Source organism: Lytechinus pictus, chromosome 5 (genome assembly GCF_037042905.1).
Source record: "Lytechinus pictus isolate F3 Inbred chromosome 5, Lp3.0, whole genome shotgun sequence".
In the NCBI taxonomy this organism is placed as follows: domain Eukaryota; kingdom Metazoa; phylum Echinodermata; class Echinoidea; order Temnopleuroida; family Toxopneustidae; genus Lytechinus; species Lytechinus pictus.
In genome coordinates, this window is record NC_087249.1 from 45,554,880 (window position 1) to 45,626,968 (window position 72,089).

Consider the following 72,089-nt stretch of genomic DNA (forward strand, 5'->3'; position numbering starts at 1 on the left):
TAACCACAAGGTTTCCTGTCCTACTGGGTACCCATTTAGCGCCTGAGTAGAGAGTGGCAAAATGTGGATTGATGCCTTGCCGAATGACTCATTGGGATTCAAACACTTGACCGTCTACCGCTAATTACAAGGTGTCATTCAGATACTTCAATACTTCCATGAAAAATGAATGAACTTATAATGCAGTTTTATAATAACAAACAAGTTTTTTTTTATGCTTGTTCAATTGACAAAAAAAAAAATATAAAAACAAACCTTGTTACTTGCTTCCACTGATGGTCCATCACTCAACACAAGAATTTGACTTTTCACTCCTTCCTTTACATTTTCATCTGAACCTGTTGTAACAAACAACAAATTATACTACATGTACATTTATACACGATATTATATTATACACGATAAAACCAACAGCTTATTTTCCATATATCCTGTCAATGCACACACCCCAAATTATCCATCAAATTATGAAACCATAATCCATGTCTAATTAATCCTGAAAGAGCAGCAACATCTACCCCTGTTCAGACAGCAAAAAAATCTGGTATACATATAACTATTTTTTTGTAGTGTGAATGACGCACAGCACGTTGCAACAAAATGTATGCATTGTAGAAAGCCAATGCCTAATCTTACTAGTATTAAGTGTTACATTTGATTATTAAGATTGATTCAAACATAAAATTGATCATAATAAAAAACAAGTGGAATGCCTCTGGCCGTCTCACCTGCATCACGCGATTCAATATAGCAGCAGTGCTGATTTTGAAAACTACTATAACTCGCACAAGATGTTCAGTGATACTTGGTTACTCTTATTTCCACGTTTTATGAACTAGACCAATACACTTATAGAGATATGATGGCAATTCAACAAATACCCCAAACGTGGCCAAAGTTCATTGACCCTAAATGACCTTTGACCTTGATCATGTGACCTGAAACTTGCACAGGATGTTCAGTAATACTTGATTACTATTATGTCCAAGTTTCATGAATCAGATCCATAAACTTTCAAAGTTATGATGGTAATTCAACAGATACCCCCAATTCGGCCAAAGTTCATTGACCCTAAATGACCTTTGACCTTGGTCATGTAACATGAAACTCATGCAGGATGTTCAGTGATACTTGATTAACCTTATGTATAAGTTTCATGAACTAGGTCCATATATTTTCTAAGTTATGATGATATTTCAAAAACTTAACCTTAGGTTAAGATTTTGATGTTGATTCCCCCAACATGGTCTAAGTTCATTGACCCTAAATGACCTTTGACCTTGGTCATGTGACATGAAACTAAGGCAGGATGTTTAGTAATACTTGATTAACCTTATGGCCAAGTTTCATGAACTAGGTCCATATACTTTCTAAGTTATGCTGTCATTTCAAAAACTTAACCTCAGGTTAAGATTTGGTGTTGACGCCGCCGTCGGAAAAGCGTCGCCGTCGGAAAAGCAGCGCCTATAGTCTCAATCTGCTATGCAGGTGAGACAAAAACTATTAAGATGAATCTTACAGTTGTGGTTAAATAGATCAAATGAAAACAATCTATATAACTAAAGACGGGACCACAAAAGTAGATCATGGTCCTGTTCTCACTATAAGTTTAGCTGTATTTTGTTCATTATGCAGTCCCATTTTACATTCATTTCTACTATCATGTCTGCCATACATGACAATGTACATGAAAGAGTTTCATTATATTTCAATATTTTCCAGTCTAAACAGGCTTTTGAGAAGAAAACATGTGGCACATGGAATTGACATTAAGGATAAATATGGCCCATTCTCATTATAGAGGCTGACAAAAATGAACTGATCAATTTATACGAGATAAAAATAGGCAATAGAGTGTCAGTAGCGATGTTAATTTCCAGGAATACCATTATGCTATGTTAGACTAACACCGTCGTCCCATGTCAATCATGTGTAAAGAAGATGCAGATGTAAGACCGCTTATCTTTATGGATGTAAATGAAAGCATCACAACCTCTGATGTATTATGCACTGCTTTAGGTCAATTCCAGCCAAAAGTTGCATTTTTCCATTTTTTAAAGTTTCTTTTCTGAGCAATTTTGTTTATACTGTTTATAAGTATACAGTTTAAGGTTTACAAAAGCACATTTATATTTACTATACCCTGATTCATTCATAAAATACACAATGTGCACTCTGTTGCACTTTGGTACTAAGATTTCATAGAAAGTGTACAACTTTCACCCATCTCTGGCTCCTGGCATGCAAAGGGTGCTGATGAAAAATTCCACTGTCCATGTGACCTCCAAGCAGTAATTTACCATTACCTGTATTGTTTTACATGCTGCAGTGAACCGGCGAGGCACAAAATACATTGCAATGTGTGAATGTTCGATGTCCCATAAGTCACAGTTTTGAGCATTAAGTTTACCTCATATGCTGCCATTAGGTGGTTTCAAACCGCCTCGATCACAAGAATCCCCGTTAAATTACGAGAACTTTTTTAGGCTGAAAAATACCCATTAATTATTCCTGCATTCACACCACCCTGAAACATACCCTTCGGGATAAGTTCCTGAAGTTACGAGCATGCGCAGTATGGTCTGATAAGCAGCAAGGCGCGAAATTCAAAATCACTAGCCCAGCAGCAACCCATGCACGGCGCCGCACCCAACGACACGCTGGGCTAAAAGTTCCCGTAATTTGCTTTCAGACCGCCAAAATACCCACGACCTTGGAAAAATCCCCGCGAAAGTTCTCGTAATTTCGCCAAGTACCTACTATTTATCGGGTATTTTCTTTCGGGGATATTACGCGTAGTTTGCTTTCACACCGCCAAAATACCTGGTATTTTCTGATCGGGGTAAATTTCCCGATCAGAGAATACCTGGAACTGGCGAACTTCGAGGCGGTCTGAAACCACCTATTGACTCCTGCAGACAAGCATTGGACTTTTTTATCTACTACAGTACATGCATGCATCAACAAATCAAGCTGCATCTGCATTGGACTTGAAATAGCTCTACTGGGGGGACATACATTTAAGTCCCATAAGTCACAAGTCCCATAAGTCACATATACAGTTCGTAAACCATGCCACCTTAAAGCTGTCCATGACAGCAAAGAGAGAGACAAGAATGCTTAAAAGCTGGAGGGTAGTCTGCTGACTGTCAGAAAAAACAGTCAGAATATCATAGGCAGTGCATGGGAACAAAAAAAAATTGCAATGTGTGCACAGCCCAGAAAGAAGGAGAAAACTGAATATGAGATATCTCGCTAAAATGCAAAGCTGAATACAGGTGAATTGGGTTTGTTTCACCCTAGCTTTTAATTCATTTTTTAGGTCCAGCTCACTCTCTTGGTTTTCTTGTCCCTTGAAGTATGCATCCACTGTTTTACATATGATGTGAACTTGGTATATAGTCCCATGGAAACTCGACCTATTGCAATGTCCCATCAGTCACAAATTTTGTAGTTGAGGGACCCTCTGGATCCTGTCAAAATAAAAGCACCAGTCTTCAGATGCATAAGGCTACCATGAACAGAGCTGTTAAAAGGGCACATACAGCACTCCCTACCAGCCCCTGTAAATGCCAAAAAGTTGTTCAGAAGCTTGCCATCAAGTTTTCTCAGAATCATTCCTGCCGCCTGTCAATAGTAAGGAACATGCGCATATAGAGTACCGAAGTGTGACATGGTGACATCACGATTTCATGACATCGAATCGGCCGGTTCTAAACTGAGTCGCAGCTGCACAATCGTCTATACACATCTGTATTTGCAAAAATGGTGATGTGTGTTGTCCCTGGTTGTTACCATCATTCTGAGAGTCGTAACAGGGCACCGTTTCATAAAGCTATTCATAACTTAAGAGCGACTTTAAGAACGACTGGTGATCCTTGTGGTGAATGTTATCATAAATTGGCAATGTTTTACCGTGTATAAAGAAAGGATCACCAGTCGTTCTTAAAGTTGCTCCTAACTTACGAACAGATTTATGAAACGGCCCCCAGGTTCTTTTAGAACCAGGCCGCCATGACACCATGGCAACTGACGTCATTGCTTCGGTACTCTATAAATGATGATGTCCTTACAGGCATTCTGAATGACATATCAACCCAAGCAGCTCCCAAAAAAGAATTTGTGATAGGGTTCACATGCACCCCATGACATATTTTTAACCATTTTTTTTTGTATTGCCTGAAGTGTATAGTTAATGAATCTTGTTCCCTTTGCCAAACCGTGTTCCATGGGGTTCCAAATTGGCAATTTTTGGCGGCCATCTTGGATTTTCATGAAAATCAATCAATTTTCATATTTTTTGCACAGACAATGGTAAAATCTTCCATGTAAATGAATACGCTTTTTACTATACAAGTATAGATAGTAGAAATCGATTGCAATCGTTTTCTAGACAGTCCAGTTAATAATTTTTTAAAAAGGTAAGAATTTATGCCAACATTTTCATGTTTTTTGTCAAAAATTTGCATGTGCACTGATATCTGTTTTATCATAAACATAAACAATTAATGAAAAATATCAGCATTCGAAACGAAAGAGAATATGTTAACGAGAATATTGATGTACTTCATGGCAGTATTAATGTGTTAATTTGCTTATATGTAACACACTGAAAAGGTAACTTTCTTACCATACTGTACGAGACGGATAGAGAAAAGCAACATTTATTTGTCCCATCTGTAACAAATATGTCCTATCATTATGTCCCATCAGTCACAACGGAAAGTGTGTACATTCTTATTCTAATTGTTCATTGTTCATCTCTTTGCTAAATATTTATGATTGTAATTGTTTATTGATTATTTTGTACTTATTTGATTACAGTTTTTAAAGCCTGCTGACAAGTTAAGAAGCTTTTTTTTTTTTTGGGGGGGGGTTAATGTTCCCTTTATATACATGAAGTGCATGAAAAGATGTTTCTGCCCTTTGTTGAATTTATTTCTGACACAATGGCATGAATTATTAAAGGTGTCATCTAATTAGGGAATATTTTTTATGCTGAAATTAAGTTTGACTTAAAAAGTCATTGAGAGAAAATGTAAATTCCATGAAATGAGATAGGGTCCCATCAGTCACATTCACTTGTCCCATAAGTCACACACGATTGTACACAACTACTGAAACAAATTAAATGAATCAAGTCCAATTCAAGTACTGTTAGTGAGCGCTATCACTGGTTAATCTCCAAGCCCAAATCTAAAAACATTGTCATAAAACTGAGATAGTTATGGCACTTTGAACAAAAGAGCTCAATTTGTGTGGTCCATCGACGTCCCATAAGTCACAGTGACATTTCTGAAGATCTACAGTAGCACCCTATGCAACCAAGCTGAAAGCATACATTTTTGTATATAGTAAGTTTCAACATTCTTCTTATAGTTTAATAAAGTAAATCCATGTTTGTGCAGCTACTATTCCAGATATGCACTTCAGTTATGTGGAAAAAAATATCAAATGTCCCATAAGTCACAATGGAATTGACCACAGTTAGGAAGTTGCAAATCATTTTAATATAAACATTATTCCACTTTTAAAGTCAATATAGAGACAAAATCGTTTGAGGAGATGAAATATATTTACATGTATATATATATATCCACCTTGTTAGGTGCTCAAGTCGCTCCAATATTACCCCTGTTAAACAAGGCCCCGTCTACAAAGAGTTACGACTGATCCAATCAACCACAACTATGGAAAGCCAGCAGTGTCAACATCTAAAATGCATGTTTGTTCAAAAGATTTTCTAGATATGTACATGTATCATCATTCGTTTTCTTGGAAACTCATGTGCTTCTCTTTGTTTACAAAGGACATGGTGCAGATTTCCTGGATAAAAAAACATGACATTGTTGGATTTCCATAGAGTTAAGGGTGATTGGATCAATCGCAACTATGGACGGCCACCAACGTCAACATGTATTATGCATGTTTGTTCAAAAATATTTTATAGCTATGATGTATATATTCATGCATTGTTTTCTTAAAAAATCACTGTGCTTCTCTTTGTTTACAAAGGACAATGTGCAAATTTCCTGTAGAAAAATTTATGACACTGATGGATTTCCATAGAGTTACGATTGATTGGATCAATCATAACTTTTTGCAAGACGACCCCTGGTCTACCATGTCTTGTGCTCACAGCTTTTTGAGGAATTACTTCCTGCCGGTACCCATTTACATGTACCTCACCTGGGTCAAATGCAGTTCACTGTGGATCAATTTCTTTATACTGAAAGAAACTACACAATAGGAGGGATTTGAACCCCGGTCCTCTGTTTCACTGTCCAAAGACTAATCCACTGGGCCATAACGCTCCACAACATACTTAAATCAAATTGTCACTACTATCTTAAACTTTGATGAGGTGTAAGATGTGTTTAATATCTTAAGGATCAATTGAAGATGACAAGATATTGAACTGAAGACCATTCGTATGAATGAACTAGGATGGAGGTAATTTAGCTTACTCAGACTGAAGGAAATAGTGTTTTGAAAATATAACTAAGATTTTTTTTCTCATGGAAGGTTCGTTGGGCTAAAATTTAAGATTCAACACACTTTCGGCTTCTGAGGACCCATCTGACATCCACCTCTATGGTCTGTTCCATTAAAGAATTGTCATAATAACAAATGCACAATTTCTATAACAAATTTACTATCAGCCAATAAAATCATATGATATCTGTAGCTTGATAGGATAACAAGTTTTATGAAACAGGCCCAAGTCTGCTGCTAACAACAGAGGGCACTATTCTTCAAGAAATTGATATGATTGCAGGAAAATTTCACAATGTGCCAAACAAATTATCTGCAAGATTTATTTAAGAGAGTTTACTAGTGTTTATTAAGAGTGAGTGTGGAGTTTGTTGTATTTCTTAAGTATTACAGATGAGTAAAATTACCTACTCAAGCATCAACTCATTAGGTAGCCTCATGTCAAGAGTTTAATTTCACGGGCGATGAGAATTAAAGATGCTTTTTACACCTTTGGGAGATGACGCAATCCTACACCGTCATCGCAAAATCATGTGGGCGTGTCATGGTCTAGTGGTCATGACTCTCATCTTTCAAGCAGAGCGTCGTTGGTTCAAGTCCCAGCCAAGGCACATTTTCCTTCGGCATGTAGATTATCCATGTACATATATCGTGCTGCACTTAACCTAGGTGAGATTAAAGGGTACAAGCACCTGGCAGGATAAATTCCTTGGATGCTTATTGGTGCTACTGATGAAGCAGCACCTCATGAGCTACAGCCAAGGTAATAATGGCGCAGTCAGATTTCGCCTATGGTGGCAGTACGGCGAGTCGAAAACCGCTGTTTAACATTTTTTTGTACCAGCTACATGGGGTTTGAATAAAAATGAATAAAACGGCTGCTTTTGACTCGCCATACGGCTGTTGTAAGGGAAATGTGACTGCAGCATAACATTGCACGTTGTACCCTCTTGAAAAAGTGCGATATATCTAGCCATATAAATGCAGCTTTACGTTATATTGCTTTTTAGAAGTGTAGTAGTAGTAGTAGGCCCAATTCTAGTATTCGGAGAGGCAAATAAAAATCTGATGCAGAGATAATTTTGTTTTGATCACATTCACAAAACATTTCATTCTATGACAAGATTGATGAGAAAGAAAGATGGTTTGGAACATGTTTCAATCATAAATTCCTGCATGCTTTCTTGGCTACATGTATCTTAAGGACAAGTAAACTCACTCTGTCCTAGTGCAATTTGGTTTGGATTTATAGCATAAAAACAAATTATTTCTATTTTAGGATTGATAAAAATGACAAATGGTTCTGTAGCTGTAGCTCTATTCCAGCAGAATGTAATGCAATGTACAAGTGTAAATTTCATGTATTCTCTCATTCATCAAGCATGTATCCAGCATCACATCCTACAAAGCATTTCATGGGTCCAATTGTCTGGTGACAATAGTGACTCTAGTATGCTTGTGCATGGGCCCATACATAGTTGATGCTGGATACGCTAGTATTCATGTAGTATAATGTAGTATGATATTGTAACCTAACGCCATTCAAATTAATATTTTTTTCTTCAATTTTTCATGCAAAAATAAATAGCAGAGAGATTATATTATGCCCTGTATAAAGGCCACCGCACACCTCACGACTCGACTGGTTTACGACTGGTCTGCGACTAAAACCCACATTCCTCAGAGATCAAGACTGCTGAAAGACCTTTGAAAGACCAAGAATTTTGGTTGATCTTTCAGAGGTCTCTCAATGAACCTGCAATGGTCTTTGAAGTCTTACACGAGTCCTGACCAATCTTTCAGTGGTCTTCGTGGTCTTCATGGGCTCCAAAACTTTTTGAAATGGTTCAAAACAGTCTTACGACGGTCTTACTGGAAAATGGTCTTTCAGTGGTCTTTCAGCAGTCTTTCAGCGGTCTTTCGATGAACTTTCAAAGGTCTTACAGTAATAGTCTTTCAATGATCTTTCGACAGTCTCTCAAGATTTTTGCGGAGATCATTGAAAGATCATTCAAAGATCACTGAAAGATCAGGCAAAGTCCATGGAAAGAATTCTGAAAGATCACTTGTTACATGTACATAAAAGATCTCTGAAAGACCATTGAAAGATCTCTATAGGACTAGTCTAAGACCAGTAAGACAAGAAATGTTCATCTGTCTTTCAGAGTTCTTTGAGGGGTCTTTCTGAGCCATTCCACAGAGATGACAAATTTCAGTGATCTTGAAGACCGCTGTAAGACTTCACAAATTGTAAAGGACAAGTCCACCCAAACAAAAAGTTTATTTGAATAAAAAGAGAAAAATCCAGCAAGCATAACACTGGAAATTTCATCAAAATCGGATGTAAAATAAGAAAGTTAGGACATTTTAAAGTTTCGCTTAATTTCACAAAACAGTTATATGCACATTCTGGTCAATATGTAAATGAGGCGACTGATGACGTCATCCACTCACTATTTCTTTTGTAGTTTATTATATGAAATAATGAAATATTATAATTTTCTCCTCGTTGTCAAGTGAAACCACAATAATTCCTCCCTGAACGTATGGAATTAGCATTGTTTAGTACTATATGGTTCAGTCAAGTTGGTCCATACTTTCAAATTTGTAAAAAATGAAATATTGTATAATTCAAACAATAAAAAACAAAAGATATAGTGAGTGAGGGACATCATCAACTGTCTCATTTGCATGTCACTGTTTTTTGAAAAATAAGCGAAACTTTAAAATGTCATAAATTTCTCATTTTACATCCGATTTTGATGAAATTTTCAGTGTTATGCTAGTTTGATTTTTCTCTATTTATTCAAATCAACATTTTCCTGTGGTGGACTTGACCTTTAAGTCAACGGTCTCCGTTCTGTGGAATGGGGTCCTAAGTGATGGGAAATGAATCGCAAGGCAGTCATAAGCCTTGACACCTCACACCTTGCGATCCACCTACCATGCGGCCTGCGACTCACGCATGCACTTTTTGCTATAGCAACGCGTCAGTATTAAAGTGCGACTCTGCAGTCTGATTGGCTGAAAGTTGGATTGAGCTTGTGATCCAGTTGGAAGGATTCAACATGTCAAATCCTTACGATTTGTCTCTGACCGGTCTGCAACTCTCAAGCTGACAAAAGCTGTGATGTCACATTTCCCTTCACTCAGTCGCAGACCAGTCGGGTCGTCAGGTGTGCGGTGGCCTTAAGAACCATATCATCACAATAATCCCCAACATCCCTATCATCATCATCATTTTCAGAGTATTTCATTTCATGTCTATTTCGAACAACAAAATATGGATGGATCATCATCATCATCATCATCATGTATCATTACTAATGTGGGTTAGTTTGACCTGTGAATATAATACTGACCAATATTAACTTTCCCTGAGAGTACATAGATGAATGCATTCCAGCCCTGGGGAATCACCTGAGTTATGGATGCCTTCTCTTCCAGTTCAACATCCAGGAAGATAGTTGGAGTACGGGTGGTGACACAGGACTGCATAGAGAAAAGTAAGTGGTCAATCAGTGAATGGGTATAAAACTGCCGATTGGCCTACACCCGGGGCCTGTAACGCAAAGCATCTAGCAGTGATCGTAGAACCTTTTTTTTAAAAGATTAATTGCATTGACTACCATGTACAATCAATCGTGAAAATCAAGCGTACGATTAATCGCTAACCTTTGTGTTACAGGACCCTGGTGGGTGGTTACAAGAGACTGTACTAGCAACTGTTGATCCTTTCTTGTGGTAAGGGGGACACACCCCCGATTTCCATCAATTGGCATTGATCATTTAGTTCCTAAGAAAGAGTCACCAGCCATTCTTATTAAAGGACAAGTCCACCCAAACAAAAAGTTGATTTGAATAAAAAGAGAAAAATCCAAAAAGCATAACACTGAAAATTTCATCAAAATCGGATGTAAAATAAAAAAGTTATGACATTTCAAAGTTTCGCTTAATTTCACAAAACAGTTATATTCACATCCTGGTCGGTATGCAAATGAGACTGATGACGTCATCCACTCACTGTTTCTTTTGTATTTTATCATATGAAATATTCTAATTTTCTCCTCATTGTCAAGTGAAACAATGATTAATTCCTCCCTGAACATGTGTAGATAGCATTGTTTTATACTATATGGTTCAGTCAAGTTGGTCCTTATTGCCAATTCTGTAAAAAATTAAAAATTGTATAATTCAAACAATAAAAAAAAAAATAATAGTGAGTAATGGACATCATTGACTGACTCACCTAATTGTGCATATCACAGTTTTGTGAAAAATAAGCAAAACTTACAAATTCCATACCTTTCTTATTTTACATCCGATTTTGATGAAATTTTCAGCGTTATACTTGTTTGATTTTTCTCTATTTATTCAAATCAACATTTTTCTGGGGTGGACTTGACCTTTAAACTTTTACACGGTAAAAGAATTGTAATTTGAAAAAAATCCAGTGAAAATAAGGCTAATGACAAATTTTGAGCATGTGTGAAACCAAACAAGAATCACGAAACGCTAATCACAATCACAAATTCACACTCTACTCTGGAGGTGAATTCCAGTTTAAGTTTCACTCAAATTACGGTATGAATTTTACGTAGGTGTGAAAGGCTTGATCTCCAAAAAATCTTTTTGGGGGGTGGAGAATATGTGTCCTTTCAAGCACTTCTGTAGATAATACAATTGTCATGCACTCATCGAAACAATGCAGTGCTTTGATTGACAAGTCACCAAGTACAACCCCTTTGCTCGGTAAATCGAATTCAAATAACAGTTTTCGAGTGAGCGTGTGAAAGGTCCGATGATTCTAAAGACGCATCTCAATCATCAATACAATGATGATTCAAGTCAAGGTCCGATGATTCTAAAGACGCATCTCAATCATCAATACAATGATGATTCAAGTCAAGATTCACGTGTGAAACGGCCCTTTATCGCTCATAACTTCAAATACAAAAAACTTTCTGAAACACCCTCTTGCTTTTATTATCTCCATTCCATTTGGTCGCATCCCACATGGTCTGATGTAATGCTAGTATGACCAACAACCAGTTTTGTCTTAAAAAAATGAGCTGTTCAACATGTAATTGCCATTTCACCAAATATGATGTACCATTTTGTCATTTTGCCTCCGACGAAGATTCTGCTAGGATCGAAAGCTTAGGCCCCTTTTTGACTTTCTAATTTTTAATTTCCAGTAGAAAGGCTGTATTCATTTTGTTTTTTAACTACTTGGTATAACCCTCGTATTACTCCCCCCCCCCCCATTCAGACTTGTGATCTATCACCAATGGTGAATTGCATTATCCATCTGAATGGGGGGGGGGGGTCCCTAATTCAAGCTTTACCAATACACAAGCTTATCTCCATACAATGAAACACTTTTTTACAGGTCTGCAAGTACAAATGATTTCACTTTTAAATACAAGATTTTTATTTCCTATTCACACAATTGAAACTACCCCATCCTCCGGGCAGGATTACTGGAATTAATTCTACATTTCTAACCTTTGACATTATTAAACTAGCTGTAATAATGCTTCTAGCAATATTGGTATTTTAGAGCAGACATTTGTATTCATCAGCATGTTTTATTGTAGTCAATATAAGCAGTATTAACAAGGTTATTAAATAAGTAGGATGATTTGCTGAATATGATGAAACATGTATAAAATGGATTACTGTTGATGAATTCTTCAAACGAACTGCATTCTTGCATTCAGTCACTTATTTTATTACTTCTCAACTGTGCAATATCTACATGTAGCTTTTAGTTTACATTTTATACAAAGACACCAAAGTATGCCATTACAATTTTGCTCTTAATCTCTCCATGACCATCTGTGCTACCGTTTCTTTTTTTTTTTGGGGGGGGGTGCAGAGTACATTTAAAGGCTTTACATATAAATGCTTACTTTCAAATATGATTTGTCCATTCTTACATCTGGGAGGTGTTTCATGAGGCAGAAGAATTTGCTCTGAACCAATCGGATGCAAGGATTTTGGTAGCTTGTAACAATATACTGGTATTCAGTGAAAATCACTGTCTACATGTATTTGTCTCATAAAATGCTCACCTGGGCCCCGTCTTACAAGTTACAAAGAGTTGCGATAGATCCGATCAACCTCAAGTATTATCGAAATCCATAATTGTCATAATTTTTTCTTTAGGAAATTTGCACAATGTCCTATGAAAACGAAGAAAACAAACAGTACATGTACTGAATTGTCAAGAAAACAGTGAATGTATGAATATACATCATATCTAGAAGAAACATGTATTTCATACGTTGACGTTGCTGGCTTTCCATAGCTTTGATTGATTGGATCAATCGCAACTCTTTGTAAGACGGGGCCCAGATGTATTCATTCGACTGAAATACAGTACATAATCTACCATCTTGTTATTCAATGTTGCTATGTCTGTCAAACCTCTGGCAAGGTTTGGCAAAAGGAAATAGATGCATCCTTGGTTGGAGCTTGGCTGCCATGCTTTATAGGCAGCATTAGGAGTGTGTCATATCCGACACGATATGGACCCTTTATTATCATCATTTTTAATATGTTTATAAAGAATGTAGATTATACATTTTTAAAAAGCAATAGACATTTCAAATGCAAACAGTTCTTATTATAATTAGCTCCTTTCGTGGATTTTAGAATAATTGAAATGTCTGCATTTAATTTGCCAGGGCACAGCCAGAAAAATGTGTTTGGAACACACATACATGTACAGAGCAAACCCAGAGCACATGCTTCGGAAAGGGTGTTTGAAACCTGACCGCACTCCCCACCCCTTCGACCCTTCAACCCCGTGTCACGACCCTTCCCACTGGCACTTCCAGTTTGTGTCAAAGAGAGGGCGAATTAAGCCCTCTGAAGCAAAGCATTCTTATTAACTTGGCATCACTATCGATTTTACTAAATAGAACCATACCTTACAAAACAAAGCAAATATAACTGAACTATTCAAAATCTTGTTTGCTTCAAATTTCAGGCTTCATTTCAAAGAAAAGTCGCATTTGCCTCGGATGTTGCTCCTTATTTAATGTAAAATACGGAAATGATTTATTAGATTACAGAGTGACCTCGCGAGGAAAATAAAAGCAAGGTGTCAAAAAAAAAACTGTTGCGGTGATCAAGACAAATGCGAAGGCGCTAATAAAACAAATAAAATATAGATCGGCTCACTACTGATGATTACCATAATTCATTGTTTCAACTTATGGCCATAAGCTATCATATGCTATAAATTAGCCGAAATGCAGGAATTTATTTTAGATATTCTAATTTGTTATTCTAGAAGTGAGAAGGTTTATTATACTAATTTCCGTTCGATGTGTGTGTGCTACCGCTTTGATCGATTCCAGAAAATTATTTTAAACAAAATATTAGTATAAGAGAAATACTAACCTCTTTGACACCTGTAAAAACTTTAGGGAGATTTGTTTTTTACTCAGGAATATTTATATTTCACTTCTCTATATTGTCATCAAAATTTTAATGGGATAAAGGTTACTCTTACTCTTACTTAATAATTTCATGGTATGTTTGTATAGTTATTTTAATGATTTTTTACAAGTCACTTTTACATAACACTTTCATGAAAGAGAGAGAGAGCAAGAAAAAATATGCCTTACATTTATATAAACTACAATTCATTTTAATCAGTTAAATTTTACATAAATTCAGTGTGACGAACAGGAGAGTAAAGAGAATAAAATGCCTCCATTTCAAAATTTGAATAAGAAAATAAATACATTAAAAATTCAATCTCAAGGTAAGCTACACGTATAAATTAATGAAGAAGGAAATTGTAAAATATTGATTAATGATTGTACAAAGTATTGAAAAAAATGTTATGAATTTGCAAATATTTGCTGGTACGCTTCGTGCAACACAAAGTACTAAGGTTCACTTGTGAGTAATTGATCTATCAATTGCAACTTTGTAAATTAGTTGATGTTTGCAATCGACCGTAAATAAGTTCCTTTTAACACTTTAAATATCAATCATCTGGTTCTTTGGGATCTGAAAATCTGTTATTTTGCATAAAGAAATCATAAAATATTCATAAACTACAATTTGTTTTATTCAGTTAATTCAGTTTGATGAAAAATCAGTTGCAACTTTTCAAGTTAACTGTTTTAAATAAATTTCTTTTTTACACGTTAAATTTCATTCATCTGATCCTTTGCGGATCTAGAATCTATCCATGTGACCTTTAATATGTACCATACTGAATCAAGAACTGCACATTGTCAATTAAACTGAATCTAAGCAAGAGGAGACAAATCTTCATCACAGAGGGGTCACGTGCGGTTATCATCAAATACATGCATCGCCCTCTATTGACCGTCTGATCTGATGCCACTGACCAGGTGTTATTTGTTGAACTCATAATCTTTGTCTAACACCCCCCCCCCTTCCCTCCTTCTTTCAACCATCATCAATATTTTGACACAACTTCTCTGCTATCCTGGGGGTCTGGCGACATCGAATTAAAAAGTCCCACGAGGGCCTCGCTATTAAAATTGGTGGATTTATACCAGAAGATGAATTTATTTCTCTTAATCTCTCGCCGTTTGGCAGTGGAATTGATTTCAAGGTATTTCAACAGCCCTTGGGTGGCATAAGCTCAATTAAAGGCTTCAACACGAAAGGGTGTTTGATAGAGGAAAGATTAAGAATCTTTAACTTTCTCTTAAGTTTGTTAAGAAAGGACAAGGCCTTGGCAATAATGGGAATCAGGTGTGAAATATATTTAAGTCTGTATTGTTCAAAATTGATTCAATATTTTGAACCAAACTGTATGACAAACATTATTAAACAGAGGTGTTAAGAATTTTTCACAGGGTAGAATTTTCTTTTATTTTTTGTTCTAGGGGCTATGTTTTTACATTTGGTCATTTTCAAACATAAGTGGACATGGGGGTGAAAATTAAAACTTGCTAGAAATCAGTAGGCTTCAATTATTTTTTAAACTAGACATGGGCAATTCCATGGAAAATGTTCACTTTCGAGAAAAAATGAAGTTTCAGATTTCACTTAAGCAGTCAAATTTTCTTAAAAAGTAATCTATAAAGTTTCAATTTCCAATAGAAAAATCACAATATTGATAAAATTTTGTGGTTTTTTCCATCATCAAAAAAATAAAATAATAAATTGCAAAATCTAAAAAATGTGGCTATTTTTAAACAATTCAACTTTCCTGTCTCTACTAAAAGCAAATAAGGTCCCACAGGTCTCTTTTAACTTTTGTATCGATGATTAATGTTTAAATCAACAGAAAATCATTGTTATATTTCATGCCATTCATCAATTTTAGAGAAATCGATCTTCAGATTAATGTGATTTCTTTACCATTATCAGTGTCATGTCCGTTACGTTTTTCACTTAAAGTTTTCACAGCTTACAGGAAATTTGTCTGAAGGTACTGCAGATTCAGATTCTATGTTAGAATTAAACCCCCTACCATGTGTAGCAATCATTTTCCCTGACCACTTCTCATTTTCATAAAAATGGCGTAACGGACATGACAATTCGCGTAACGGACATGACACCTAATATATGACAAAAGGCTGGATTCACAAAACAAAATATTAGGCTCAGTGTCACAGACTGTGGTCAGTCTCAATTGCTTGAGGATAGCTGGATGTAATAACTCCTAGAATCTGCATGTCATTCTAGCTATTTTTAGAAGTTGGTAAATGATGAATGTTCTGGTATATTTTTCTGAGAATTAACGGTATGCCACATAATATTAGGATAAGATGCAGCTAAATCTGGCAACATACTCAGATCACAATCTGCATCATTTGTGTTTGAACAATAATTGATTATCTTAGGTGTTTGCACTACAGTTTGGAGCATGATAAAACTCCAACTTGTGAATTCATGAGATCTTTGATGACATTGCTTCAAAGTATCTGACTTTCACCAACCCTCAACTTCTTCAGTGATGGCACTGGCTCACATTTAAAACAAGTTTGTAAATATTCAGATATCTGTGTTACATGATCTAGCTCTATGAATCTACAGTGGCACTTCTTAATATCACAAAGCAAAGAGGCTGTGGAAGGAATGTGGCGCGATCAATAAATTATGTCATCATAGTATTTTGGTCAGCCATAATCATGATTTGAATGATGTATCTTCGTTTGTACACAAGCAGCGCAGACAATACAATGAAATTAGATACAGCCACATTTGTCAGCAAGCAAGATCGTAAGATTTAGTACATCCAAGATTTGATGAAAGGATGATTATACCCAGGATCTTTATTTTGAATGAAAAAAATCTCAGAAGCGATTTACAAACATTCCGATTACCTTATAACTCGTACATAATCGATAATGAAAGACTGGTGTCCAGGTACTGCTATTAAAATTTAAAATACTTTTTAATATCATTTTTTTAATCTTAAAATTGACATTAATACTAGTACATATTCTTTATGATCATAAAATACATTTTATAATACAGGTGTATGTTCATCTTGGATTTAATCAGGTCTGGTACATTTTGTTTTCTTCTCACAAAAAATCTGATTTGCTCTTCTCAGTGTGCCTATGGTACTATTAAAGCATTGTATTCTATATAAAATTATCATGTGGGCTATAGCTATTAAATTAATAATACCTGCCAAAAGTGCCAATAATATCTATATTTTTTTCTTAAGAATGTTAGTAAAGGTACTTTGCTGTTACATAATTACATTCATTATTCATATTTCTTTCATTTTGCAACTAAGAAGTGCTGATGAAGTTCACTTCGGAAGGGTGTCATGTCCGTTACGCTAGTGTATATTGTCAAATAGTAAGCCATGAATAAAAAATAATCTTTACTATCAACTTTTTCTCTTTTAATTAGATGTGGCGGATGGGAGTAACTGGAAAATAATCATTAACTGTTGTTAACTGGTGTAAAAGAAATTTTCCCAAATATTTTTTTGTTTTATAAATATTGTACGTAAAAGCCCCCCTCTCAAATTGCAAAATAATAGGAGATATTACAGATTACCAGTTATGATGTGTGTCTCTAACCTCTAGCCTTAACAAGTAACCAATTAGACTTGTACCACATCTTGTAATAAAATAATTATATTCGCTTACAAAAAGTGGACGAAACTGTCATGTCCGTTACGCTTCATGTGTCATGTCCGTTACGCTACATTTTGAGCTATGAATACAGAATGCACTGTAAAACTTTTGTTAAACACCATTTTATGGATAGAGCATGATCTTAAGGTTAAATTAACACCAGCGTCAGGTGCATGCAATCTAAGAATTCACAGGAATTTTGATAAGCAATAGGAGGTAAAAATGCTTCGTCCATTTCGTGTCATGTCCGTTACGCTGACAAAGAGTGCAATTTCTCCGCAACTGTTCAACGAAACGATTTGAAATTTTATGTGTATGTAACTGATACTTAAATGTGTCTGATAAGCTCAGTAGCAATTATCAAAAGACTGCTAATTCTACTGTATAAACCTTTGAATTACAAAAATTTGTCTGAACGTCATGTCCGTTACGCTGGAATTGCCCACATCTCAAAGTATGTTTTTCCATTTCAGTTACATAAAATTATTCATTGTGTCTTGAAATACAGTGAATTTAGTGCAAGGGAAATTTAATGTTACAAAATGCGGATTCTTGCATTAAAATTCACATATTGCCTATCACAATATACAATTTGTATTAGAAGCATATATGTTGGCAAGATACAAGCTCTGTATTGTATCTAACTCCTAAATAACAAAAAAAATTATCTTAAGTGTTTTTCTGAAAAAAGTAGATCTTTAAAGTTATCAAAACTGGTTGTCGTGTCACTCACGTTTTAAAGACAAAAAGTTTTCTAAAGCTGTGTATTCTGAAAATTAATTTATCCCAGTACAGGAGCAAATACAGTTTTCCCATACCTTATTGTATATAAAGTAACTTGGTCCAATGTGTTAAGGTTAAGCTAAAATTAACTGTTAAAGTTGTGTCGTGTCACTCACAATGTCGTGTCACTCACGAAATGTCGTGTCACTCACGGTCTCACATTGTGTATAAAAAAGGACATTGAATAATTTTTAAAGCATTTTACGAGATAAATTCAGGGATGGAATCAAAATGTTGTTCCTGACATCATTTAGGCCTATGTAAGGCTAATGTTTTTTTCAATTTTACCAACTTCACCCCTATCAATGGAAATATTGAATTTGACGTTTAATTCATCTATTTTTTTTCCTCTCCATGGTTTCCTCAGTTTCAAAAATCCTGACAACTTTCCATTCGTGTGAAGACTCAGATCCTAATTCATATTTCAATGATGTACTGAGATAAAAGAATATATACTAACAGAATCAATCAACACAAAATTATGAATATATCAAGAGAAAAACCACTATACATAGTAATGAACATATTTACAGTGCATAAAGATTTGGTGATGGTTCAAGTTAGTCAGGTATGACTTGAACATTCTCTGTCTCCATTTACGGAAATGAGCAGAACGTTCACCTATTTTTTTAGGAATGCTATTTCTTTGTCTTACTAATTAAGAAAGGTTTAAAGCTAGCAAGGTCAGGGATCTTATTTTGAAATTTGCAGAAATAGATAAAATATTCTTATGGTAGAGAAGTGTATGGAGAGATCTCCGTGAACACCAAACATTCTTTCAAAATCAGAAAAAACTCTTTCCCTTCTGATTAATTAAAATTAACCTTTTTTGCTACAAAGCTTGTATTCGAGGACATGAAATAAACAAATTTTTTGCAAGAACATCTCAGGTGAGAATATACTGAGATTTAAAAGAGCATTTTGGATATTGCTTGAAGTAGCTACATGCCTGGTTCAAAATCATTCTTTGTTCGGCCACCATTCGTACCACTAGTGATGAACTAGGGTCTGCACAGCAAACTACCGTGAGCGGGCCGATGTGGGTTCAGAGCAGATTTGCATTACACACAACAAATTGATAGAGTAAATTATGTACACGTACTGTAAATGTAGGTCCCAACAAGTCCCAACCAAGACCGAATTTGCATTTGAGCAACTTTGGTGAGTTGCCGTGTTTTCATGTAGATCAATTTTTCTTGTGGGGTACCCTGGTTAGAACTGAGCTGGACCTTGTGGGGAAAAAGCTATGCCACATGGAGGTATAGGGGGAGTATTTGATGGTTTGGGATGCTGAATTGACTTTCAGTGTAACATCCAAGGGCTCATCAAAGGAAAGGCTAATGACTTGTAGTTGTAGGTAATACCAACAGGTACTGACTATGCATCTTTCACCTCATGGCTTTCCATTATTACCTGTGGTTTGGTTTATTATCAAATATGATAATTAGCAATGAAAAGCAGCTTCCTGCTGAAAATCATAGCTCTCAATTTTGGTTCAGTGCCTTTGGAGGGGTCCATATACAAGCAGTGTTCAGGAGAAAACCAATGCTTGATGAGTTGAACTTGATCCCTATTAAAGTTTCTCAAGGATTTGTTATTAGTCCATCTGAAGTGTGCAGCCAAGTAACTGTGGTTTGGTACAGTGTACAAAAAAAGACATTGAAGCTGCCAAGTCCTATTTGGACAATGCCTAAAATATTTAAGGAGGATAATATTGTAATCCAATATTTCAAGAAAAAGGAGTCATACATGACATCATTGGCTACCAGACCATGCCAGATGATGCGAGTGACTATTGAAAATACCTTTAAGTTTCTTACAAGGAAAAATTATCCCATCAGTTGTGGATGCTGAAATGTAAACCCGTAAACTGTCATTTACAGATAGGGAGAAAGAGTTTTGAATTTTGAATGAAATCAGGCCACAAAAAGAATGTTTGAGTTGATGTCAATGCCGAGACCACATAACACCTCCTTCAAGTGCCTCCTCCTCCAAAGAGGAGAGTGGTAGAAGCCAGAGTGTGACAATCATGCGGTATGGTATAGGGAATGTGAATTGACTGGCAAATATTACCATAAACCAAGAATAAATCATTAGGATGACATGTACATTATCAACTTTGAAGAAGGCAGTTGTTATGTAATTAAGCTTGTTTTTTGGTTGATGGGATTTCACTCTTGTACATCATGCCAAAAATACTTTCGTTGTTGAGATAAATGTTGTATTTTTGCACTTGTCGTGTCACTCACGTTTTGGATGTTGTGTCACTCACGGTATATAGGAGGGCACCATTTTCCATAGAGAAGGTTTGATTGATTCTGACTATATGTGCTAGATAGGTACACTATTTACGTACATGTATGGGTACTCACAGTACTCCTGGACAGCTACTTGGGCACGAATCCAATCATAAGTGATAATGGTCAGAAACCCATGTCCAAAATTTGTCGTGTCACTCATGCATCATTTTTCAATCATATCTACTAAACAAATTGTAGAATTCAAATCAAACTGGTAGTGGCCCATGCCAGTCCTACATTGTATATATCGTAGTCATGATTGATTCATAACCTTTAAAGGGGAATCCAACCCAAATGAAAAATTGTTTTTATAAGGAAAAGAAAAATCAGACAAGTTGATAGGTGAAAGTTTGAACAAAATTGGACAAACAACAAGAAAGTTATGAATTTTTAAAAGTTGTAAATATTGGTAATCACTCTACCCATGGAGACTTCAAATTGGCCGCATATAGGATGTCATAGTGATGTAAGGCAAGGACTACTCTTCCATGTACTCCAATACATATTGTGGCTAAAATGTCATTTTTCCCAAAAGTTTTATTTCAAATTATATTTTTCTTTCATGAGGACATAAAACATGGGTATTTAGGAGAAAACCACAAATCCCTGATAATAAAGTACATGGCCTATGGGAAAGTTGTACTTGCCCCTTGTCATAATTTACTTACCCAGTTGCCAATTTGAAATCTACATAGTATTAGTGATCTCAATTTTAAAGCAGCTTTAACTTTCTTGTTGCTTGTCCGATTTCTTTCAAACTTTCACCATTCTGTTTAATTTATTTTTCTTCTTCCCAACACAACATTTTATGGCCAAGGCTGGATTCCCCTTTAAGTTTAAAGATATCAGCCCTTAACCCTCTCCAATTGTCGTGTCACTCACGTTTGAAAATGACAATTTGGCCATCACTAAGATTTGGAGGATACATTTATTTTTTTCTTTCAAAAGGGCTACCTTTTTGTGCAACAAGCCGTATGCAAAGGCAATTAATACACATATATAGAATATTGATTCTCTACATATTCTTGAATATTATTTATTGCAGATTCTAGCAAGGTTGGTCACCCCAAAGCAATAAAGTTTGGGGAATTTTAGGGGCGATTTGAACAGTGACGAGAGCAAAATTACCTGTTAGACTCAATATACATGTATTTCCAAGGCTGGTTATAACACCTTGGAGATGGGCTATTAACACTATTTTTCCATAGACCTCAGAGCAAATAATAGGCTCTAGGCAAAAAAGTTTCAGGGTCTACATGTACTTTTCACAAGACACTGCATAACTCTGCTTTGTTGGATAAGCTTTAACATTGCAATGAATGGGGGTCCTCTGGGGCTCTTTTTTTCTTACTTTCCCGTGCTCTTTTGAGCATTCTGAGGGCTAAATTGCCCTAACCCCCCGTCCAATTTTATCCTACTGGGCTCTATCTCCATTATAAAGGAAGGTGGTAGATTTTTTTTTTATTGTTGAAATTAGCATGCATTTCATACCAAATCTATAGAAGACCTAAAAATCTTGTACACAAATTGAAACCTCCTATAGGCCACTGCACAATTTACGACTGTTCGCGATCCGAATTCGGAACAAATAGCATTTTGCTCATTTTCTGAAAATGTGAATGGAACATATCATTTTATTTGAGGTTAAAATCAATTGAAAGAATACTAATATAACCATTTTGAAAGATTGCAGGCCTGAAATCGGGTCGCAGACCAATCGTAAGGTGTGCGGTCGCCTTATAATACGACATGTACATGTATGCTAGAATTTATTGGGGCGTCATGGTCGTGTGGCACTTCAATCAAAGCTTCATACAGGAGTGATAATAATAACAAACAGTTCTTGTATGGCGCATATCACATTATGATGATAGCATCTCTAACGTCTCTTCCAAAGGACTTGGATATTATTACCCCGGCTTTAGCTTGGCTGCAGTAATAACTTATACGGCGCACACACATTTCAAGGAATTAATTTCTACCCATTTACCTCACCTGGGTTGAGTGCTCAGTGCAGCACAATGTGGATAAATTTCTTGCTGAAGGAAACTATGCCATGGCTGGGATTTGAACCAATGAATCTACTGGGCCACAATGCTCTTGGTGAGAATTACATGTAAAGATGCTTTTGACACCTTTGAAAGATGATGCAATCCTACACTGTCATCATAAAATCATGATAGATGTGTGTATGGGCCCCATCTTACAAAGATTTGTGATTGATCCAATCAACCACAATTATGGAAAGCCAGCAACATCAACATCTAAATTGCATGTTTGTTGAAAATATACTCTAGATGTGGTGTATGATCATACATTCATTGTTTTCTTGAAAATTTGGTGTGCTTCTCCTTGTTAACCAAGGCCATTGTGCAAATTTCCTTTTAAAAAATTATGACATTGATGGATATCCATATACTTGAGGTTGATAAGATCAATCGTAACTCTTTGTAAGACGGGTCACACTGTTAGAAAATTTATCCTTAAAATAAAAGAAGTTCCTGCAGCAGAGTCTCGAGAACACCTGTAATCTTACCAGATTGCGTAATCTTACAGGAAATTGGTATTTGGTGTATGGAACCTTACAAATTTCCTTTAATAAAATACCCTTTCCCCTTTTTAAACAGACCTGTTCTGTTAAATTGCAGAAAAATTCCTGTTTCATAAATTTACAGAATGATTCTGTTACTTCTTTCTGCAAAATTTTCTGTGACTGGCCATGATGCCCCTTTCATTGGCATTGGTGGTTTGTTGTGCCCAATTTCATATTTCCCAATCATGCGATAATTATTAATACATAAATGTGCCCTATGAGGAACTGGCCTTGCCCTTAATATATTGAAATTTATAGCCGGATGATGTTAACAAATTTCAACCCCACCCCCCCCCCCAAAAAAAAAGGAGCAAAAAAATAATTTTAGTAAGAAAACAGTCAGATGAAATGCAAAGAGTGAAAAACACAGAAAGAGAAGGAAAAGAGAACAGAAAGAAATGAGTGAAAACACTCCAACTAATTATGCACCCTATCCATGAAAATACTGTAGATGGCGCTATTTAACATACAGTATAAACAAGGGGTGATTTGATAGAGACTCCTGACTGCAAACACAACCCAAACCTTCACAAAGATAACAAAAAATTTTAATGAAAAGGATGTGAGTGAAGTCATTGTTATGATTATTACCTTCATTCATTGGCAATGAGATTGATTTTAGAATTATTATAAATACTAGGATAAATGAGATATATAAACAAAGATTTTTCTTAATGAAAAGGGCAAGGATATTTTGGCTGTTTGAAAAATGATACCATTTTAAATTGGCAGATAAGGGCAACTCTTGCCCTTGTAATAATGCAAATATTGGGGGAAACATTTTTTTTCTCTCTTAAGCATTCCCCCCCCCCCCTCCCCCATCCCCTGGCAGTGATTTAAATATAACATAGACCTACAGTAAATTATACATCTTTCTAAAAGAAAAACAACATTCTGATAAAAAAAAAATTGAAAATGTTAGGCAGGCCTACATTTTTAATTGTCATTTCATGAAATGGGGCAAAATGAAGGGTATCATTACCCCTATTCAATGTGGCCAATTTGCAATATTTTTTTTTTCAAATTAAAAAAAAAGTTTTTTATTTATTGTTCAAACAATTTTTTTTCTCAAATTTTTCCCTTTACATTCCAAAACAACCTTCCACTTGGGTACCTCATATAATCTAATATAATATTGATATGTGGTGAAACATTTTGATGAAAAAAGCATGATTTGCCATATTATATTTAAAATATTTAAACTTCATCAATTCCACATTCAAATAATGAAGAAATATTTTGCACTAAATTGTAAACAATGTAAAAATTGTCAAGAGTGATTTGAAATGTTCAAATAAGTGATGAACTGATGATCACTTCATTTTCATACACCGAACAAAATTTTCAAAATCACAAATCTCCCAAATTACCATTTGGACTTTAAGAGAAAGTGATTATTTTGCCTTCAAAGATATACTCTGATAAAAATTTCATATAAATTGAAATATTGTGAAATCTAAGGCAAAAGTCTCAAAGATTTCCTCAAGATTGGACAAAAACACTAGGTACCTTCAAATTTCAAGCCCAAGAGAGAAGACAAATCATTCAAGCACAATAAACAATACAAATTTATAAAATCTAAATTGATAATAAAAAAGAATGATACAATATTTCAAAGCTTAGGTATGAAATATGTACATGAATACAACAGGCCTATTAAAAGATTCCTTCCATGCTTCATTTCATGTGTACACAAAACATCACCTTTTTTTATAGAGAGATTTGATAAGGAAGTTAAATGGATCGTTTAACTCTGTGAGCAGCCGATTAAAAAGATTCTCAAACTAAGATGAAACAATGCTTATGAGTTTATGTATTTGTTCTAAAAAAAACCCTGGATATTGTCTTTATTTGGGATGGAAAGTTGTTAGTAGGTGGTAAAATGTGATTATATTGTTTCGCAAAAAACATTTACTTCCCTGTTCAAAATTAAAATTGTGTGCCTCCCTCTGCGTTGAGATCATACTTTTTTTCTCAAGCGAGGAACTTTCAATCAACGTCAACCAACACGGTTGCTCTATCACTTGCGCTCGCTTTCGCTGGCTATCTGTCAAAACGTGGCCGGGCGGGGACAGGGTGCATGCATGATCAAGAACCGTAATCATTACATGTATGTGCAGCGCAACCCAACTTCTACTGCTCACTGCTTCTGAATTATTTTCATCGTCATTTTATTGCCTTGCCGATTCTAACATTAGTCGAAATATGGACGAGGTAAAAGTTCGTTACAAAAGAAGAAACACAGACTCTGAAAAAAGGACTATGAGGAGATATCGCAACAAAAGATACATGTACAGTCAGAAAACGTCTTCTATTCGTGTCCCAGTCGAACTCTCAGAGGAGCTGATGAGGATCGGCGAAGTGGAAAGGTTGTCATCCGACAGGGATGTTATATCCCATCTCATATCTATGTAAGATCAGATTGTTGGCTCAAAATTCAGGAGAGTGAAATAGATCTAGATTCAATTGACAATTAGTCTAACGTTAGTTTGACGCGTCGTGGTCTAGTGGTTCTGACTCTTGTCTTTCAAACAGAGGGTCGTGGGTTTGAATCCTAGCTGTGGTGTGTTTTCCTTCAGCAAGAAAATTATCCACACTGTGCTGCACTCAACCCAGGTGAGGTAAATGGGTACCAGCAGGAAATAATTCCTCTATAAGCTGTGTGCACCTGAATCGGTAGCCTAGCTTAGCCGGGTAATAATAATAGCAGGGCCCACTGGGAGAATAGTTTTCAGAACTGAAGTGGCTACCCTGGGTAAATATGCCGTTATTATTATTATTTGTGGACTTGACCTATAGTAGTAGTGTAGATCTTCCTAGCTGCCCACAGAGTTACACAAGTTTGCTGGAGTTACTGCAGGTCAATTGGGTCATGCCCCATGGCTTTTATTTTTAGCACTGCACCAAACTTGAAATGGACATGGTCCCCAAAATTCACTCACTAGGTGTTGAGCTGTCATTGTGATCTGGTCATCTGGATCATTCATGTAAGCTCAGAATAGATTGGAGTTAGGAAGCCCAATCCATTTTTTTGTTGTGTTTTTGAGTTCCGACACCGGCAACAGGCAAACAGTCACCCAACAATGATTATTTATGGTAGGTCCCCCAAGTCTGCGCAGTCCCCTTTGTCTGTGCACACACCTATCTGCATGATTCTAGTAAAGGAGGATACGCATTGACCACTTACAACTACAGATAATGCGATTGGTTTATCTCCAAGCAGCTGGTCTAGTTTTATGATAGTCCCTGGCCTAAACGCATTTGGTCTACTCTCAATTTTTACTCATTACAATTGAGTGATTCAGGTACAATTACAAGTTGGTCTACTCCCTTTATAGTCTAATTTAAATTAGTCTAATGCCCAGATGGACTAACTTGGTCTACAAATTATTTTGCACTGTTTTAAATTATAATTTTGATTCATTACCAGATCAGAATAATGGTGTCCAACCAAGTGGACAAAGTTGATATAGCCTAACTGGCAATTAGATGAAATGGTAAATGAGATAAATTGTACCAAATGGCTTACGATAAATTGGTTGTAGCCCAGTGTTCTTTTTACTGGTGGTCGAAATTCCATGGCAATACAAAGTTTTTTAGGCCGAGTTAGTGGAAAGCGAATGAACATCATATAATGACAACCCGACATAAGCAAATCTTTGAGAATAAAACTAATATTTACCAAATATAAGAATGCTTTCTATTGTAAACCATGAAAATAAAAAAAGGTAAAAAATGGAAATTAACGCAAGTGCAATTCTTCTTTGCAAGGAGTTGGTTATGAAACACTTTTTATTTGAAATCAGTGGTGGTCGGAAATAGTGTTTTTCATGATGAGCGGTGGTCAGATATCTTCTGTGCTGGTGGGGCCCAACCACTGCCGTCCACTGTAGCTATATCACTGGTTGTACACTGTAGCTGAACTAAGATAAGACTATGTGGGATGAGACCCAACGTAAAGTAGATGCAGGATAAGAGGCCAATCAGAAATATATCATGAGATGTAAAATCACTGCCCCAGTGCCTCAGTGATCTTTAATGTATGCAACATCCTTCAAAGGTAAAGCTGAGAAAAGTATGCTTTTCTTAATATTTATCCACTCTGGGTGACTAAAAAAATATATACATCCAACCCCCTATTTGCGGAATCTTACAGTGATTTGTCTGTGCTTTGTACTTGGTATGAAAACGTGTAATGATCTTGAAATACCAAGACTTGATTGATACACAAAGAGTAGTAAAATTTCAGATATTTTCTCTTTTTTTTGGGGGGGGGGTTAGATTAAAAATTAAAGGAAATTACCCCTCAGCTAATCTAAATTACAAATTGATATGATTCATTCTTTCTCAATTGAAAGCCAAGAAAACAGTGCATCCAGATCACCTTCCGGAGGTGACAGTTTATCCATTCACCCAAGCAAAAATCACTCTTTTTTTTTTTTTCGGGGGCTACTTTTCACAATCTACTTCCTAAATCTGATTGGCTAAGCTTTACATTGCCCTGAATTGGGATTTTCCAGGGCTCCTTTTAACAATTCTGGGGCGAAATCATCTCGGGCCCCCGTAATCCCCCCTCCCCGCCTTCACCCAAAACATTAGTCATTCAACAGATTTATGTCACTTACCTTACTCCCCAAAGCTTCCCCTGCAATCACTCTGACCCTGGCACCCCCTTCTGTTGCAAATGGAATGTCCTCTTTCTTTATGTCCTGGTACACGGACTCTACCATTTTATCCCCTGAGGTAAGGTTTATCCACAGTTGAAGGCCATGACAGCTCTCCTCACCAGCTGGCATCTCTGTGTGTACAATGCCCCTTCCTGCAGATAACCACTGTGTGACCATAGATAAGAGGCAAAAATATTGGTCAGTATTCTGAGCTCGGGGGGACCATTGCGTAATAAATTAATATACCAAGTTATATTATACAAATATATCAGGCTTTGAGAAAGTAGTCAAATTATTAATCCGAGGTTGGTCTGGCAATTATTATTTTTCCACGAGGGGCGATGCCCTGAGGGAAAAATAGTATTGTCAGTATAACCGACAATTAATAATTCCTACAGTGCTTTCGAAGGAAAAGCCTGATATTTGTTTTACATGCACTGTACATTCTACTTTTAATAATTTAGAACAAAAAAATGTGCGCTGAGCTTAGAGTCCGGTTACTTGCGTTAAATGACCTACTTTTCCCCAAGCCACTGCATTCAGCGGAATGCAGATTAGTGCCTGCGCCAAAGCACTTAAGTACGCGGGAGAGACAGCTCGCTGAACAGTGCGTCCGAAAGATTAGCTAAATATCCAGTTTTAATAAATTATGACGTCAGAATACTGGTATAGCAAAATACATATCGAGGTCTGATGTCACACAACATCATTTAAAAAAAATATTTGGTCACATGATGCTCTCTGAACCAATCACTATACAGGATTTATTCTAAGTAGGATATGATAAATAATAATACACATGATATTACATGTAAAGCGCCAAATGTTCTCTGTAGAGTGCCTCAAGGCACATAAGAATTAAGTAAAATTATGACGGTTTTAGAAAACATTTGAGGTCTTCAGGAAGTCTATTCCAGTGTTGGGCATGCATGAACTCAGGATCTCTCCCTCCCCCGCAAAATTTGTTTTGAAACTTTTGGAACCGCAAGGGAACCAGATGTCCAAGAGTGTAGAGACCTAGTTGGTATACAATGAATGATACACAGGAGATTGTAATGGGGTACTGATCCATGAATGCAATGAACAGCGACCAACACAATCTTTAAAATTCTGATAAATAAATGATATAGGATTTGCATAACGCACATATCCACCTTGCTAGGTGCTCAAGGCGCTCCTATATTAACCCGGCTAAGCTAGTCTACCAATTCCGGTGCTCACAGCTTTTTGAGGAATTACTTCCTGCCGGTACCCATTTACCTCACCTGGGTTGAGTGCAGCACAATGTGGGTTAATTTCTTGCTGAAGGAAAACACGCCATGGCTGGGAATCGAACCCCCTAGACCATGACGCCAACAATTATGAGAAAGTGTAAGCGGGAATTATTTATCCAAGGTTAGTCTGGCAAATATGAAGCCCCTAGGTCAAACATTAATATTGAAATCCAACAGAGGATGAATTATTCCCCGGTAACTGTGCTTTAATAGCTCGATATGTTTTTGTGTTTGCGCCTTTGCATCACAAAAATTTGCCTGATAGAGGCAGCATGTTCAACACATCCAAGAGAATGAATCATCTGTCCCAGCACAAGAAATTTTCTTCATGGGCATTTTATTTCATCATTCACATCAGAGCAAGTATAGATTTGTTCCCATGATGCTATCTGAATCAATCGCTATACAGGAATGTATGATATAAAAGATGCTATTACGGTAATATTGCCATCCAATTGTACCTGTTCAATGGATCATAAAAACAAGCATTTCCAACAAACAGTCAGTCTGCAAGCCCCTGAGTTAATGAGCAAATGAGCAACATTTATCCAAGTCCTCTCGTGGCTGAATTCATGTCCCTGCAAAATCTCGTGATTGTGAGACTTTGTTTCTCAAAGAATTTAACCACTTTCTCCTTGAGTAAAATGGATTATTTTTGTACCATATGAAAGAGTAAACGTTACACTTTAATACTGATTATTTCTTTTGAATAAAATATTTTGATAAATAAGTGAATTTTAGGCATAAAAAGATGCCTCAAACAGAATTTTCTTCCTCTTTTTTTCTCTTGCAAATTGTGCAAAATTTTGTGTTTTAGGCACAAACATTATTTATATCATCAGAAAGCTCAAATTCTATACTTTCTTACAATGTCACCCTTGATATGTGGCACCTTTTAGATGGGTCAGCAGCCAGCTTTTTCCACCGAAATGCAAGACGAGATTTCTGAAATTTCTGAGTAGCATAAAATCCAGAGTTCTGATTGGTTGAATAGTGTTTTCAAAACAACAGACGTGGGTAATTTGAAGAGATTACCACATGGTGTGTGTGATCTTGCATAGGCCCAGTGTGGGAAAATTGGTATTTGCGTGGGTGTGTGGTCTCTATGACCAATCAGGGCGCAGTATTCTTGTTTTTAAACTCCTAAATGTACTTGGCCTATGAAAAGCTGGCTGCTGACCCATCTAAGATACCTCTTCTTATAAAAATTATATCATACTAAAGCTTAGATCTTCAGCTTTATCATAATCCAAAAATTATTTGGGCCCAACCAGAAATTAAGTGTAAAAACAACAAGTTTTGTTGCATGAAAATAATTATTTTGTTTCATGTTTTAGATCAAAAGTTTCACCTATGTTACAAAATCGTTTTAAAAATCCAGACACATGACCTGAAAGAATGATTTTTCTTCTTTATAAAGATACCAAAAACATGAAATTTGGTCAATATTTAGAGCAGCAATGGCCGAATAAAAAGAGGTGTTTTCGTCCGCACCAAGCTCATTAACAATGCAAAAACCCTCTAGTCATGAATATCACTTGGATAAAAGAAGCTACTTTTTCAGGGCTTGCCGGCTGACTACAAAGCAGCAGACAATGTGCTAACGGTAAATGTGCGGTGAGTTGGCTTGAATGCTATGTTTGGATTTTTTTCTTATTTGTAAAAAGTTGCTTGAAATGATAAGACAAGGCAGGGGCATTGAAATGTTGGATGGGGGGGGGGGGGGTAACCCACTCAAAAAAACAACCTTCCGAGCCAAAAGGGCTCTTTCCTCTACACACGTTCTGCCGCTCCTGTGAAATGTAGCGACGAATGAAACAACTAAGAGAAGTTTAGGATAAAAATTATCAAAATTGTTACCATTGTAAGTTTTGTAAAATTGAATTGCCATAGCCATAGACTCTAGCTCGAGAAAATTCATGATATTAGCCTTCGATCAGTCAAGTGTCTAATAAATGACAACAATAAAGGACTTTCATTCCCTGGCCCAAACAGCATTCACTGTTTAATAGCCTATTGTATGCTGCTTTGTTGAGAAAATGAAATGCTTGTGTTTCAATGATCTGTCAAATAGGTAGACTAAATCAAGCATGATTTCATGCAACTTTTTCTTGACCATGTGTCATTAATATTTTACTTATATGGTTTCATATGGAAGAGGAAAAGATGGATATTTACAATATGAAATTTGTTTTCCGCATAAATCAGAAAAAGATATAAATACAAACCCAAAATCATAATTTGCTTGTGCAAATGGAAATCTGGTAGCACCACTTTTCCATTGTTCTAACTCAGTCATGCGTGCATTATGAATGTTGAGATGGGCTTTAAATGAAAGAGGGGAAGTATATCCGGTTTCCTTTTTTTCTGGGATGCAATGTATAGGCCTACTGCATATGATTCACCACAACACCTTTGAAAATAATGCATCCACTGGCAGATCCAGGGGGGGGGGGGGGGGGCGGCACAGCCGGCCCATGCCCTCCCTTTTGAGAAGCAAAATTAAAATTTGTAATGTAAAAATGCCTTAGAACAGAAGTGTGCCCCCCCCCCCTTTTGAAAATGAAGACCTTTTTTTTTTTGCTTTCAAAATTTTTTAGGGAAAAAATATCATTATTTTGGGGTTAGAAACCCTTTTTTTTTGCATGCTTGTCAAATTTTTCCTCGGAAAAATGTGCCCCCCCCCCCCTTGGAAAATCCTGGATCCGCCCCTGAATGCATCAGACATTTGGAGGAGATGTCCTTGCAGGTATATATTTCAAATTGATTTACCTGTACATCACCATCCTGTAAAGTCCCTTTGTTACCCTTGAAGTCCTCAAAATCAAGACAGCCTGTTAGAATATATGTCACCTGAAAGAAATCAGTATTAAAGGAAGAAAAATATAGTAACAGAATGGTGGGTAAACTATTAAATACACTTGCAAGTGTTCTGTACTACTGCAATGCTTAATCTATGGCTAACTTTATACGATTAGTAGTGCTGTTTCCGAATTTCTGGACCGAAATGAAAGTTTTTTAATTTGCATTGTTCAAACATATATCCTTCCTCATCAGAATTTTGTTTTGTTGCCTCATTTGGATTGATTCGGAAGATTCAGGAACTAAAATACACGACTAAAATTCACACTTTTTCAGAAGATGTAATGGTTGTCAGACATTACATTGAAATAACCAATATTACTTCAGAAAGCTTAATGGTGGGAACGAAGCCGAGCTTGGACTCCGAGACTGGTGACTTGAGGGAATTCCCCCACGAAGATCCGGTCTAGGCCGATTGCCAAAGGACAGCTAAGATCGGGAGCTGACTAGTGTTTCGGAAAACTCCTAGTGATATAACCTTCACAGATTTACATCCACTCATAAAATGCACACCATATTTTTTCATCCTAATATCCTGTCAGATTGGCAGATCAGAATGTGTGATTTAAAATCATCTATTACAAATTAGTATTATTCAAGCATGTTGGGCGGGAATTGAGATCACAAAAGGAAAATTTTAAAGGAAAATATTCTTTCCACACTTTAATTTCAGTTTGCAGAAAATACTCTCAAAATCACAATTGCTAGGCAAATTAAAGTCAAATTGAAAAGCCATGCGCAAACTTTAAGAACAGCTTTATGAAGTATCTTTTCTGTTTTTACTTTCTCCTGCTTTTTATTATTGTTTAAAATTCACATTTTTTGTAGTTTTATTTTGGGATTTTTTTGTTGAGGGGGTGATGAAGTATTAAAAGAGCACGGAAATAAGATAATCCTTCTTACCGTCTCATATCCTCTATGGGGATGATCTGGGAAGCCAGCCGGTTTTGATATATCAAACTCATCTAGACGAAGGAATGGATCCAAGTATTCATGCTGAATAAAAGAAAGGAGAATATATTAGACTCTGCATATTAAAGTCAATCTTCAATAAGTCGAATAATCACCACGAAGCATACGCAAAACATGTGTGATTTTCATCTTCTAAGTTCAAATAGATTTGCATGGTCCCAAGAGACTCTGAGGCAGAGCCACTTAAAAACTCATTTGAAATAAAACTTCAGAACTTTAAATAGATACATTAAAGGGGAATGAAACCTTTGAAACAAGTGGGCTTGTGTGGAAACAGAAAATTCAAAGAATTAAAAAAGAAAGTTTGAGAAAAATCAGACAAATGAGAAATTTATGAGCATTACATTGCGATGACTATTAATGCTATGGAGATCCTCCCTTGGCAATGCGACAAAGATGTGTGATGTCACATGTGAAAAACTTTCCCTTTGATGGACTATAAAATACCCCAAAATGTATCTTTTTGCTTTTTCTTACGGTGATACAAACTCTTTATCCATGATGTATTCTTAAAAAATCTGTATTACATGCCCTCCTATAGAAAGAATACATGATCTACTGATACATGAAGATGTGATAAAAGAGGCAATTCATTAAAGTGAAATATATACAAAAGTAATGGGAGTGTTGTTCACAAGTGACATCACACATCTTTGTCGCATCGCCAATAGGAGGATCTCCATCTATAGCATAAGTGCTTGCAATATTCAATGCTCATAACTTTCTCATTATTTGCCTGATTTCTCTCAAATTTTCGTTGATAAGTTTCTTGGATTTTCCTGTTTTCACACAAGCTATCTTGTTCCAAAAGTTTCCCTTTTTTTTAAATGAAGTCTGTTTATCATCATCATAATCACCTACATCAGCAGAAAATAGGTACATGTTACAATAATAAAACCTACCAGATTGTCATAATAGTCAATAACAAGGCAAAAGCGATTTTGTGTCTCGCCCACAGAAATAACGTGATTTGCGAGGATACGCAACAGAATTGCATCGAAACTTCATTGTGAAATGACGGATGGAATAACACTTGTCATAAGTCTTGCACGTAAACTTTAATGTTGACCTGAAAATGACCTTTGACCTTACCATGTGACCTCCGACTGCAGCATAACATGCAGGTTGCCTAAGTACATCTACCATCCAAGTTTGGTTGAAAAGTGACTTACGGTTGCGGAGTTAGGTGTCATAAGAGAGTCTTGCATGTAAACTTTAACATTGACCTGAAAATGTCCTTTGACCTTACCATGTGACCTCCAACTGCAGCATAACATGCATGTCCCCCAAGTCCATCTACCATCCAAGTTTGGTTGAAAAGTGACTTACGGTTGCGGAGTTAGGCATCATAAGAGAGTCTTGCATATAAACTTTAACGTTGACCTGAAAATGACCTTTGACCTTACCATGTGACCTCCAACTGCAGCATAACATGCAGGTCCCCCAAGTCACTCTACCATCCAAGTTTGGTTGAAAAGTGACTTACGGTTGCGGAGTTAGGCATCATAAGAGAGTCTTGCATATAAACTTTAACGTTGACCTGAAAATGACTTTTGACCTTACCATGTGACCTCCAACTGCAGCATAACATGCAGGTCCCCCAAGTCCATCTACCATCCAAGTTTGGTTGAAAAGTGACTTACAGTTGCGGAGTAAGGCATCATAAGAGAGTCTTGCATGTAAACTTTGACGTTGACCTGAAAATGACCTTTGACCTTACCATGTGACCTCCGACTGCAGCCTAACATGCAGGTCCCCTAAGTCCATCTACCATCCAAGTTTGGTTGAAAAGTGACTCACGGTTGTGGAGTTATGTGTCATAAGGTTTGTGACGGACGGACAGACGACGGACGACATTTGGATCCCTAAGTCTCGCCTTCACCTCTGGTGGGCAAGACAAAAAGTATTTGGGATGTTGATTATTTGTATTCAATTACAAACATTGGCTGCAATTTCTTTTCACAGAATATCAACACTTTCTTTAAAAGTGGAGTGATGTGGCCCAGTGGATAAGTCTTCTGACTTTGAAACAGAGGGTCTTGGGTTCAAATCCCAGCCATGGCGTAATTTCCTTCAGCAAGGAATTCATCCACATTGTACTGCACTCAACCCAAGTAAGATTAATGGGTACCTGGCAGAAATTCATTCCTTGAAATGTCACCGCGCTGTATAAGGCTGCAAGGCTAACGCCAGGGTAATAATATCCAAGTCCTTTGGAAGCGCATAGGGACGTTATGACAATGTGATATGTGCTATACAAGAACTGCGTTATTATTTCTGTTGCAAATTTACGATAGGATCATAAATAAAAAACATTTATGATTGATTGGGAAAGCACAGTCGCAAACAGCCTAAAATGCTCTCTATGAAGAGCAATGGTTTCTTTTCTCTAGTTTGCTAGTTAAACTAAATTTTAAAATTCTTAAGAATTAAAACAGAATAAATAAATCCATTCCGCCATGTGTGGCATAGGAGTGAGATTGCATCAATTTATTGACTTCAAATACGCTTGCGCGTCTTTACAGAGATTCCTTTTTTTTAATGACAATACTCTCATCTTTTTTTCGAAGTCTATATCACATATTTTCAAGCATCATTTCAAAGACAATATTAGTCAAATAAAGTCTTATGAAATGACTCCTTATTGTATATTCTCAATAAATATATAATTTTTCTTAATTTTCATGTCAACATTTGGAGTTAATTCACCTAGAAATATTAATGTGATCAATGTTGCAGAGTAACATGGGCTCATGCACACCATCCGCGTTGCAATGGTAAAATATGCAATTGGTAAGTCTACGCAGGCACTGCTCTGTCGCGTATCATCAATAGATACGCAAGATGAAATTTTAAATTTTATAGGAGAGATAAAATGTCATCTCAGAATTCCAATTTCATTTTAAGAGACAAAATAAAATATTTTAAAGATAAAATTACCTCAGAATACTGCCCTAGTGCCCTGGGCAGTCCTTTTAGGGTTAATACTTTTCATATCTGCTCAGTCAAAATATTTCATCTATAACTGCTTGATTATTATTCTTTGCAATGAATGCTTATGAGCATTCTCATACAGTACCATGTCCTTTAAAAAAAAATCGACCAATTTCAAATATTGAAAAATCAACCCTTAAACAAAAAGTTGCAAGACCTACCTCTTCACATCCTATGCTCCTTTTGACCTTGGCCCCAAGGCCCTCTTCTTGTTCTACGCTGTCAATGACTTTCACAACACGCCTGGCGGAATCGGCAGGATCATTTTTATCTACATCCCTTCTCTCCTTTGCTTTCTTTGTCTTTGTGAGAGACTTGGCATGGCTTCCCGTTTGACCCATCCAATAGTGTATGACCAACTGGACGTGGCTGTAAAGCAAGAACAGAGCAAGAATAATGTACATTACAAATATATGAGCTACAAACATAAACGAAGCATGCCCAACTCCCATTAACAGTAGGCCTGAGTGGCTAAGTCACAGATTCCAGGAGACAAGTTTTTGTCCAGTGTGATTATATACATGTACTGGCAACCTGTTTTTTATTCCATTCCGCAGAACATGTGCCAGAACGTTTAATGCTACTAACATTTATTTGAGAGTAGAATGTTTGCTATTCTTTGGATATACCTTTTTCACAATTTCGACTTTTTCTTTTTTCGCAAACCTTCTTATCATTATCAATGAAACTGGCATCTCGCCTGTCTCCTGTTAATAGTGGTGGTGGGTGATGCAACTATAATTTAGCAAGCCAAAGTCTTGTTCGTTACCGGAATTAAGCAGACCAATCGCTCTACCAACTAAGAACAGCCATGCATGACCACCCACAATATCACACAATAATAATTATTTAAAATCAAATCCCACTCCTTGGGTCCAAAATAACCCATGGGGCTCCGAAAATCCTGGGGCTATTGTACTAAATTCAAGCAACAGGGGAGAGCATATACATGTATGCACTCTACTACAGTCAAACCTGTGTTAGTGGACACCTGTCTTTAGTGGCCACCTGCCTATAGTGACCACTAAAACTGATTCCCATGGAGGAAGATTGTGTGTATAAGAACCTGTCTATTGCAGCCACCTACCTATAGTGACCACTAAAACTGATTCCCATGGAGGAAGATTGTGTGTATAACCTGTCTTTTGCAGCCACCTACCCATAGTGACCACTAAAACTGATTCCCATGGAGGAAGATTGTGTGTATAAGAACCTGTCTATTGCAGCCACCTACCTATAGTGACCACTAAAACCGATTCCCATGGAGGAAGATTGTGTGTATAACCTGTCTATAGCAGCCACTTGTCTATAAAGGCCACATTTTGTATTTCCCTTGGATGGTCACTATAGACAGGTTTCACTGTATATTGTTATGATATTCGTTTACAGATTCCCTATTGTCAAATCCCAGTTCAAAGTTTTGCGTTTGAACTTTCACCTGCAAAAGTACATTAAAAGTGGCCAACCAGATATGGATGGGAAAAATTATAAACAAAAATCTCTGTCTCTCGCTCATGCGTGTCTGTACATGGTTGGCAATATTGAATGTACTCTTGGAGGGTTAGGGGGAATAATACATAAGACCTATAGATGCCCTAGGGCATATAGGTCCTTCAACTGTGTACTTGTTTGAGATGGCAAGCCACCATCATGGTCATAGCCTTTGTGTAGGAGAAACCCCAAAAAAAGGAAAAATAAAACGTTCTGAAAACTCCTCCAAACGGACAGATTTCAGCTGTCTAATCTTGGTTTATATTGTGCATCCACTAAAATCATTAGGAAATAATAATACTTTTATACCCCTTTCAAACTGGCCTCTTCATTTTTCTCCGGCGCACATTCCTCACTTCCTCGGCGAAGAAAAAAAATATACCCATTTGCACTGAGATCTCTTCCCCGGCGAAAGTCAACGGGTGATTTGCTCGGGCGGAAGTGCAGACCTGGTGTCAATGAAAGCGCGCGCTTTTTTACTTTGAATTTTAATTGTACTCTTTCCTTATTAATTGCAGATACCGTACCTAATTAATTTTATCAGTGACGTTTTGGAGATCGGCTGGTAAACATTTCTCAGCTGATCAGCTCACTCAGCACATGCATGCAGAATTAGAACGAATGAAAAGAAAATTGTAAACATTGCTCCTTACCGATTACAAAAAGGTAAAAAAAATAAAAATTACAACATATTTTAGAAATATCATAATCAGAACAAAAAGAATCAAAGTATTTTGATATTTGAAGCACATTTTCTGCATGTAAAATAACGCTGTTATAATAAATATAGTTACGTCAGTGAAAAAAATTGTATGTTCGAGGGTATTTAACTCTCTAGAATGATCAAATCGCTCATTAAGCGTGGCCTTTCTGTGTACCTTTCATACTGGACACTTTCCCCTTCACTGGCGAACTTCGCCGGTAAAGTTCACCGGAAAAAAGCGAAGTATGAAAGGGGTATTAGAATGCAATGCAACAGGTATTAGAATGCATTGCATTGCAATGACTTCTACGCTCTGTATACTGTACTCGCATTGCAATGACCACTGCACAATACACGCACATTTTCCACGCCCACACAGTCACAGACCACTACTTGCACAAGACGACAAGTCACAACAATTGACTGATTGTATTAAATGTAGCCTTGAGGAGGACTCTGAGATGATATTTTATTAATTTTGAAAAATTTGACATATTATGAGATGTAAAGTCTATGTCAAAATATTAATAAAATATTATCACGCGGGTCCTCAACTTCACTGTCATGATGCATGCATGGGCCATGGCTGGGCTATTTTAATTTCAAGACAGACATTTGTAAGTTCATAAGTTCATTTTATTTGTCTTCCAACTTTAAGTTTGAGTTTGAATACATGACAAACATACTTTACAAGTGTGTATGAAACAATAAGCAGAGTACATGATAAAACATATTACAGGTATACATAAAACAGAGTAGGCCTATGCAGAAAACATTGTTTTTAAATACATTATAATACTAATACTTAATAGCTTAAGACAGAAAAGAAATAATTTTAAAGGAAGACGAGGAGACCGAAGGCGAGGTGAAGCAATGCTTGTAAATTAAATTTGTAGATCGATTCTAAACAAGTAGGCCCTATGGCCTATGTCCAAAATTTTCCAAGAGTTAAGTCTGGCGCTAGTGTAGTTTCGCACCTCCCCGTTTAATGGTTTTCAAACATGTACAATCTCACCCTAAATAATTCACAACCTAAAATACTTGCATCTGAGCCTCCAAAGTCCAGTAGAAGTTGAATATTTGCCGTTTTGACACTTTTTTAAAACAAAGTTTTACACCTATTTCGAAATCACTCGGTCGCTTGAAGCTCAGCGCTGCACATATAAGCAGTCGGTACGCGTACAGTACATACCACCTAGTGAAGTGCAAGAAGAGCTTCTTCTTCTTCTTATGTTGGTTTGAGTGGCGATTAGTCATATTTGACTATTGTCGCCATTGACATTATTAATAAAAAATCTCACTTCTCACATAATAATATTATTACCAATATGATGTATACATATATAAAATATTTTTTTTTGTATCCTTCTGATATGAAAGAGGATAATTATGATATGTACAAAAGTTTGCAGTAACTCTTGTCAAAATGGCATATAAACAAAACTTCACCAAAAACAAACCGCTATCTTCAGCTCAGTTCCAACTAGTTGCGCTTGCCCTGCCCTTTCAAAGATGCAATCATACCGGTCAGCGAGTTTTTCTATGGTATCTTCAAAAAGATTTTTTCCCCTCTTTCAGCTTATTTTCATCGCTAAATCTACGTGTATTCACATTTTTCACATTTCTTATTTCATTCAAAAAATCACACACACGCACACCCCACACACATACCTTCACACAACAAACATCAACCACTCTGCACAACCACTACCGTAATACTTGGTGCAAGCTGAAAGAGGGGAAAAAATATTTTTGAAGATACCATAGAAAAACTCGCTCTTCTTGCACTTAACTGGGCGTTGTGGCGTGCGCCTGTAATCCAAGCTATGTGGGGAAGTTACAAATTGATGCAGAGGTTCGAGCCCTGGTCACGTCTTTCGGATGGTGACGTTAAAGGTCGGTCCCAGACGTAAATAATCATTTCTGATTGATACACGTCTGACAAAACTCAAATACACACACACACTTAAGCTTCACTAGGTGGTACGTACTGTACGCGTACCGACTGCTTATATGTGCAGCGCTAAGCTTCAAGCGACCGAGTGATTTCGAAATAGGTGTAGGCCTAGGCCTAAAACTTTGTAAAAAAAAGTGTCAAAACTGCAAATATTCAACTTCTACTGGACTTTGGAGGCTCAGATGCAAGTATTTTAGGTTGGGAATTATTTAGGGTGATCGGTGAGATTGTAGTTTGTACATGTTTGAAAACCATGGCATTAGGCCCTAATAAAGTTAAACGGGGAGGTGCGAAACTACACTAGCGCCTTTTAAGTCTTTAAGATATGTTTTTACACAGAATAAAGAAATCAGAAGTGGGAACAGCAACAGGTCTGGCGCCTGAGCCGGACGCACCCATTCCTAGTCCTACGGCCAAGACCTGTCCTCGCAATACGTGTGAGTGGGCCAAGACAGGCACAGGGCCAGGGCCGGGCGGCAGCCCAGGCCAAGCTGCTACTGCTAGCAGTGGCCTTGGCCGCCGACTCGGCGCTAGATACGCAATCCTGCATGCTGCACGGCACGGCGAAGAAATTGAATAAAATATAGATATCCGTAGGCCTACATTTCCAACTTACCCTACCTTAAATATTCTATATGTCCTCAAAATACGTTTTAACAATGTTCATGTTAAGAAGTCAGTTGATTTTCTGTAAATCGGCAGATTATTTCCCCAATTTCACTTATTTATGATCATCAGGCAAACCAGGGAGCTCCGATTTATGGTATCTTGGAAGAATTAAAAGAAAAAGAAAAACATAAGGGGGGGGGCAGAAAGACGTGCTTTTGTCATGTTTGTATCTGCTGTAATGTTCACTTGCTTTCTGAGCAACACTACCGTACCAGGGGAGGGGGGTGCCTCCTGGCAGATTTTCCTTTTTTTCAGAAAAATGTGTATCCTTAATCCTGGTTTGCCACGAACGCTAGTACTAAACGGATCGCGGGCCCGGGCGCGGGCCGCCCTCACTTACAACTCGGGTTAAAACTATAAAAAACAGCCCAATCGTCTAGAATGATGGGAGAATAAAAACAAAAAGAGAAAGAGAAAAAAAAAGAAAGACAGATAGAAGGAAGGAAAGAGGAAAGAAAGAAAGAAAGAAAGAAAAGGGGAAGGGGGAGAGAGAATGGAAATGGGGGAAGGGGAGAAACAGACGAGAGATATCTAGATCGATTGAGAGAGGGATCGCGGTCGAGAGGGAGAGATATATATACGAAGAGCTCACTTGCAAAAGGGGTTAGGTCCATTTTTCATCAAATTAGATTTGTTTGTCTCAATGTATAGATTTTTAGCAGCTCTATAAATATGATACCAAAGAAAAGTTGAAATTTTTATTAAAAAGTGAATTGAAATGGCAAAGAAAAATAACTTTTTTTTAAAGGGGTTAGGTGAACTTAGGTCCATTTCAGTTTAGTTGCAAAAGGGGTTAGGTCCACACAGAATTTTTTTGAAAAAGAATATCTTAAAAAATATGAAGACAGGTAAATTTCTTTTATACCCAATTTTATGTTCTCATAGTAAGGTATCATGAAAATTTACTTTCGCATAAGAATATTGCAATATGGGAGAATTAAAAAAAATGATTTTCTTGGAGTGGACCTAACCCCTTTTGCAACTAAACTCTTCTTAAGAACTCATTTGTCAAAAGGGGTTAGGTCCATTTTTCATAAATTTTATTGTTTTCTGTCTCTAAACATCTAAATTTTTAGTCACTCTGATGATAGCAAAGACAATCTGAAATTCAAATGAAAACGTGAATGAAAGTGGCAAAGAAAAATCACTTTTTTAATCAAAATAGATTGGATTCATTTCAGTTTACTTGCAAAAGGGGTTAGGTCCACAATGATAATTTTTTTTTTAAATATACAGAAAAAAATTGAAGACGGGTAGATTTCTTTTATACCCAATTTTATGTTCACATGATAGGGTAGTACATCATGACAATTTAGTTTCTCATAAGAATATTGCAATAAGTGAGAATGAAAAACATGGTTTTTCTCGGAATGGTCCAAAGTGGACCTTACCCCTTTTGCAACTAAACTCTTTATATACAGAGATAGTGATTTTAGTGATTTATCAGGCAATATGAGGACATGATCGGTCGACCCCGGGATCCCGGGAAAGGGGGCGTATATCCCCAATATTTCAGGTTGAAGATGGCCTGTAAATGGGCCAAAGATGTTCGGTCGAACATCATAATATTTATGATGAAAAATTATGAAAAGTATGATCATTATGATAAGGAGGGAAGTACCAGTTTATCAGACGGTAGAATTGACTGTCGCATATACGCATGTTGACCATTATTTTTCTCGGAGGTTTGTTATGCTTATCAGACTATCAGTGGCGTACCGTGGGTCACGGCATTTGGGGGCACCAGCAAAAAAATTGAGTCACTTAGTGGGCGCGCGAAGCGCTGTCAGATATGCTGACATTAAGACTGTACTCATTAAAGGAGAATGAAACCCTTGAAACCAGCTGAATCCATATCAAAGAGAAAAATCAAAGGAACACATTGTTGAAAGTTTGAGGAAGATTGAATGAATAATAACTGAAGAAAGTTATGAGCATTTGAATATTGAGATCACTAGTGCCATGTAGATCCTCCCATCGGCAATGCGACCAAGATCTGTGATATCACACACGTACAACTCCCTCATTACTTTAGTACTTATTTCACTTATATTCTCACTTTTATAGAGTCTATCACAAGGTGAGGTGTTCTCTTTATGAGATGACAAGTACAGAGGTTTCACAACATTATATCATTGATGAATCGTTTGTCATATGATTAGAATGAGCAAAAATAAATGTTTTGGGGTATATTTTCAGTGTCCAAATGGGAGAGTTGTACGTGTGTGACATCACAGATCTTGGTCGCATTGCCAATGGGAGGATCTACATGGCACTAGTGATCTCAATATTCAAATGCTCATAACTTTCTTATTATTCATTTAATCTTCCTCAAACTTTCAACAATGTGTTCCTTTGATTTTTCTCTTTGATATGGATTCAGCTGGTTTCAAGGGTTTCATTCTCCTTTAAATGGATATGTATCTCACTGATTAAATAATGCGAGCGCGAAGCGCGAGCTGAAAATTTTGATATTCAGACCTAAAAAAGGGACATTATAAGCAAATTTTGTAATTATGATACACCGGGTTTATATCTCATAATCTCAACATAGCGCTCATTTTGTTACAATTACATTTAAACACATGAAGCACTTTTTGTATATAGTCATCGTAAATTTTTGAAATTCAGACCTGAAGAGGGACATTCTAAGACAATGCGTATCTCACTAATAAAATATCGCGAAGGACACAAAAAATCAAGTTAAAAAAAAATCTGATGTAATATAATATATAATATAACATAATATCCAATAATTTTGTCATTCTTTCTCCCTCTTTTTCTCCCTTTCTCCCGTTTTTTTAGTTACACCACTGATGTTCATTGTTATTGAATGAAACCATTAATTCTTTTCAGACTAAACTGTTAGATACAAATGGATGGAAAGGAAAAAAGTCAAGGCCATACAATAATATATTCATGTTTATGTTATTATACATGACATTTACCCCTTCTCCCCCTCCCCCCATCAAGCGCATGTTTTACGATGATACTTTTGAATGTCACATTTTGTTGATATCCTTTATCCCGCTCTATGAAGTAAACTTTAGATCATGCACAAAAGAGAATCGAAATTTCAAAGAGTGTATAAAAGAAAAATAAGCAACTAGATTTTATTTCCAGGTCAATTTTTAAAAAGAAATTTCAGCTCGCGCTTCGCGCTCGTATTGATCTAGTCCTTACATATACGTCACGGTAGTACCTAGACATGTTTTACAAATAAAACTAACATATCCGTCTTAAGGACTACTCCCCTCCCCGCTGGCGTACAGATGTGGGGCTTGGGGCCATGGTTCCGGAATGTTTCATGACCAAAACTAAGGGGAAAATAAAAAAGGAAAGGAAAGAAACAGGGTTGAAATATGATGTATTCTTTCATATCATGTCAAAATATATCCAAAAATTAGATTATTTTTATTGAAAAGATCAACATTATTCCTCGCTCTCTAGGGCAGCTGTTTGTGAATTTTACCCAAGGCTTAATGCCATTTCTGGCCCCATACAAAATTTTAGACTCGTTTCACCAATGCATGACCCCCTCCCCCAAACTAAAAATAAACCCTTACAACTAGAGAACATCAAATTTTGTTTCCCAACAATGAACACCGATTGGCACCCGTGACAGAGGCCCAGCTTACATGATTTCATAGCCCCCCGTTATATATTACAAAAAAAATGATCAATCAATCAACCAATCAATCAATCAATCAATAAAATCAAATAAAATTGAAACGACATACCACAAAAATCAAATATAAGAATAATCCTTTTTTAATACATAAACGATATATATAGAATTCAGTAAATAGATTATATAGGCATGTATCATTACAGAAGTAGCATATTCGACAAGTGAAGAATATAATCATCATAATGGGTGCTATTTCCAGGAGACAGCATCCGATAAATGAGCTTTCGAAATGGACCCGATCAAAGTCTTCGCAAGCACTACGCGGCCACTCTCTACCACACACCAATTCCTTTGAAAATGCAAGTCAAATCATAAATAATGGAGAGCTGAGAGGCTTTTGTCGAAAGTTGGTGCACCGGGACAGCAGCGTCGTCTCGTGACTCTGGACAATGACATATTTACAATTGTTCGTCCGGTGCAGATCATCGAATGATCTGCTGTCCCGGTCCACCAATTTTCGACAAAAGCCTCCCAGCTCTCCAATGTGACAGGGATTGGTGCGTGGTAGAAAGCGGCCGCGTCGTGATAGCGAAAACTCTACATTGTCAAGCTCAGAAATTCATAAAACCAGTTCAAACATTTCACTCAAGACATAAATGAAGTAATCCGCATAACCAAGTTTGCAACCATAATCCTTACGAGAAATGTTATCAGGACTGAAAGCATGGAAAGGGCGACCTCTTTTCTCAAAGACGCCAACGACATCTGGCTGTATAAAACTAGTCCCCTTTTCGATGCTCTTATACCTTCCAATGTTCTCACAGGGCCCCGTTACATAAAAATAAAAGTAACTTTGCCATCCAATGGTAACTGCCATGTTGACAATGCTAATTATCCAATCAGAACCGAGGATTTCAGGATACCATTGGATAGCAAATTTATATTATAGTAACTTTGGCTCTGGTTTACAAATCATGCAAATAGGCTTATCACTCATTCATTTTTTACAGTCAAAGCAAAAAAAAATTATTTTGATGCATCATTAAAATTCTCTGCTTCGGGTACTTCCTGATCGCTTCTTGATGACTAGTAGCGAGATAAAGATGCCGACACAGATCGCCTGCAAGACGCCGAGAATATAAAATTGTATCTCGATGGATTGCGTCAGATCGTACAGCAATCCTGTAAAATCGATAAAACCCGATAAGAGAGAACAGTACCATTACCATCGATGAATAAAATGAAAAATCATAGATTTAAAAATGTACAAATATTGATTCATGTTGTTGTATACAGCTTTTTAAGAGTCAAACAAAATTATCTCCATTGTGTCTATACCCGCATAGACGACAGATCAAATAGTAAATGATAAGTTTATGGGCTTACGTTGGTACTTATTCTCTTATTATTATCTTATTCTCTCACTCATAACCCCTTTTCTCGTTATTAAAATCAATCCATTGCGGCTGTGAATAGTGGGCAGGTTAAAAATTTGATTCATTTTCATTTCTAATAAATTATTGTTAAATAGATATATTTTGAAGGATTTGAATTAAAATATTGAGTATAAAATCTCCCCCCCCTCCGTCTCTTTATCATGTATCATGTTCTAGCCCACATGTCAGACCCGTATACTAGCCAACCCTCCTTCGTCATTTAAATATATATCAGCTCCACATAAATTTCCACTTATATTCGTGACGACCACATAACCCAGCCTGAGCCCCCCTCCCCCACCCGCTGGCGATTTTTTTCAGTACTTGTGCACCCGACGCGAGAGGGCAGTAGGAATGACGACGTAATAGGCTGTTTTTTAGACTTTTAATCAGATTACAAATATTAGACTTGTATTTTTTCAGAGTCTCACCTCAATTTCTAATTCAAATAATTCTTAAAAAAAATTGTTTTCTCCGCGAGTCTGGAACCTGCATGCGTCCATGAACTCGACTATAGGATTGGCTTACAGGTTGATGGGTGCGAAATTACACTATAGCTTTCCGTTTCGTGCCATGAATATTCATAAGGCATAGTCTGAATTTATATCGTCATTTTCACTGACCACTCCCGTCGGGTGCACAAGGACTACAGTCAGACCGGAGGTCCCTATGCTGAAAATAGGCCAAATTAATCCAAATCATGTCGTGGCTGAATCCTCCTCCCTGCAAAATATCGTGAATCGTGAGATTTTCTTTCTGTATGAATTTGATTAACCTACTTTATCCTCAAGTCAAATGAAATATCATTGCACAATTGGATAGAGTAAATGTTTCTCTTTCATATTGACTTTTGTATAAAATATTTTGATAAACAAGTGAATTTCAGGCCTGAAAATGTGCCTCAAAACTGAATTTTCCCCCTCCGTTTTCTTTTGCAAATTGTGCAAAACTTTTTATTTTGAGCCTCAAAGAGATCTGTATTGATCACCATAAAGCTGAACTCCTGTACTTTCTCACAATGTCACTCTTGATATGTGGCACCTTTTAATCGGGTCAAGATCACAGATATCCCACCAAGGTACAAGACGAGATTTCAAAAAAAAATTGAGTAGCATGAAATCCAGTGATCTCATTGGCTGGATAAGGCTTCAAAACAAAAAGCGCGGGTAATTTGATGAGATTACCACATGTGGAGTGTAACCTTCCCATGAACCCAGGCACTGGAACCGTTGGAATTTGCCAGTGTGAGGTCTCTTTGACCAATCAGAGTGCAGTATTCTTATTTTCAAGCTGCTTTGTGTACTTGGCCAATGAAAAGTGTGATCTTGACCTGATTAAACCAATTCTTATTTTGAAACCCATAATTTTTTTTAAAGCATACATATTCAGCTTTATCACGATCTAAAAATCATTTGGGCTCAAACAGAAATAAAGTAAAAATAGCAGCTTTTGTCAGGTTAAAATAATTATTTTGAAGCATATTTTAGATCAAAAGTTTCATCTACATTACAAAAACTTTGAATAAATTCAAACACATGACATGAAAGAATAATTCTTCTTCTTTACAATGATACCAAAATGAAATTCGATGTATAATTACCAAATAAAAAGAGGTGTTTTGATCCGCACCAAGCTCATTAAAGGGATGGTCCGGGCTGAAAGTATGTATATCTTTATAAATAGAGTAGAATTCACTGAGCAAAATGCCGAAAATTTCATCAAAATCGGATAACAAATAACAAAGTTATTGAATTTTAAAGTTTAGCAATATTTTGTGAAAACAGTCGTCATGAATATTCATTAGGTGGGCTGATGATGTCACATCTCCACTTGTTCTTTTGTATTTTATTATATGAAATTAGGTTTATTCAATTTTTTTCCTCCAAGAACTAGAAAATTGGATTGACAACTGATTTAGTGCATTAGTTATTATTTTATTGCTGCAACCTATTTCATTATAAGGAGACATATTATTTACACAAGTATGAAATAATGAAAAAAATATGATTTTATCTAATAACATAAGAAAACGGAAAGTGGAGATGTGAGTATGTGACATCATCAGCCCACCTAATGAATATTCATGACGACTGTTTTCACAAAATATTGCTAAACTTTAAACTTCAATAACTTTATTATTTGTTATCCGATTTTAATGAAATTTTCGGCATTTTTCTCAGTGAATTCTACTCTATGTATTAAGATATAAATATTTTCAGCCCGGACCATCCCTTTAAACAACCTCTCTATTCATAAATATCACTTGGATTAAAGAAGCCACTTTTCTGGGACCTGCCTACTGACTGACTAACGAAAAACAAAATCGTACCCACTGCCCTTTTATCATTACCCGCTCCAATTCAATTTTGGTGTGAATTCCCCCACGTAGTTGGGTCTCACTTGGAGCCATAACACCACGATCCGTTAACGTATCATCGGATGATGTAGTAACAAGATTTTCTTCAAATTACGTACCAGTAATGTAAGCAGTCAGGACTGCACTGACGCCTTTGCAAAGATACGAGATAGACATCGCTGCGGGAAACACATCTGGCTTGACGACGTTGGCAATCAATGCTTCAATAAGGCAAGAGCTGCCATAAAGACCAAAGCCCAAGAAGAAGGAACAGACAAGGAAGTAGGAGTAAGTCGTCCTCAAGGGTTGAATGAAGAACATCAGCGATGTCAAGGAGCAGAACACAATGTATTGACCAGACACCCAGGTCGGATGAAAATACAAGATGACAGTGCTTAAAATCCTCGCAACCAGGCCTCCGACACCTCCCATAGTACCCACGAAGACTGCTTTGGATTCAGGGATTCCGACAGAGATTGCAAAGGGTACGATGAAAATGGTCCAGCTGATGACAGTAAATACAGCCAGGGTATCGCATGGCAAAATGAAAGCCACGAAAAACCTTGCTTCTTGAAGGAATGTCTTTAGATCTGACAGCAGTCCCAAGAATCGTCTTCGTATGCCGACGAGATACCGATCGATGTCAGCATTTGGATCTGTGCTCTTATGTTTGAGGTTGGAGGAATATTCAGTGTTTTCAGACAGATCATGGCACTGGCTGGTTTTATTTACATTTTCACCCGAAGCAAATTCTTTGTCAGATAAAGAATCAGTACCCATGACCTCCAAGAGATGTTCACATGCTGGCGCAGGTGGTCTCTTTTGCCTTTTCTCTGGCAATTTTAAGACAAGACCAAATGGTAACATGTTAAGGCAAAGGCCACCTAAGCCGAGAAGGGCTTGGTGTGGTCCGTAGGCTTCGAGGAGGACATTCGTTAGGATGGGCAAGATGAGAATTCCTGTTAGGGAACCCATAAAGACAAAGGAGCTGGCGAATGCGAAATCTCCTTTATAGTGACCATGTAAACAGATGATTGCTGGAACTAATACCATACATTGACCAATACCTGTAAAAGGAAAGACAGAAATATAGCATGGGATAATAAAGGCTAGAAACAACTTTAGAATTTCACTTTGTCACCGCAATTGGTTTTATTTTCTGTTGTGTTTATTTAATCCATGATTTTAAGGGATTATGTTTTTACCAAATAGAAAGAAGAGGATTCCTAGAGCCGAGATTGTACGTGCGAAGGAGGACGTTGTTATGGCAACTCCAGCTATCAACCCCCCAGCTGTTGATATCTTGGTTAGACCAATGTTACTGGCCAGTGGCTTCACGAATACCGCTGTAATATAAGAAAGGAAAATTTCAATTTTTCTGCACTGTTAAAAGTAATCTACACAACGCTGTTTACTATGTGATTCGCACAGTAGTTGTTTGAACTGTTTAAACAAGTGTTTAAAATCTTTAAAAAAAAACATGCTTAAATTATTGATAATTAAATATTTGAATTTAACTTTGTTGTGCAAGATTTTAAACACTTTAAAGTTTAAAGTTTAAACAGTTCAAACCAGTGTTGTAGTCAAGGCTCAATCCTCCAAGGCCAAGGCCAAGGCTTTAATACCCAAGGCCAAGGCTTCAATACCCAAGGCCGAGGCCAAGGCATGCAAACCCAAGGCCAAGGCCAAGGCCTGAAAACCTCAAGGCCAAGGCCAAGGCCAAGGCATTTCAAACTTCCAATACATGTATATGGAACAATGAGACAACAATGCTTAGGCGGCGGACATGACACACAGGGCAAAATGTATTAAAGGTATGAGCGAGCGAAAATTTTGACCCTTGTACATGTAAAACAAAAATAATTTCATGATAGATTTAGACATTATTGAAATAATAATGTAGTTACCTTTGTACATTTAATACATTATTTTTCTAGGCGATTTACATTGCAATAATTATCATTACCACGGTCATCTGATCCTGGCATGCCCATTATCAACGTATGTCTTTCTCCACTCCCTGGGACAGGGGAGGCAGAACGTTTTTTTTGGGGGGGGGGGGGTGTCAAAGCCTAAAAATACATTTATATGTCAAAATGAAAGCCTTTTTAAAGTGATTTCTAATTGATAAGACAGATATTTTGATTTAGGCTTTACTTTTCTGCCAGAAAGCGTAGCGAGCGAGCGGTTATGAAAAAAAAAATCAATTCTGAAGTTGTAAAACTCGATTTTCGGTCAATTATGGCTCTAATCACTGTTAAAAGGGCATCCTTGCGAGATGTTGCCAGCACGAACCACGAGCTCAAACTTCTGGACATTTCGTATAATGAGAAATGAAAATTAAATATTCCAAGCTGTTTTTGTAATCATGAAAAAGATGTGCATGTTACTAAAGAATTAACGCGAACGCGAAGCGCGAGCTAAAATTTTACTGACCAGAAAAGGAAGCTGTTCTGGACTGCATTTACTGACTCATAAATAGGATACATTAAACTCACCAATCAAATAATGCGAGCGCAAAGCGCGAGCTCAAAAATTTGTGATATTCTAACCTGATAACTGGACATTCTACGCATTTTTTTTTTGTAAATGGGAACAGAATGAGTATACCTTACTTAACAATAATTTATGCGAGCGCGATCCAAAATTTGGTGATTTTTTAATCTAAAATGTATTATGTTTTACTATAAAAAAGGTATTTCTTTTTGAAAAAGGGCACATTTGATTTGGAAAAAAGGGCATTTTCGATTTTGGAAAACGGGCATTTTTTCCTACAGGGAATCTTTCAGGGGGGGGGGGCAAGAGAGCACAAAGCGCAAGTTGAAATTTTCAAATGCTGTCCTGAAAATGAGTCATTTTTAGGACTCTTGTCAGTTTTCTTTTTTTTTTTCTGCTTACAACCAATTCTCTTTTCTTGTATCTTCTATTAATTTACCTCAAAAACTGGAATAAAGAATAGTAAAAAATAAAGTTATATTAAAAAGGATATAAAATAAACGGGGCACACCCCATACCATTAATTGGGGGAGGTTAAATCTTGATTGTTTCTTAAAACAATAAAATAGAGTTTTCTATGAAACCACACTGACACAAAAACAAATATTTTGTTTCCTTGAAACTGTAGTGAAATGAAATTCACTGTCGAACCATATGATTAAAAACAAGTAATCTTTTTTTTTACTCTGTTTTGTCAATCTGAGACACTATACCCCCCCAAAAAAAATAGATGTACTGCCTATCAACATATTAACTGATTTAGCAGTATATTCTGCCAAACCAGCCTCCCCTTCTCTCTGTCTCTCTTCCAATTCCTCTGTCTTGCCTGTTGTGTTCAAGTTTACCAAATCTTTTCAGAATATCATTAAGACTTAAAACATTCTTGTTGGTCAAAGATAATACAAGGAAAATCCTAATGGAATAGAAATCAACCTTGTTATCATTCTTTGGAGTTACATGTAGCTATTCTGAAAGTATGAAATTGTTGTCGAAATTGCAGTCAGATCTGTCAGAATTATTCCTGTCATAAAATCACTATAATCTTCATCATTATCATTATTATTGATTTTGCCATTATCATCATTTTTAAACAACATATTACCAATAAATAATGTTATTTTTCATCACTTCTGTTTTCTTTGTTACTTTAAGTATGTGATGATAATTCTTGATAATTAAAATTGATGGCACTGCTAGTACACTTACTACTGCTGCTGCTACTGCTACTGCTGACTGGTAGTATTGACCATTAGTGTCATTAGATATACAGAACAATTTAAACATTTGTAACTACTTATATAAAAACAAATGAAAGTACAAAATATAAAATGCCTTGAAAAAGCCTTGAAAATGCCTTGAAATTTCAAGGCTCGAAATCCTCAAGGCCAAGGCCAAGGCCCTCTCAAGGCCAAGGCTTGAATGTTCAAGGCCAAGGCTTTGAAAAAGTAGGCCTTAAGGCGCCTTAAGGCCAAGGCCGAGCGTCAAGGCACTACAACACTGGTTCAAACAACTACTGTGCGATTCACATAGTAATCATCGTTGTTTAAATTATTTTAACAGTGTGGTAACTATGTTAAACCATTTAAACCGTATGGTGAATCAGAACAACTCGCAATCTATTCAATTCTAACTACTCTAGTTCCAATACCAAGTACGAAATTCTAACCTTTGATATCAGTGCACGATATTGAATAGGTGTGTTTATAAAGAGTTTCGGGGTGATGATCACTGATCATGCCGATTGAAAATAATCATTCGTAAAGGCACTTCACAAGGTCAATGAAATGGAATGAGTAAATATCAATTTTTCTATGCATTTAATTCAGTCCAACTTGGTATTTAGTTCCAATACCAAGTACTAACTGACCAAGGCCAATGACTTCAAGATTACAGAAATCCGAGGACAGACCAAAGTCTGACTGCCCAAGGCAAGGTCGAGACAAGGACATTAAGATCTCAAACATTTGAGGTCAATGCCTAATAGTAAGCCGATAGCATTGTGTACATTTTTAAACATAGGGTATATTTGACAACCTTAGAGCTTTCAAGAGAACCAAGCTACTTCAAAAACAATATAGATATATATGTATATACATACATATATACATACATACATACACCCGTACGTACATACATACATACATACATAATTATATATGATTTCCGGGATGGTTTCGTTAGCTAGGATTACGACACATTTTTAAAACATAGAAATATATAATTGATGGTCTTATCCTGATTATCAAGAATACACTTTTGTATTGTTTTTTTAAATATTATATCCAATATAATATTCTTGAGATGTAGTCAACATGATTGAGAATTTTATGATATATATTTGCTGTCACCTGCGTACGTGTTTAGATTTAGGCCTATAAGATATTTAGTAAAACGTGTAACTTAACCGCCAAAGTGTGCCACTGTCCACGGTAAAGAAAATATGACGCCAACAGTTGCAAAATTGCTGTCTAGCTGGAAAACCATTGGTGTGACAAGAACTCCAAACGCTTTGGTAATACCAGCTTCAAGAACGAGAAAGAGAAATGTTACCAGCAACACGAGATGACGATATGGATCTGATGGTGTGTCGTCATCATCAATCCGTTCTCGACTGGAACGCGTTCTTAGCGCCATTTTGATAACTGTCACCACCTTCGATTTGCAATGAGAAGCCAAAACGATACTAACTATATTAGAACTCCGGTTGTTTTGTTCGATCAGATGAAATTTGAACCTTTGACATCAGTGCACGATATTGAAGAGGTGTGTTGATAAATAGTTCGGGTTGATGATCACTGATCCAGGGGCGGATCCATCTCTAGCCAATAGGGGGGAAGGGGAGGAGCCCGAAATTTTTTCACCCATATTTTCCCCGATCGGCCGCTCAAAGTTGATTTTTGTATACTTGTTTCAAGAGGTGGTCCTTATAGTCACTTTTTGGCTTTATTTTTTTTTTTATAAAGCATCATGAATTTGTAATAATCTCATAAACCCTATTTAAATAGTGCGAGCGTGAAGCGCGAGCTAAATTTTTTGGAAATTTTATGTATTTTGTCCTGAAAATTGAACATTCTGGGCAATATTTGTGATCCTGAACAAGATGCATGCATATGTAACTAGATAATTACTGCGAGCGCGATGCACCAGCAGCAATTTTTGATACACGTCCTGGCCTGATCTTAAAGACTGTTTGCAGTTAGCCATGAAGACGATACATATTTTTACAAATAAATAATGCGAGCGCGAAGCGCTCTGACCTAAAAAATTGACATTCTAAGCACTTTTTGTTATCAGGGGATAATTATATAAATGAACAATTGTTGCGAGGGGGAAGAGCGAGCGGATTAAAATATTTCGGACCTATAAGAAAGGGATACTATTCATGTTTTGTGAATCATGAAAAGGGTGGGTATATTGGGTATCTTCCTACATTAACAATGCGAGTACAAACGAGGGTCAATGTTTTGTCAAGGGTCAATTTAAGCACTGTGTAGTAATTTTTTTGAAATGGATGTGGATCGCAAAATAAATGATGCGAGCTGATATATTTTTTTATTATTATTTTGACCTATGACCGGGACATCTATAAGGACATTGTGTTATCATATGAAAATGGTGATTATATTCCTATTCCTAAGCGCTATTGTCGATCTTCCATTCTGAAAAATGGGACAAATTAGTCATTAGGAATTCATAAGAATGCTAATATCTTATTTATCATTCTATATAATAAGCTTAATGAGAGCGCAAAATTTGTTGATATTAAGGCCTGAAAAGTAGACATTAAGCACTTTTGTAATTAAGAATACGACGAGTGTGTTAATATATTTTTGTCTCGCCTGCATAGCAGAGTGAGACTATATAGGCGCCGCTTTTCCGACGGCGTAGTGGCGGCGTCGTCAACATTTAAATCTTAACCGAGGTTAAGTTTTTGAAATTTCATCATAACTTAGAAAGTAGGACCTAATTCATGAAACTTGGACATTAGGGTAATCAAGTATTACTAAATATCTTGCCAGAGTTTCAGGTCACATGACCAAGATCAAAGGTCATTTAGGGTCAATGAGAATCAATATCGAAATCTTAACCAATGTTAAGTTTTTGAAATGTTATCATAACTTTGAATTTTATGGATCTAGCGTATGAAACTTAAACATAAGAGCAATTAAGTATCCCTAAACATCCTGTGCGAGTTTCAGGTCACATGACCAAAGTCGAAGGTCATTTAGGGTCAACAAACTTTGATAATGTTGGAGGTATTTGTGGAATTGTCATAAAATTTATAGCTCTAGTTCATGAAACTTGGACAAAAGAGTAACCATGTATCCATGATCTCATGTTTCATGCCACATGACCAAGGTCAAAGGTCATATAAGGTCAATGAACTTTGGCCGTGTTGGTTGTATTTGTGGAATTGGCAATATATAACTTAAGTTATGGATCTTCACAAGTGGTGCATGAAACATATATAGACATAAGGGTAATCAAGTATAAATGATTGTTTTGCGCACGTATTAGGTCACATGATCAGGTGAAAGGTCACGTTGGGTCAATGGACATAGTATTTTATTATCATATGAGTGTTTTCTTTTGTGAATTATTCAATACTTGATTCAAAGTCATCACTGCTGCTATATCGAATCGCGTAATGCAGGCGAGACAGCCAGAGGCATTCCACTTGTTGAAAATCAATTGCCATATAAAAAGGGGATTTTAAGTAGCGCGCAGCGCTAGCTGTACGTTTTGACAATCGGACCTTAAAAGAGATATTTTGAGAATTTTATGGAATACAAGAAGACAATAAGGTACTTGGCCAATCAAATCATGGGACCGCGCAGCGCTAGCTAAAAATTGTGATATTTAGACCATAAAACAGACATTTTACAAAGCACTTAAAAAAAAATCAATAATTTGTAAATCAAACAAAATAATGAAAGCTCGATGTCCGAGCTGAAATATGTTTTGTATGTTGACATGATATTTTAAGCTCCTCATCAGCCTATTGAGCAAGATGTGTATCTCATCGAACAGGCAATGCGAGCGCGAACGAAAATTTTACTTGAGAGTTTTTTTTTTAATTTTGTTTTCCAAGTCTTTCCCTAGCTCACCTCACTTTATTCACTCGTCTTTCTCCTCTTATTTCCCTCTATTTCCCCCCTTCTCTCGATCTATCCCCTTCTTTCTCTTTGTTTATTTCTTCTCCCCCTTTTTTTTCTCCACCAATGGGGTGAGGAGGGGCGGGCCCCCCTGTATCCGCCTATGCTGATCATGTCGATTGAAATAACCATCAGTAAAGGCACTCATTCAAAAGGTCAATGGTCACACGTAAAAAGCCAACACAAACATAGCAAGTTATACGATCATGGCAACTGAAATGCGCATGAATGACATGAATATCAAGATGTGTATATAAAAGGACTTTTAGAAAATGATACATTTAACAAAGCAAACCTGGCAAAGGAGACTAGCTCTGTTACAATAATCAAACTGAAAAGTAATATAAAGGGCATCACCCTTCATCTAGTTTTAGTTTTTGAAGAACATTTCCTCAGTGAAATGATGTATAGTTATGCCATACATGACAGTGCAACCCTTTTTCCTTGCATGAAAGAAACACCCAATTTTAATCGGGTTAGGACCTATACTGGTCACTCATTAGTCCGATCATGCTAGATCTTAATTTTGTATGATTGTAACCAGGGGCGGATCCAGGATTTTTCCCAAAGGCGGGGGGCACATTTTCGTGAGCAAAATTTGACAAGCAAAAAAAAATAAACAAAAAAAATGTCCTCGCTTTCAAGGGAGGCACACTTGTGCTAGAACGGTATATTTACATTACAAATTTTAATTGTGGCTCTCGAGGGGGGGAGGGCGCGGGCCGGCTGTGCCCCCCCCCCCCCGCCATGGATCCGCCAGTGATTGTAACTCCATTTTGTTATAAAGGGGATGAGGTACACTTCACTCACATACGATCATTTACCCTTTGTTCATCCTCGTCTGCCCTTTTAAAGAAATATCCCCAATAGTTCATTTAATTTTAAATATCATGTTATCAACATTGATATTAATTCAATACAATTTTTGAATCATTATTCTTTTCATTTTGTTTGTGCAGCTCTTTCTGAGCCCCGTTGAATATTAGTATTCTCTACAATGCACCGATTCCTTTGAAAATGCAAGTCAAATCACAATAGAGAACTGAGAGGCTTTTTGTCGAAAGTTGATGAACCGGGACAGCTTCGGAATCTCTTGATTTTGTCGTCGCCCCTGGCACACTATTCAAAGTTCTTTGGAGAAAAAAAGAAGATAGACATATATTAGGAAAATCAATTACATTGTAATAGTTCTTATTCTGATTTTAAAAAATGTTGATAGTTGATTTACACGGACATTAGATTTATCTGTTTAAGATAATTCCCCTTGAGCGGATATAATTCTGACGTTGAAAATCGTGATAATGATGATGATAACAATAATGATTACTACTATACTACTACTACTACTACTACTACTACTACTACTACTACTACTACTACTACTACTACTATACTACTACTATACTAGGCATACGACTACTTGTACTATATACTAATACTACTACGTAGGCATACGACTACTACTACTACTACTACCAGGCGCGGATCCAGGATTTCGTAGGGAGGGGGGCCCAAATTTGACCTGATTTTGGCGCCCCTGTGTACTTTTCGCAAAAATGGCAGCCCCTCCCTCCCCCAGGCAATCATAAGTGCCTTAAATGCATGTTAAATTATCTTATTTCATAGGCACATGAAGAAGAGGCAATTGAATAATGGTTTTATAATGATGTGTTCATGAATAAATGTAATATCACTTTAAGAAAGAATCAATGCGAGCAGATAATGACGGCGATATGGCCATTCTAAAGGTTCACTCAAGCGTGACGCGCGCACAAAAGAATATGACGTAATATCATTAGCATAACAATGAAGAGTTGAATAGGGGTAATTAGCATAACAATGGAAGAGTAGTCGGGGAAACATAGCCATTGAATAGGGATGATTACCATAACAATGGTGAATACGAAGAGATAGGATGGCCATTGAATAGGGGATCATTTAAATAACAATAATCGCAGTGACGTAGTAATGTTACGTATAACAAAGAAAGAATAGTCTGGAAAGATGGGAATTCAATGGAGGATAATTTAAATAAAAAGAGGTAGGACTACGAGGAAGATGGGTTTTCAATGGGGGATCATTTAAATAACAATGAGCACAGTGACGTTGTAATGTTACGTATTGGTTGGAAGCGACGGAAGAGTCTCCCTGGAAACGAATCAACAAACAAAAAATTGAATGGAAGGATTGAAAATGCTATTGTTACATAATATATTTTTTAGGCAGAATACTAACAATGAAGAAAGAAGAAAGATTAGTTATTGAATTCTTCGCTTTGTTAGAAAATCAAAGGTTGTTTTCGACCATGACATCTTGAATAGCTCGTTTTCTTTCATCTATTATAATATAGATAGAAAAGAAGATGCAGTGAATAGTTCTTGCATTCTTTGCTTTCATTTTTTTCGAATTTCTCTTGGTCTGACATAGTTTCGTAGTGATTGGAGATGATACACCCTGGTATCGCTACGCAACGATTTTCCATCGACGCCATCCCTGGAACACAATCCTTTTAAAACCTGTCCAGCATGTCTTTGTGATCTCCCCAAATTACTTCCTTTGCAACTCCTTGATTTTCCATCGCTTCCATCGATTTTCCTCTTATTTGTTTATCTTCCCCCATAAAGTGAAACCCTTCTCCCTCTATCATCATGTTCTCTAACATATTCTCAATAAAGAAAGGATAATAAATCCAGCTATTGTAAAATGCTTTATGTGACGAATATCCTCGTAGATCAAGGATATCTTCGTTAAGAGGCGAGGTTGCCTCGAATTTACGGAAACTAAATGATACCTCTGAAGATCGAGCCATTTTATCTCTATTAAATTTATCGAAAGTGAATGTAAAAAAACTAACAAAGACTGATATGTTTCCCTCTTCGCTTCAATCGGTTATTTTGCTAAATGGTAGAAAGTGAACTATATATATATGCTTTGTTGGTCGAATACAACTTTTGATTTTTCAATCTATTTCAATCGGTATTTTGTTAAATGAAAGCAAAGAATGCAAGAACTATTCACTGCATCTTCTTTTCTATCTATATTATAATAGATGAAAGAAAGCAAACTATTCAAGATGTAATGGTCGAAAAAAACCTTTGATTTTCTAACAAAGCGAGGAATGAAAGAACTAATCTTTGCATCTTCGCTCCAATCGGTTACTTCATACTTCCATAGTTTTCATTTTGACCCACATACACGACTCTCTTTATTGGCATTCTGACTCACACAAATTGTATTACATAGAATCCAGTAGATTTTTTTGCCTCTATCAGAGGATTTATTTACATTCAAATCAGGGGTTACACATTAAATCACATTCAAATCATAGGTTACACAATTAATCATAAATTATGAAACACAAGTATTTTTACAGAAATTACAAAATCATATTTAAGTTACATAGATTGTTCTTACATGAATCGTAGCAAGCCCTTGGGCAGTTCATCTTTTTCTTTGGTCTTTTTACTAGCAATGTTGTACATTTCTATCAGTTTTTTAATTTCTTTTATAAATACATGTTTCAAAACAAAACTTCTTTTTTCAGTTCCTGATTTGTTCCTATCCAAAATAACTTTATATATTAACCAAAATGCAATAGTTACAAAGAGATTTGTTTTACTATCACTTTCAACTTAAGCAAATGTTTGATGTTTACTTCCACTTCTACATCGTAAACTTCTCGCAAAATAATTTTGATATATTAAAGAAAGGATTTGTTTAGTTCACAGTCAATAAAAGCATGTATAATATCTTCTTTAACCTTGCATGTTGGACACAAATCGTCAGTTGCAAAATTCCATTTAAACAGGTTACTTCTTACTGGTAAGAGATTATATAATAACTTAAGATTGAACTCGTAATTTATTTTCTCTAACTTGAATAAGATTATTTTTAAATACATTTGCCCAATTTACATCAATATCAAGTTTGTTCTCCCAATGTAAACAGCATTTATTGGTGAAAGTATTTTTTGAGGGGAACAGTTTATATATAGTATTGATACTCAGATCACTGATGCATTTCAAACTTTTTCCAATCATTACCTGGGGAACAATAAAAACATGAGGCCGGATAGTGATGCGACTATTATCGCTCAAACTTTTTATCCATATTGCTGGTATTGCCTTTTTAGTTTTGTGTAGTAAAAAATAACAGTATTCTTACTTCGTTTTATATCGATCTTTCTCTGAATGTTTTCCATTGGTATGTTACCATTTCTCCCTATAATATATGTTAAGTAAACTATACCACTTCTATACCAGTCTTTATAAAATAAAGACTGGTTATCAAATATTATTTGTTTATTATGCCAAAGTATTTGATTTCGAATATCATTACAGTTAGGGTTAAACATGCAAACATCTTTCAATGTGGTAATAGTTCTAAAAATTTCCCAAGCTTCCAGTATTTCTTTGTAAAAAGTTTGTATTTTTCTTTCATTTATAATTTTCAGTGTTTTAGTACTGAAATTACAATTTAAAAGGAACGAGATACCTCCTAGGAGAGTAAACCCATATGAACACATTTTCTTCCATGTTTCTGTTTTGTCAGTCAAAAACCTTCCTAACCATTTTAACCTTAAGCTTAGCATTTGGCGGTGTACATCAGTCATTTTTATACCACCATTAATATAATTTTCTGTTAAAGTATATCTTTTAATTTTTTCTACTTTTCTGTTCCAAATGAATCTAAACACTAGATTATCCAAACTTTTCATGAATTTCGTTGGAATGGAATCAACAATGCTCAAATGTATTATTTGACTAAGTGCTAGACATTTAAGAATAGCTACCCGACCAAAAATAGTTAAGTTTCGTTTTGACCAGCTGTCAAGAATCTTTTTCAATTTAATTAATTTTTCTTCCCACTCTAAGTTTAGCGATTTGTCATTATCAGAATGAATATAGTGACCTAAGTATTTTACAGGCTTAACAGTCCAAGATAAATTGTATTTTTTAATATCATATCTCTTACTTATATCTCCTAACCATATCAATGCTGTTTTTTCTTTATTAATCTTTGGACCTGCTATTCTACCAAAGGTTTTTAATTCATTTAATATTTTTCTTAACGATTTTTCATCTTAAACAAAAAATAGAGTATCGTCAGCATATTGTAAGAAATTAAGTTGAACGTCATGTTCTGTCATTTCAATAGGTTTAACCTTTTTGTTTTCTCTTATACTAATTGCTAAAAATTCGGCGGCGATGATAAACAAAAGAGCTGATAATGGACATCCCTGTCTTATACCTAGCTCTTCCAATATTAAAAATTGTTGAGATCCAACCGTTTACCAAAACAGAGCTTGAAATGTCTTTATAAAGAACTGAAATCCATTTACGGAATGATTCACCAAAATTGAATTTCTCCAAACACACGTTTAAAAATTCTATATTCAAAACATCGAAAGCTTTCGTGAAGTCTGCTAACATAATAGCACCTGTTTTACAATGCTTATTGAAAAAACCAATAACATCTTTTGTTAACCTTACATTACAAGCTGATAGACGAGACGACCCTTTATATACCCAGTTTGATTTTCATGAGTAATTTCGTCAACAACCGTATGGACTTTGACAGCTAGGACAGCTGCTATTATTTTGTAATCACAGTTCAGCAATGTAATAGGTCTCCAATTCTTAAGTTCTTTACAGTCACCTTTTTTGAATAATAAAGTGATAAGACCTTTTCGCTGAGTATCTGACATAATTCCTGACATGTAGCAGTCATTCAGACTTTCTACAAGGAGGTCTTTCAACAAAGGCCAAAACATTTGATAAAATTCAATCGAAAGTCCGTCTGATCCGGGTGCCTTATTTTTTTGCTTTGCAAATATAGCACGTTTACATTCTTCATGTGTTAACAATCCTTCACATATCTGTTTACTTTCATTTGTTAATTGATGCACGGTTTTAGATGATACGTAATTTTTCATACAATTAATGTAATTTTCTTCACATTTTTTTTTCTATATAATTCTGAATAAAAATTTACAACCTCTTCTAAAATATCTTCATTTCTAGTTATAACTTTCTGATCCTTTTCACGTTTCATTTGTGATATTTCTTTTTTCTTAGCATTATTTCTTTCTAACCCGAGAAAGTATTTGTTACTTCTTTCTCCTTCTTCCATCCATCTTACTCGAGCCCTAATACCAGCTCCTTTACAATCATGTTTATACGTTTTCTCTAATTTATCTTTTACATCAATATAGTTTTTATGCACATTTTCATCATCAACATTAACATCCATTTGTTTACTTAACTCACACAGTTCATTTTCTAATGATAACTTTATAATCCAGTAGATGGCACTAGCTTCAGGTCAACTCCATTTACCCACATTAGACGGGTCAATATACGACAAAAAATAGCCTTACCCGGAACTAATTGCAACAAATGATTTTTCAACGGTATTTTGTATTATTTGATCTCAGGAATAACATACTAAAAATCTACCAAAATCCGCATCTGGGAAAGTGGTTATTTTTAAGATGGCGTCCAAGATGGCCGCCATTCACTGAAAATCGATACAACTGACACATTATCCACCTTAGAATCCTATTTCGGTCCATATTCCATGGTCTGGTGGTACAAAAAATGATTTAGGCTAGAAAGAATTATAAGCCCTCCAGGGTACCAGGAAAATCCAAGATGGCGCCCAAATGGCTGCGGCCATGGACTGAAAATCCACAATTCATCTAAGTTTGTTTTTATTCAATGGTTTTAAGGGTGAAATGGTACATTGAAACAAGCTATAAGGACAGCCAGTGGTCTGGTGTGTCCAAAAATCCAAGATGGCTTCCAAAAATGGAGTTTAAAATGGCTGTTGATAATTAAAATGGACATAGTTCATTTCATATCCGCCTGGGACATACGGATTTGGTGTCTAGACCATGGGCCTGTTGCATGAAAGGGTCTTTCGTAGAACCATTCTACGTAAGAACGAGATATCGATCAACTGTTTCACAAAGCCGATTTGGGCGATACGAAGAATGGTCCTTGGAAAGACACCTCCAGACATGTCCTACGTAGGCATGATCTTCTTTGCACACCGCCCGCCACCGTCGGCATTGAGAGAAAATGCATTTACGGCAAGCCACACTGACATATCACCTCTAAACATTTTGTTGTTGTTGCACTCTCATGCATTTTATCTGGGATGGTGCCAAGTTATGTTTTATATGGGGGCTATTAGTTGTCATCAATTTCAGGTCGTCTTTTTGCACGGCAGGACGACCAAAAACGGATGTCATTTTAACTTCTCCGGGGTACATGTATTATTCCCGGGGGTAATGTATAGGGCCAAATATTTTTTAAAATAATATGTTTTCTTCTATTCTCCCTCCGTCTTATCCCCACCCCTTTTCTATTAAAAAAATAAACTTGAAATACTTGAAATGGGCGGCACTATATCTCTTTAGCCGACCCCAGTCATGCTTTCTCATTAAAGATAAACAACAAATTTCTTTAAAAGAAATTATGTAAGGTAAAAAACGTGTTCAATAACATTCAGCAAAAAAAACCAAGACAAACAAAACTAAGATGTTAAGCATGCTAACTCATTTATTTATTTTTATTTTATTTTCATTATAATTATTTTTTTTGCTGAGATTTATTTTAATCAATGAAAATTAATTGCTGGATTTGAAACAGTGAAACAAAAAAAAAACCTGCAGCTAATATTGAATTTAAGATACAGGTTAAGCCTCTAGCTTACGAATCCATCACAATCATTACACATGAAGATAAGTTCATTAAAGAAAAGATTATGGAAAGTCCATACGAAGAGGCGCATTTTAAATCTTTTATGTTATTTCTTAAACCTTATATTCTTATATAAACTTCCATAAATTAAGTGATCATCTTTAAATATGACCAGCGTTTATGATCGTTGTCATATTTAGCATTATTTCTGTAAAAGTATTTTTCCATTGCGGATTGATTCACACCTTTTTCTATGTTTTAATTATTATTGCAAAGTACTGCTTTATCCACTTGGACATGTTTGCAGCAATTTTTTATATTTTCATTTTCTTCTGTTATACTCATCATGCAACTGAGGTATGTTTATACTCTAAACACTCACATTTGTATTTCTTGCGTTATATCTGACAAATAAAATAAATAGATTAGATTTTTCACACGCAGCCTCTCATATTTTCCTTTTTAGTCTCATACAATCAGACACTGTTGATTTTGTTTACTCCATTCAAACCCTATATTTACCTCAACAAATTACATATTAACGCATAATTTGCAAAATTATCATTATATACAAGTATTCTATAAAAATACAGAATATTGAACTCATAAATGTCGAAATTACTTAGTTAAATCAATTTTTATGTCGGACAAGGGTCTCTTTCGTTGAAATATCAATAAAAGGTGTCTCTAAAAAGACACCGTGTTCTAAATAAGGGAAATAATGAAAATTTCGATTTTATTTAGTTATGTTTGTGAATCTTTAAAGTTTTTTCTCTTTTAACCTCATAAAGTAAGCTCCATACATCAATTCTACTATCAGTAATAAATAAAACATTATTTGATCTCCTTTTATTGAAATATCGGATTTTATGTAAAGTCGTCATTCAGAAATAAAAGGTTCAGGTGACGATGAAGACTAAATATTTTTCCGATACTATCGATATCAAACGATGTCGCGGACTTGGAAGACAAAATTGCCTTCGTGAAACGGAAAGCGCTGATTTGTCGCCAATCTTCCTATCTCGGAAGAATGGTCCTAGGACGTTCCTACGTATCGCTCATCTCGTCATGCAACAGGCCCCATGATTTCAATGGTCAAATAAGACATTGGGACAAGTTACAAGGACAGTCAGTGGTCCAGTATGTTAAAAAATCCAAGATGGCTTCCAAAAATGGAGTCGAAAATTGCTGTTGCTACTTAAAAAAAACGACATAGTTTGCTCAATGTCCAGAAATATGATTTTTTTTTGTCTATACCATGGGTTAAATGGGTCAAATAATACACTGGGACAAGTTACAAGGAAAGTCAGTGGGCTGGCATGTGCACAAATCCTCAAAGGATTCTAAAAATTGATTCTGAAATGGCTTCTAATATATAAAGCGGACATAGTTCATTTAATTTTGGCCTGGGATATTTGGTTTTGATGTCTAAACCACTGGTTTCAAGGGTCAAATAATATATTAAGATAAGTTACAAGGACAGTCAATGGTCTGATATGTCCAAAAATCGAAGATGGCGTTCAAAAATTGGTTTTAAAAATATGCTGCTGATACTTAAAGCAGACAAAGCTCATTTCATATCGGCCTAAAAATGTGATTTTGGTGTCTAAAACACTGGTTTCAAGGATCAATTAATACATTAGGGCAAGTTACAAGGACAGTCAGTGGCATGGTCGGGCAAAAAACCTAAGTTGGCTTCCAAAAATTGATTCTAAATTGACTGCTGCTACTTAAAACGGACATAGCTTCTTTCATATCGGCATGGGAGATGCGATTTTGGTGTCTAAACCACTGGTTTAAGGGCCAAAATAATACATTAGGACAGGTTTTAAGGCCAGTCAGTGGTCTGGTATGACCAAAAATCCATTATGGCTTTCAAAACTTGATTCTAAAATGGCTGTTGATACTTAAAAGTGGCATAGCTCGTTTTGAATCCGCCTGTGAGATATGATTTCGGCGTCTAAACTATGGTTTCAAGGGTAAAATTATATATTAGGACAAGACAATGGCAGTCAGTGGTCTAGTATGTCCAAAATTACAAGATGGCTTCCAAAAATGGAGTAAAAAAATGTCTGATGTTGCTTATATAAGGACATAGTTTGTTTAATATCTGTCTGGGGAATATGAGTTTGGTGTTAAAACATGGTTTAGAAGGGTCAAGTAATACACTGGGGTAAGTTAAAAGACCAGTCAGTTGTCTGTATGTTAAAAAAATCCAAGATTAATTTTGAAATGGGGTGTAAATTGACTGTTGCTGTTTAAAAGTATGCATAGTTTATTATAAATACACCTTAAAGGTATGGTTTTGCTGTCTATACTAGAGTTTACAGGGTCAAGCAATACATTGGGTTAAGTTGAAAGGGCAGTCAGGTGTCAGGTATGTCCAAAAATCAAAGATGGCTTTAAAAATGGGGGTCTTAAATGACTGCTGTTACTTAAAAGTGGATGTAGAACATTATAAATACACCTTGGGGATATTGTTTTGATGTCTACACTAGGGTTTCAAGGGCCAAACAATACTTTGGGACTGGTTACCATGATATGCAGCTATCCATTTTGCCTTAAAATCCAAGTTTGCTTTAAAAATGGGTTCTAAAGTGACTACTGTTACATAAAATATCTACCTGTTAGAAATAATCTTGGTGCCTACACTTAAATGCATGGGGACAAGTAATCATATCGTTTCATGAGTTGGTAACAGCACCCATTTTAATGAAATTTTAGAATCCATCATGGATTCTTTGACAAAATGGGGTACTAACCATCCTTGTTACTTGTCCGAATGTATTATTTGACCCTTCATACCACAATTTGGACACCAACATTATTTCTTGCAGATGAATATTGTAGAACTCTGACCACTATTGAATGATATGAGTCGTTTTAGATTCCTTTTTAAAAAACTCTCTTGTGTTTTAGGCAAACTGGACAACTGCATATCAATGTAACCAGTCCAAACGTATTATTTTACTCATGAAACCATAGTGTGGACACCGAAATCATATCTCCTAGATGGATTTTAAATGAATTATGTCCATTCTTAAAGTAACAGCAGTCATTTTAGACTCCGATTTTGGAAGCTTTCTTAGATTTTCGACATACTGGACCACTTACTGTCCTTGTAACTAATTTTCTGCCTTTGAAACCATGATATAGGCAACAAAATCATATGCCCTTGACGAATAAAACATGAACTATGTTCATTTTTAAATACCATCGCGGTTAATTAATACTATTTTTAAGCCATCGTGGACTTTTGGACATACGTGACCACCAATCGTCTTTGTAACCTATCCCAATTTATTATTTGACCCATTTAACCAATGGTATAGGCACACAAATCATATTCCCGGATATTGAACAAACTATGTTGGGTTTTTTTAAGTAGCAACAGCATTTTTTACTCCATTTTTGGAAGCCATCTTGGATTTTTTTAACATACCGGATTACTGACTGTCCTTGTAACTTGTCCCAATGTATTATTTGAACATGGTCTAGACACCAAAATCATATCTCTCAGGTGGATGTGATATGAGCTATGTCCATTTTAAGGATTAACAGCCATTTTAAACTCAATTTTTGGAAGCCATCTTGGTTTTTTCGACACACCAGACCACTGGCTGTCCTTGTAACTTGTCCCGACGTACTACTTCATCATTAAAACAATCGAATGGAAACCAAATTAAAGCCACTTAAGTAAGTACTAGATGAATTGTGGAATTTTTTGACTAGGGCAGCCATTTTGGGCGCCATCTTGGATTTTCCTGGTAGCCTGGAGTGCTAATATGCACTCTAACTTGTATAAATAAATTATTTTACCCATTGGACCATGGAATATGAATCCAAATAGGATTCTAGGGTGAATAATGAGTGAGTCATATCCATTTTTAGTGAATGACGGCCATCTTGGACGCCATCTTGAAAATAACCACTTTCCCGGATGCGGATTTTGGTAGATTTTTAGTATGTTATTCCTGAGGTCAAATAGTACAAAATACCGTTGAAAAATCATTTGTTGCAATTTGTTCCGGGTCAAACCATATATTGACCCGTCTACATGGTGATAACATAGAACACTGTACAATATATGTTATTATTATTCATTTTTTATTCCATTTTAAGTCCAGACATAATACACAAAGCAGATTTTGATACAAAGGTAAAAGTAATCGAAGTTATGTAGTAAACGTATGTTGTAGACACAATAATTGCTAACTGTAATATCTTCGCTGTAACACAATCCATGTATAGACCTATGGCTGGTATGAATATTGACGATGGAAATAATAGAGTTCAATCTGTCATTTATGTTGACGGAGTTTTCAAGTTCTTGGATTATTTTGTTGACAAGGTGGTGCTGTGCCTTTAGTTGTAGACTCCATCCTCACTCTCTGTTTCTTCATCATCGTCGTCATCGTCACCTCCATCTGGGAACTGGAATCAACCATCAAATTGTGGACCATGCCTGGCTAAGACTCTTTGTACGGCTTTCTGGAATTCCATGCCATTTTCTAATCTTTCCTTGAGATCAGAAACGATCTCGTGATTGATGCCTGCTTCTCCTAGGCTAACGTTCTGCTGCAAGAACTTGGAGTAAAGATCGAAAAAGATGCGTTTGACGGCCCACAGTATTTTCACGTGAGCCTTTTCTTTAGCGTCTTCTTCTTCCATTCCCTCTGAGATATATTTCTGATATTTTTCGTCTCTCAAGTCCTTGGTGGCTGTCATGGCCTGCTTTAACCATACTCGGTAAGCAATGTTGTCTTCAATTTCATCTACGTTATCTGTCTCTGACATTGACGATTCATCCTCTCCTTCGTTTTCTGAATCACTAGATTCTTCAACTCCCTGAGTTTGAGAGGATGGTTCGGAGTAATCATCCTCACTTGTACCTTCTTCAGCGTAGGAAGATTCAATTTTGCCTTCATCTTCTGTATCAGTGTGAGCTTTTTGTTCATGCCTCTGCATATCAAACTTTCGACTATAGGTCCTCTGGCATTGGGAACAAGTGAGGATGATTACTCCGAACCATCCTCTCAAACTCAGGGAGTTGAAGAATCTAGTGATTCAGAAAACGAAGGAGAGGATGAATCGTCAATGTCAGAGACAGATAACGTAGATGAAATTGAAGACAACATTGCTTACCGAGTATGGTTAAAGCAGGCCATGACAGCCACCAAGGACTTGAGAGACGAAAAATATCAGAAATATATCTCAGAGGGAATGGAAGAAGAAGACGCTAAAGAAAAGGCTCACGTGAAACTACTGTGGGCCGTCAAACGCATCTTTTTCGATCTTTACTCCAAGTTCTTGCAGCAGAACGTTAGCCTAGGAGAAGCAGGCATCAATCACGAGATCGTTTCTGATCTCAAGGAAAGATTAGAAAATGGCATGGAATTCCAGAAAGCCGTACAAAGAGTCTTAGCCAGGCATGGTCCACAATTTGATGGTTTATTCCAGTTCCCAGATGGAGGTGACGATGACGACGATGATGAAGAAACAGAGAGTGAGGATGGAGTCTACAACTAAAGGCACAGCACCACCTTGTCAACAAAATAATCCAAGAACTTGAAAACTCCGTCAACATAAATGACAGATTGAACTCTATTATTTCCATCGTCAATATTCATACCAGCCATAGGTCTATACATGGATTGTGTTACAGCGAAGATATAACAGTTAGCAATTATTTTGTCTACAACATACGTTTACTACATAACTTCGATTACTTTTACCTTTGTATCAAAATCTGCTTTGTGTATTATGTCTGGACTTAAAATGGAATAAAAATGAATAATAATAACATATATTGTACAGTGTTCTATGTTATCACCATGTGGGTGAATGGAGTTGACCTGAAGCTAGTGCCATCTACTGGAATATATGTAATACAATTTGTGTGAGTCAGAAAGCCAATAAAGAGAGTCGTGTATGTGGGTTAAAATGAAAACTATGGAAGTATGAAGTAACCGATTGGAGCGAAGATGCAAAGATTAGTTTCTTTCATTCCTCGCTTTGTTCGAAAAATCAATAGTTTTTTCGACCAAGACATCGTTAAGTAGTTTGCTTTCTACCATTAAGCAAAATAACCGATTGGAGCAAAGATACAAAGATAGTTATTGCATTCCTCGCTTTGTTAGAAAATCAAAGGTTGTTTTCGACCATGTCATCTTGAATAGTTCGCTCTCTTTCATCTATTATAATATAGATAGAAAAGAAGATGCAGTGAATAGTTCTTGCATTCTTTGCTTTCATTTTTCATTTACTTCACACAGAAAACCTCTCTTGCATTGTATAGGCATACTTCGTTCTTCTGGGTACTCCCATTTTTATCTTTTCTACTTTTTGTTTCAGGGCTTGACAAATCTTACAGGGATGACGCCCCTGTATCGCCGCGTATGAACACTGGTTGTGCAATAACTAAATTGCATATTCTGCATGAAAGAAAATTAATGTTTTATTTTGGGTAATATATTCTTGAAAATATATACATGCTTTTTATTATAGAGTTGAGGTAGACTCAGTAGTCAGCACTCAGCATTTACTAATTGGGAGTGCACTGCTTAGATCTGTAAGTGTTTGAATATATAATATTTTGTTATTCGCTTGATATCCATTCAAAACAGTGAGTTGTCTTGTCAATCCTATGCAACATGTTCAACAAACATTGGCTCTTCCGCTCTTGCAACAATCATATCAAGTATCAAAAGGTTATGTATCTCATAATCTTGCTCAAATTGTATATACTTCAAATAGATTTTCAAAAGAAACAGAATGCGTGTAAACGGTGTGAATAAAACAAATATAAGATACTAAAGATAAATATGCTGTAAAAATATACTTTATTGGCAATGACTATATAAATATGACAACACTGCTCTTAAGTTCGTATCATTTTGGACGATAAGTTCTTATCTCTCTCTTTCATACAATACAAGTGAAACATGAATTCCAAGGTCCCATGTATCTTGTATACATCAACTATTTCAAGATGTAACAATTAATGTAAATCATAGCAATGCAGTTTAGGCCTGAGCAAATCCACGTAATAGCTCCAGTGGAATTTGTTTAAAAAAATTACAACGCGATTTACCACTGTAGGTTGGAAACGAAGAGGTGACGTATCATCAACTGTATCAAGCTGTCTTACGCATTACTACATGAAACAAAAATATAGGAACGATATAAACCATAGAGTTATTTCAGTTATTTGAGTATTTGACGATTCGTCAAAAAATAAAAAACGCATCCGAAACTTTCACCATTACAATGAAAGTTTCAATTATTCCTTTACATATTGCAAATAAACTTCAACATTTCTGTAAATAACATATATTGATATATCCATACACAATTAAGTTCACATGGTGGTATACTGCACATCCTATTTCAGACTGTAATATGCGTTGTGGTATGAATGTCTACCCACCTAGAACATGCAAAACGTTTACTAGTATACATGTAGTAACTAGTGACTATACTATACTAGACCGATTTTTACTCAAACGGCTTTCCAATAGAGAAATAACAAGAGAACATTCACCTAAGAATAGAAATCCTCATTTTTGTTCTGATAAATATCAATAGTATCAGTACAAAATGTAAACAGTGTCAGCATAAAATGTAATTTGAAATTAATAGAAATGTCAAAGAAAATCGGTTATTCAATCTGCTCAGATTAATGAATAATACTCTCACTACTGCTAAAGTTATATAATTGTTGGCCGTGTACCCCATTCACCGTCCAATTGAAATATAGGACCCATATATAATATTATATTCCACTTGTTATCATTATATTTTCCAATCCGTTTGGGATTAGTGGCTTAAGTGTTGCAAGCAATATAAAAACAACAGTTAAAGTTAGACGCTTCTCATACATTTGTCAAAGTGCAGAATGCTTCCCTTCATGCAAGAAGAAATCACAACTCTTATTCATATTTAGTTTTTTAGCCTTTAATAAACAAGAGCGACTTTTGTTAGGAATAGAGTTATGGAGTGCTCAGCTCGTGAAGCTCACGAATTACTCATTAAAATATTGACGAATTGCCTACGTGCCCCCTACTTAAACAAGTTACAGAAGTCGCTAGGACAGAACATAATTTTTGTCTCGCCTACATAGCAGAGCGAGACAATAATTGGCGCCTCTTTTTGACGACGGGGACGGCGTCAACACTGAAATCTTAACCAAAGTTAAGTTTTTGAAATGTCATAGTTCATGAAACTTGGAAACAAGGGTAATAAAGTATAGCAAAATATCCTTACTACGTTTGTTTAAGGTAACATGACCAAGGTCAAAGGTAATTTAGGGTCAATGCAGGCCTGGCCGCCTGGGTCAATGAACTTAGAAAATGTTGGGAGAATCAACATCGAAATCTTACCAAAATTAATTTTTTGAAATGTCGACATAAATTAAATAGTTTATGGATCTACTAGTAATTCATGA

The 72,089-nt window shown here is 36.1% G+C and overlaps 2 protein-coding genes across 4 annotated transcripts; both read right to left on the reverse strand.

The window, feature by feature from the left end:
- Positions 1–20,355: 20,355 nt before the first annotated feature.
- On the reverse strand, positions 20,356–41,015 carry LOC129261358 (uncharacterized). The gene is made up of 6 exons (XM_064099524.1): positions 40,810–41,015; positions 36,204–36,411; positions 32,980–33,072; positions 31,987–32,067; positions 27,899–28,105; positions 20,356–20,439 (listed from the first exon to the last, which is right to left on the reverse strand). The coding sequence occupies exons 2-6, from the start codon at positions 36,381–36,383 to the stop codon at positions 20,356–20,358; spliced, it is 645 nt and encodes a 214-aa protein (XP_063955594.1). The 5' UTR covers positions 36,384–36,411; positions 40,810–41,015.
- Positions 41,016–44,610: 3,595 nt separating this feature from the next.
- LOC129261355 (monocarboxylate transporter 14-like) lies at positions 44,611–53,563 on the reverse strand. Of its 3 annotated transcripts, none has more exons than XR_010293481.1 (5): positions 53,187–53,563; positions 49,491–49,631; positions 48,405–49,352; positions 45,043–45,675; positions 44,611–44,879 (listed from the first exon to the last, which is right to left on the reverse strand). XR_010293481.1 is itself a non-coding variant. In XM_054899423.2 (4 exons), the coding sequence occupies exons 1-4, from the start codon at positions 53,413–53,415 to the stop codon at positions 45,536–45,538; spliced, it is 1,458 nt and encodes a 485-aa protein (XP_054755398.2). In that variant the 5' UTR covers positions 53,416–53,522; the 3' UTR covers positions 44,611–45,535. The 3 variants fall into 3 exon arrangements, 1 of the variants encoding a protein (XP_054755398.2); XR_010293482.1 differs by having other exon boundaries at positions 44,611–44,887; positions 53,187–53,498; XM_054899423.2 differs by having other exon boundaries at positions 44,611–45,675; positions 53,187–53,522.
- Between the last annotated feature and the right edge of the window lie 18,526 nt (positions 53,564–72,089).

What these genes read in the sequence shown, in the direction of transcription:
- LOC129261358 (XM_064099524.1), bottom strand. Translation starts at nt 36,383, where the DNA reads ATGGGTCAAACGGGAAGCCATGCCAAGTCTCTCACAAAGACAAAGAAA. An exon ending in CCCATAGAGGATATGAGACG is followed by an intron (nt 32,068 to 32,979) that starts GTAAGAAGGATT and finishes GATTTCTTTCAG; the next exon opens with GTGACATATATTCTAACAGG. An exon ending in TACAGGATGGTGATGTACAG is followed by an intron (nt 28,106 to 31,986) that starts GTAAATCAATTT and finishes ATGGTCACACAG; the next exon opens with TGGTTATCTGCAGGAAGGGG.
- LOC129261355 (XM_054899423.2), bottom strand. Translation starts at nt 53,415, where the DNA reads ATGGCGCTAAGAACGCGTTCCAGTCGAGAACGGATTGATGATGACGAC. An exon ending in GACAGTGGCACACTTTGGCG is followed by an intron (nt 49,632 to 53,186) that starts GTTAAGTTACAC and finishes CTTATATTACAG; the next exon opens with CGGTATTCGTGAAGCCACTG. An exon ending in AATCCTCTTCTTTCTATTTG is followed by an intron (nt 49,353 to 49,490) that starts GTAAAAACATAA and finishes TTCCTTTTACAG; the next exon opens with GTATTGGTCAATGTATGGTA.